This window comes from Panthera leo, chromosome B4 (genome assembly GCF_018350215.1).
Source record: "Panthera leo isolate Ple1 chromosome B4, P.leo_Ple1_pat1.1, whole genome shotgun sequence".
NCBI lineage: Eukaryota > Metazoa > Chordata > Mammalia > Carnivora > Felidae > Panthera > Panthera leo.
In genome coordinates, this window is record NC_056685.1 from 43774132 (window position 1) to 43845514 (window position 71383).

At 41.2% G+C, this 71383-nt stretch overlaps 3 protein-coding genes across 7 annotated transcripts; 2 read left to right on the top strand and 1 right to left on the bottom strand.

Moving 5' to 3' along the window:
• Nucleotides 1–14539: 14539 nt before the first annotated feature.
• OLR1 (oxidized low density lipoprotein receptor 1) lies at nucleotides 14540–26544 on the bottom strand. 2 transcript variants are annotated; one of them, XM_042945795.1, is made up of 6 exons: nucleotides 25791–26544; nucleotides 23157–23258; nucleotides 21181–21426; nucleotides 17522–17661; nucleotides 17101–17216; nucleotides 14540–16612 (listed from the first exon to the last, which is right to left on the bottom strand). In XM_042945795.1, exons 1-6 carry the CDS (start codon nucleotides 25864–25866, stop codon nucleotides 16468–16470), a joined length of 825 nt encoding a protein of 274 aa, XP_042801729.1. In that variant the 5' UTR covers nucleotides 25867–26544; the 3' UTR covers nucleotides 14540–16467. The 2 variants fall into 2 exon arrangements, 1 of the variants encoding a protein (XP_042801729.1); XR_006204689.1 differs by lacking the exon at nucleotides 14540–16612 and having other exon boundaries at nucleotides 17129–17216; nucleotides 17321–17661.
• TMEM52B (transmembrane protein 52B) lies at nucleotides 16832–42859 on the top strand. Of its 4 annotated transcripts, none has more exons than XM_042945796.1 (6): nucleotides 16832–16965; nucleotides 34520–34665; nucleotides 36802–36845; nucleotides 39441–39479; nucleotides 40019–40185; nucleotides 41421–42859. In XM_042945796.1, the coding sequence occupies exons 2-6, from the start codon at nucleotides 34612–34614 to the stop codon at nucleotides 41660–41662; spliced, it is 546 nt and encodes a 181-aa protein (XP_042801730.1). In that variant the 5' UTR covers nucleotides 16832–16965; nucleotides 34520–34611; the 3' UTR covers nucleotides 41663–42859. The 4 variants fall into 4 exon arrangements, with proteins under 4 accessions (XP_042801730.1, XP_042801734.1, XP_042801733.1 ...); XM_042945799.1 differs by lacking the exon at nucleotides 16832–16965 and adding an exon at nucleotides 29586–29691; XM_042945800.1 differs by lacking the exon at nucleotides 39441–39479.
• Nucleotides 42860–59060: 16201 nt separating this feature from the next.
• GABARAPL1 (GABA type A receptor associated protein like 1) lies at nucleotides 59061–67601 on the top strand. Its single transcript, XM_042945801.1, has 5 exons — nucleotides 59061–59418; nucleotides 64203–64281; nucleotides 65311–65429; nucleotides 66280–66341; nucleotides 66544–67601. Exons 1-5 carry the CDS (start codon nucleotides 59329–59331, stop codon nucleotides 66599–66601), a joined length of 408 nt encoding a protein of 135 aa, XP_042801735.1. The 5' UTR covers nucleotides 59061–59328; the 3' UTR covers nucleotides 66602–67601.
• Nucleotides 67602–71383: the final 3782 nt, after the last annotated feature.

Genomic DNA, 71383 nt, shown 5'->3' on the forward strand with positions numbered 1-71383 from the left:
TCACACATTAGGCACCCTACATTATTTCCTATATACATTTCCAAAATGTAATACACATGCTTCCTATGATGGTCATAATATTCAGAAAAAAGTGCTCATTTAATTTTTTTTTTAACGTTTGGAATTTATTGTAAACGAGTAAAAGACTTGGTGCTATCCAAGCATCTCAGAAAAGACCTTAGCAAAGGCTGGTCGTTTGACCTTTATGAACGATATTGAGGTATATTTTTGCTGTCAGTCTTATAGTGTGCTTTATCGAACTTAAATAATTAATACGATTATTGGATTGTTTCTTCTCTAATGGTAGAATGATAAATTATCTGTCAGCTGTGCTCTGACTGGAGTAAAAAGTTAGAACTGAGACATGTAACTGTTTACTGATATATAACATGGACCATTAAGTTTAAACGTGTTCCAACCAAGGGCTAATTGAATAATTTTCAAAGCCACTTGGATTTTCCCATGGTCCAGGTACAAGCCAAATGGCTAACAGTCCTACCTAGAATTCTGAGTTTCCAACTGCGCAAACGTTTAGAACCACTTACTTCTGTCTCATTTTTAAAATTTGCTCTCAGAAAACCAGTGGCCATCCATTTTCTGGTCCATGGCATCCTTGACAGGTTAATACTGCGGGGTGCACACTGTGGGGTGATCAGGAATGATCATGGAGAGGCAGAGGTTGGGAGTAAACGGAGGTGTGAAAAAGGTGCCCTTGGAGACACTAAGGTATGAAGATTGGATACTTAAACTTTCCTCATTTTACTTGCTAAGGTTGAAAATCTTGAAACTTGAATGATAAATTCAGGGCAGCGTGCATATTCTGCTCATGGTTTCAAACCAGCACAGCCTAATTCTGTGAAATACTCTAAGGTAATCCAATATTTGAAATAATATCCGCTTATATACCATCTATTCCCATACTGACCCTGCAGAGAGCCCTAATTAACTCAGAAAATCTCTACAAAGTAGAAATGAAGAAATGCTGAACGATAATTTTGCTGTGGTTAAGAAAACAAGTGCCAAGTCAGGGTGCATTCCATAGCACAGTATTTCGACAGCAGCAACAAATTCTAAGCAGTGTTTGCAAACACAATTCAACCTAGGTTAAGGAGGTCTTTAAGTTACTTGGTCAATTTGTTGCAACGGGTTGAGAATCTACTATGAAACACAGAAACTCTTTTTTTTATTTTTATTTTTTACATTTTATTTATTTTGAGAGAGAGAGAGAGAGAGAGGGAGACAGAGCACAAGTTGGGGAGAGGCAGTGAGGGAGGGAGACACAGAATCCGAAGCAGGCTCCAGGCTCCGAGCTGTGAGCACAGAGCCCAATGTAGGGCTCGAACTCACAAACCGTGAGATCATGACTTGAGCCGAAGTGGGACACTTAACTGACTGAGCCATCCAGGTGCCCCTGAAACACAGAAATTCTGTGGGGCTTTATAAAGACAGGAAGAAAGTGATAACATAAATAGTATCAATAACTAATATTTCTTGAACTCTTGCCAAATCTTGGGCACTATATAAAGTATTGTATAAACGTTATTCCATTAAATTCTTTGTGACCTATTAGATGTGAAATGAAGATCTATGAGCTACTAGTATTATTCATATCTTTCAATTAAGAAAATTGAGGTAATAAGATACGCAATGAAGAATTTCAATTAAGAAAATCAAAATAATAAGATATTAAGTAACGTATCTTAAACAACAGGTATAATAATAGACTGGGATTTGAACTCAGGTAGTCCAGATTCAGAGTCCTTGTGCCCATCTTTAATGAGAAACAAACATAGCATAAACCATAAGTTATTTACGTCAGGGATCAGCAAACTTTTTCCTGCAAAGAATGAGAGTAGGGGTGTCTGGGTGGCTCTTAAGTGTCTGACTTTGGCTCAGGTCATGGTCTCACAACTTGTGAGTTTGAGCCCCCCAATCGGGCTCTGTGCTGACAGCTCGGAGCCTGGAGCCTGCTTGGGAATTCTGTGTCTCCCTCTCTCTGCCCCTCCCCGACTTGTGTCCTCTCTCTCTCTCTCTCTCTCTCTCTCAAGAATGAATAAACATTTAAAAAAAAAAAAGAATGAGAGTAAATATTTGAGACTTTGTGGATCATTTACAGTCTCTGCCACATACTTTGTTAAATAACCCTTTAAGAATGTAAAATCCAGCCTTTGCTTTCAGGGTATATGTAAATAGGCTGTAGACCAAAAGCTCTAGGGGTTTAAAAATAACTTTATTGCTGAAAGTAATTTAAGGAAATAACAAGGATAAGAACAAGAAACAATACTTAAACTAAGAGAGAGAGAGGGAGATCCCCAAGATTGATCAGATTAAGTCAATTGCCTCTGAGTCTAAGGTTTAGGAAGACAAGTCACCAATGTCTGTAAGAACTGGGGACAGAAATAGACAAGTGTGACTGGACAGTGACTCATAGGCACCGTCATCTTGGCTAACAAAGACAGTGCTGTCATCAGCTTTGAAATAGAAACTATACCAACCCAGAAGCAAAAAGCTCATCTTCCAGGCTTGGACTAGAATTTTTTTCCTAGGGATTCTTTTAGCTCAGCCCCTCTTTGTTCAGGGCTATCAGTAGGTCTGACAGAAAGAAAAACTTAAGTACATAATTATAAAATCCTTCTCTTGGACTTTTGCTGAAGACCGAGATGGATTTACCTTTGAACCAGAAACAAACAAGAAGCTGGCAAATACATAAAGCAGCAGTTTTCAAAACATTGTTTATCAAACAACCTACCACCCTGATCCTTGGGAGATGGAAAAAACAAACAAGGTGAGCTCTGTGATTGCCCCAGCCTGTCCTGTTTACAATTTGCAAGCCACACACAGGGAAAGGGAACTGAGAAGGGGACCGGAAAACACTTGAATTGAGAAAGACAAAGGCAGCAGGAGTTCAGAGAAGTGTGCAAAAGAGATGAGAACCGCACAGGGAGAAAACCCCAGCTATCTGCTCACAGAGGGTCCTCCGTGGGCAGCCAGCAAGGGACAGATCAGAAGCTGTGAAGGAACTACCAGAGAAGTAGGGTAAGAGCCATCCAAGAAGAACAGGGAAACAACACCCAAGGTTCACTCAGGGCAGGCAATAATGACCCTTTTCAACAGCAAGACTGGAAAAGAGCACAGTTCAGAGACTGTTGGGAAGAATACTCAGAAAATCTTCCCTTCCTTTTGGAGAATAGCTAACGCCAGCCTGAGAACTTCCTTGGTACGGCCTGACAATCATAAAACAACCAGAAACATCACACTGTTTCTATCTAACTCAAATGCATCTCACGATAAAATGCAGGAATGTTCACAGGCACACAAAAATATGTAGCATCGGCTTAGGTAACATTAACGATGTCTGGCTTTCAATCAAAGATTAACAGTCATGCCGGGAGTCAGAAATACATGACCCTCATGGGAGATGAGGTCATGAGGAGAAAAATAAGTAAAACCAACTCAGAGGTTAGAATGAAAAGATGCAGACACAAAACAGTTAATATGTTCTTAATACATTCATATATTTTAAAAGCTGCGTAAAGACATGGAAGATATTTTTTTTAAAAACAATACCAGGGATGCCTGGCTGGCTCAGGCAGGAGAGCCTGTGATTCTTGATCTTGGGGTTGTGAGTTCAAGTCCCGGGTTGGGTGTAAAGGTTCCTTAAAAATAAACTCTTTAAAGACTCTTAAAAACTGAGAAGAAACTGAGGGTTGATGAGGGGTGGGAGGGAGGGGAAGGTGGGTGATGGGCATTGAAGAGGGCATCTTTTGGGATGAGCACTGGGTGTTGTATGGAAACCAATTTGACAATAAATTTCATATAATAAAAAAAATAAAATAAACTCTTTGAAACGACAACAACACAGCACACTTTTAGAAATGAAAACTATGTAGTGTGCGATGAAAACCACACTGAAAGATTCTAATGACAGAAACTCAGCAGAAGAGATTAGTGGACTTGAAGATACAACAATAGAAACTATCAAACATGAAACATGAAGAGGAAATAACTTTATTTTTTTAAATTTATTTATTTCGGAAAGGTGAAGCAGAAAAAATATTTGAAGAAATAATAGCTAGGTAGCTTAAATTTTGCCAAGCTTGGTCAAAAAGCAGAAAGAATTCCTGACAGGCAGACCTTCTCCATAGGAAATGATAAAGGAAATTCTTGAGCACAAATTAAAATATCACATGATGATAATGTGAATCTAGAAAAAAAGAAAGAGCATCAGAAATAGGAAGTATATGGGTAAGTATGCAGATTTTTAAGTATTTAAATGACTTGAAAAGATAATTTACTCTTTAAGCAAAAAGAATAACTATGTGGGGCACCTGGGTGGCTCCGCTGGTTAAGCATCTGACTCTTGATTTTGGCTCAGGTCATGATCTCACAGTGTTCGTGAGATTGAGCCCCACATCGGACTCGTGCTGGTAGTGTGGAGCCTGCTTGGGATTCTCTCCTTCCTGTCTCTCTGCCCCTCCCCTCACTAACACTCTCTCTCTCTCTCTCAAAATAAATAAATAAACTTAAAAAAATAACTATGTATTTTGGTGTTTACAATATATATGTGTAAATAAAATGTATGGTAACATTAGCATGATGTCTGGGAGAAGAGAAATGAAAGTATATAGCAGTAACTTTCTTTTCCTTTACATGAAATTGTATAATATCACTTCAAGGTGATTTTTTTTTTTTTTTTTTTTGCTTTTAGAAGTGTTTATTTCTTTTTTAAGTGAGCAAAAAAAAAAAAAACAAAAAAACAAAAAAAACAAAAACAAAAAAAACCACCAATGGCAAAGGGGCAAAAGCAGACATGTTTTTTCAAACTAGCTGTGTCAGCAGATTGCAGTCGTTTTTATTTGTAGTTCCCGATCAACTTAAAAAAAGTTTTTCAAATTTGCATCTGGGTCATCCAAGATGATAACAACTTGATCTAGTTTAGGAACATGAAAAGGAAGAGTATCATTGACTAAGTATGGTTCACTAAAACAGTTCCTTTTTGAGTAGGTGGGCCAGCTTGAAAGCAGCTCTTATAATGCTCTTCCCCCACTCGCTGGCCTCCCCCAATGTCTTGTATAGATCCGTAAAAAGCAAAGTTGCCAAAACAACTGAAAGGAAAATAATTCTGAACCCTTAGTAGCGTGAATTCCCTAAAGGGAAATGAAGACGACCCATGGGAAAAGCATAAGTTATGATGTGTATTATAAATCCTGCAAGAACTATAAAAGTAACAAAATCAAGAGAAATAGCTGATAAGCCAACAGGGAAGATAAAATGAGATAGTTAATTAACACAACAGGAGGCAGGAAAAGAAAAAAAGGAACAAAGGTATTGCGACAAATCGAAAACAAATATCAAAAATATTTATATCTAATTATATCAAAATCACATTAAATGTAAACGGTTTAAATGCCCAAAAGACCGAAATTGTCAAATCATATAAAATAGCAAGACTCAACTATATGTTACATAAAAGAAACACATTCTAAGTATAAAAATATATATGCTAAATGTGAAAGGATTGAAAAGGATATTTGTTAACATTACTCAGAGACAACCAGGAGTGACTATATGGCTATATTAATTTCAGACAAATGGATACATAGCAAACATTATTAACAGAGATTAAAAAAGTGCATTTCATACTAATGTAGGGTTAATTTTTCAAGAGGGAATAACAATCCACAATTTTTGTTTTAATTTTTTTTTAAACGTTTATTTATTTCTGAGACAGAGAGAGACAGAGCATGAACAGGGGAGGGGCAGAGAGAGAGAGGAACACAGAATCTGAAACAGGCTCCAGGCTCTGAGGTGTCAGCACAGAGCCCGACGTGGGGCTCGAACTCACGGACCGCGAGATCATGACCTGAGCCGAAGTCGGACGCTTAACCGACTGAGCCACCCAGGCGCCCCAACAATCCACAATTTTTATGCCTCTATTATATGAAGCAGAAACTGATGGAACTATAAGAGAAGCAGACAAAACTATAATTACCATCAGAATTTTAGATATTTCTCTTTCAATAATTGATAGCCTAATAGACTCCCCCAAAATCATCAAGGATATAGTAGGCTTGAACCAACTTATCGATCACTTTCATCTGATGTACATTTTTGGAACCTTCCATTTAACAACAGCAGAATACCGATTCTCCATGGGGGTGCCTGGCTGGCTCAGTTAGAGGAGCATGTGACTTATGCTCTTGGGGTCGTGAGTTCAAGCCCCACTTGGGTGTAGAGATTACTTAAATAAAATTTAAAAAAATATGCATTCTCCTTAAGTATTCGTGAAAAATTTAAGTCTCAATAAAATCAAAACAGCAAGTGACAAAAAGTCTTTTCTCTGCTCACAGTGGAATTAAATTGAAAACCTATAGCCCAATGATCTCTGCAAAATCCCCAAATATTCAGTTTCAGTAGCAAACTGAATAACACGCTTCTACATCACCAATAGATCAAGGAAGAAGTTGTTGGGCAAGGTTACTGAAAAAAAAGGAACTGCCAATTGGCCTGTGAGCTAACCCCTGGGAGGCTCCTCACCCCTTCCTCTGTTTTCAGAATGTGGGTTCCTCCTGCCTTTCCCACTCCCAACGGTTGCTCCAAGGACAAAGTCTTGAGATAGTGATGTGGTGTTGAGAACACCTGCATAGTGTAGGTGACTGAACCCAGTGAAAGCGTCTACGTACATTTCCAAATAGGTGGGTGTGGGAATTCACTGTCTTTGGGCCACCCAAGTCACATTTCGCATCTAAGTTCCCTTTGCTTCTTAAACCTGCCACCTACCGATCTGGAAAGGCCTGCGTCTTTCCTTCATCCATATCTGCCCTCCCCTGTGAGTGTGGGGCTGGTTACACCCAGGAAACTGCCGGGAGGTTTGTGAACCAACCTCTGGCAAGCCAGCCAAGAGACTGAAGAAACTAGCCATGAGAAAGAGGGATCCTCAGGAGAAATCCCACCTTGGCCGTTGACTTCTATGTGGGGAGGGGTGGTCCACACAAGCCTCTTAAGTTAGGAAAAGCGGATCCTTGAGGGAAATCCTGAGTTGGTTATTAACCTCTCTGTGGGGAGGAGTGGCCCACGTGTTAGATGCTTGTGGACCACCGCATGACTCCAGGGAGACCCCAAAAACACAGGTTGCTATAATGCACTTGGTGAAGTCGCACAGGGCACACTGTGAGGGAGGAAGGAAGCACGTCGTTGCCGCGGTGGGCTGGCCTCTACTGTGGGCAGCTCACTGGTCCCCAGGCCCGACCAGAGGCCGAAGCTCGGCTTAGAAGGTGAGAAGAGCTGAGGTTAGAGAGGGATGTGGGGGTGTCCACTAGTCTGTTACTTTCAGGACTGGCAGACAGGGGTGGGAGAGCAGGATAGTCAGTTGGAGACCCTAGGGTGCTGGGGGCAAAGCTAGGAGGGTGCAAGCTGCCACTGATGAAGATCCAGGCATTTGTGGCAATGCCTGATTAAGAGGTGGAATCCCTGGAGGGCACCTTGGTGGCTCAGTCCTTTAAGCCTCTGACTCTTGATTTTGGCTCAGGTCATGATCTCATGGTCCTGAGATGGAGCCCCTCATAGGCATCAGGCCCATGCAGCCTGCTTGGGATTCTCTCTCTCCCTCTCTCTCTCTCTCTCTGCCCCTTCCCGACTTGCACGTGCTCTCTCTGTCTCTGTCTCTCTCAAAATAAATAAACTTAAAAAAAAAAAATACACAATGGGGCGCCTGAGTGGCTCAGTCGGTTAAGCGTCTATCTTCGGCTCAGGTCATGATCTCAGTCTGTGAATTCAAGCCCAGTCGTTGGATTCTGACCTGACGGCTCAGAGCCTGAAGCCTGCTTCTGATTCTGCGTCTCTCTCTCTGTGCCCGTCCCCTGCTCACACCTTGTCTCTCTCTCAAAAAAGAAATAAACATTAAATAAATTAATAAGTTAAGTAATTAATTTAAAAAATTAAAAAATTTAGAAAATAATACACCATGCTGTAGACATGACCTTGCCCCAAATCTAGTCTACGATCTCCAAAAGATCCCAAGTATCAGTGAAAACTTTAGCCATGGCAGTGGGTACCCGATTCATGGCTGGAGTTTTGGAATGAAACCTGAATGGTTATAGAAAGTTCCAAAGGTTTGTGGAAGAGGAATGTTGAGAAAAGAATTTTACTTATAGTCAAGCTAAGATTGGAAAGGATTTATGTGAGGGTTTTTTTTTTTTTTTAAAGGAGAGTTTTGATATCAAAAGTACACTGTAATAAAATGAAAATTTAGTTTTCTCTCCATTATGAGGACAAAGTTTCCTTAGATTATTAGCTTTATCTTAATAATAAATTGTAAACAAAGGTTTTCCTTTATGTTTATTGTAATTTGCCTAGAAAATAAAGATTCTGTGTTTTGTCTTTACTAGGTTTTTTATTACTTAAGAAACTGAGTCTTCTCTATTAAAAGAGACAAGTTGTTTTTTTTTTTTTTTACAACTATATGACTTTTTGTCTATGTTAAATTTCATGAGAAACACCATCAAATAAGAAGCTATGCTAAACTTTCTTTAGGATATATTTACATAACATTCCTAAATCTGATAATGTCCGGGCATAATGTTACCAATCACAGTTGTAAAATGTATGTCATAGAAATAACCAAATTGCCTTGTCAATTTCACTATGCTATACTCCCATCAAATCTTGAGCCATGGCCATTTTTAAGTCTTTTGTCATTTGCAGATAGTTATTAGTTGTTGCTTATTGTTTTACTCTGATGCTTTGGCCAAAAAAAAAAAATCCCTTAAAAATGCTTTATCCTCAAGGAGATTTACGGAAAAGTCTTTGACGAGCACAGGTATCTGATAACTAAGGTAAATGTGCCTACGTGTAAGAGGGACAGTGATGACCCTTTCAAGTACTTCCCCAAGGTCACTGACATAGCCCCACCATATGTCATGGGATGGTAGCTGCGACCTGTCCCTGTTCTCCTTCCCCACATCAGTATAACGGGCCCATTACGTGGATGATGCAATGTTAACATGGGGAGACTTGTCTCTGCCCCAGGGAGCCCTGCTGGCTTTGCTGGAACATCTGTAATGGAGAAGAAGATGGGTAATGGATCTACAGAAAATCCAAGGCCTAGGCCCTACTGTAAGGTTTTGGGTGTTGCCTGGTTGGGTGAAACCCATGTTATCCCAAAAGCTGTGCTTTTTAGGGTACAAGCCTTTCTATGGATTATGGGATTCTGGGGGACTTTTGTTCTCCACCCGATACCGTGCCGCCATTCCTTATACTGCCTGGTACAGAAAGAGTGTGTATGGGACTGGGGATCAGAGCAGCATGAAAGGCAAAAGTTCTAGTTGAACAAATGAAAGCTTTGGGCAGCTCTCAAGCAGGGCTACCATTCGAGTTTCATGTGTGCATGACTCCAGAAGGGACGGATTGAGCACTGTGGAAGAGACACGACAGAAGGGAAGAGGCCTCTAGGATCTTGGTCCCAGCTCTGGAGACTCTCACACAGCAGCCAGTATAGCAGCCAGTGGGCTAAGTTCAAAGCAGTCTGTCTTAGTGATCACTCATGAGTCCTGGGCATTAACCCTTTGCTCTGACAGTTGGGCTGTTCTAGAGGGATTAACCCCTATGGCTTGGACAACGGGAAGCCAAGGGGCTGCTGGTCATAAATAAGCCCTTGCAAGGAGAGGATATCCAGAGAGACATCTGGGTCCTTCTGCAAGAGCCTGAAGCAGTCCTCGCTGCCTTCTACACACTGTCTCCTACGTCCCAGCTCATAATGCCTAACCCTCCCTGGCAGTCAGAAAGCTGAAGCTCTAGCCTAGTTACAAGCCCTATCTACTGACCTTTCAATAGATGACAGCTGATTGGGTGCATAGAAACAGGGAGCACCATAGTGCCTGGGGGGATAGCATATCGCCAAGGATGCTGGACTGCCCTTGAAGTACAGTGACTTGGTTAAATGCTGTAATAGTATGTCCTGTGTGTTCTAAGCAATGCCCAAGACAACTGCCAAAAGAATCTGGGACCATCCACTGAAGTTCCCAACCAGTAATGGATTGGCAAATTGATTATATTGGCTCCTTTTCTCTGAGTGAGGGTTCTAAATATGCCATGGTTTGTGTGGACCCTGCGTCTGACCTAACCCAAACTTTCCCATGTCACTGTGCAAACCAGGCTGCCACCATTAAGGTTTGAGACAAGCTGAGCACCATAGACAGTGGTGAGGGGTCACAAGTCAAAGGTCATGATGTATAAGACTGGGCAAAAGAACTGACATTGGGTGTCCCATCGCCTCTATAAACAGATAAGCAGCAAATTAAATTATTAAGAGGTAAAACCACCTTGACTGGGTCGACTAAAGTACTATCCCAGGCTTTGATACATTTGAATGATCAACCTCAAGGGCCCATTGCTCACATGCCAGACTGAGGACCCCTGCTGAGGCACAAATCCCCCCTGCTGGAGGTCTTGGGAAGCAGCCATGACCTGACTCTCACTGAGGATCAATGTTCCATGCTGCTGAGAGCACAAAGCTCCTGATCGTTACTGGGGAAAAAAAAATGATCTACTGGAATTTGCAATGGGACATTCCCCCAAGATGGATGGGTTAGTTTGCACTGTCTGGGTGAGGGGAAACTATTCAATCTCCACTGAAATTCTGTTGTCTTGATGCAAGATGGACCTGTTGAAATGTACTATACATGGAATGGAATGTGCACCATCGGAAGAGAGAAGATATGGGTTCTGTCCCCAGTCCTTCTCCTCAGGTCTGACAGCACTGCCTTCCCCAGTGAACATACATGATATGTACAACCAGGTCAAGTTCCTAAAACCGCCAACCTCCCTTTCCTCAAGGCCAGGTGGGCACATTCTGTTTTCCATTGGTTCAACGTTTGGCTGCTGTCTTTGTTCCCCCATTGTTTTAGAGGATGTTATAGCGAATATAGAACCCCTTGCTAAACTCACCCAACAAGACTCTAATGAGAAGATCTATCTTCCAAAATAGAATGGCCTTAGACATTATTACTGCCTCTCACGGAGGCACCTACACCATTATCCAAACAGAATGCTATGTGTCCATACCTAATAAATCTGCTAATGTATCATCTTTATTAAGTCACAAAACAACACAAGTAAATAACCTGAGTGATCTCTCCCCCCAGCTCAGGGGACTTAATAAATCAATGGTTTGGATCGTGAGTCTCTTGGTAGAAAAATGTGTCACTGATTTTTGAAAGCATTGTTTTGTTTTTAAGATTTTTTAAATGTTTTTATTTATTTTGAGATAGAGAGCGAGCATGAGTGGGGCAGGGGAAGAGAGGGAAAGAGAGAATCCCAAGCAGGCTCCACGCTGTCGATGCAGACCCTGATGAGGGGCTCCATCTCACAAACCATGGGATCATGACCTGAGCTGAAATCAAGAATAGGGTGCCTAACCGACTGAGCCACCCAAGCACCCTGGAATCATTGTCTTAATCTATGTTTTCTCTTACATGTACCTGGATTATTGCTATAGCATCTACCTCCAATGCAGCCAGCTGGCCACCAAAGGAGCTGCCTCCATACTGGTGAAACTCTTTGTTGACTGCTCAGGGCACATTGTGGAAGAGAGGGGCACATGAGATTGTAAGAGCCAGTCATGAAGGGTGGAGTTTTGGGGAATGTCATCAAAAAGACATGACCTCCAATTGGCCCCGTGAGCTGGATTGGCAATCAGAGTTTCCTCATTCCTTCCCCAGTCCTTCAAATGTGCGTTCTGCTTGGCTTTCCTGCTCCCAAGAGCTGCCCCAAGGACATAGCCTTGAGATAGTGATGTGGTGATGAAAACACCTACACTATGTACATGATTGAGCCTAGTTAAGTCCCCTGCATAAATTTTTAACGTTGGGAGGGTGGGTGGGGAATTAACCAGTCTTGCTGCCACCCAAGACAAGCCTTGTATGTAAGTTTCCTTTGCTTATCGAAGCTGCCACCTATTGACCTAGAATGGCCTGCCTCTTTCTTTGGTCTCCCCTTGCCCTCTGACGGGTGTGGGGGCAACTTCAGATTTCATCCAGGAGGCTCCCAAGAAGGGTACAAGACAACAGAAATTAAAGGGAAATTAGGAAGCATTTTGAACTGAGAGAATACGGGGGGGGGGGTGGTGAGGGGGGATCAGAATTTGTTGCATACCAATAAAGCAGTGCTTAAGGGGAAACGCGTAGCACCACACGCCTATATTTAAAAAGAAAAAAAAGATCCGAAATCAATGAACTGAGATTTCATCTTCAACTAGAAAAAGAAGGACAAATTGAAATGTAATTAAGCAGAAGAAAGGAAAAAAAAATCAGTTGAAGTAGAAGTTAATAAAATATAAAACAAAAAAGTAATAGACTTTTTACCAAAAAAACCAACCAAATTCAATGAAAAAAACCATATTTTCAGCAAGAAGAAAAATGAACTTTTTCTTCTAAACCAAACTTATTCTAAAAAATGGACAAAAAATTAAGAATTTCAGGAATGAGATTGCATTAATATACATTCTAGAGATATTAAAAAAGGATAGCGTGGGTGGCTCAGTTAGTTAAGCATCTGATTCTTGACTCTTTATTTCAGCTCAGGTCATGATCTCACAGTTCGTGAGATCAAGCCCGTATGGGACTCGTGCTGACAGCACAAAGCCTGCTTGAGAGTCTCTCTTTCCCCCCTCTCTTTCTGCCCCTTCCCACTTGTGCACACATGTGTGCAGGCTCTCTCCCTCTCTCAAAGTAAATAAACATTAAAAAATAAAATAAAATGATAAGAAGAAAATATAAAGAAAAATGTTAGACCAAAAAATTAAACATTTAGATACAATGGACAAATTCCTTGAAAGACACTAACCAACAAACCACCCTCAAGAAAGAATCATTTGGATGGGATTACATCCATTAAAGAAACTGAATCTATAGTTAAAAAACTATAAAAAAAAAAAAAAGAAAACCCATGCCCAGATGACCTCAGTGATGATAAACTGTACCAAACACGTAATGAACAAATAGTACCAATTCCACACAAAGCCTTCCAGAAAATTAACACAGGGGAGGAATTCTCCGAAACTAAACCAGACAAAGCCTTTACACAAAAAGCAAATTACATAACAATATCTTTCATACACGTAGTTGCAAAATTCCTAAGCCAAATTTTAGCAGAATTAATCTGCCACGTATTAAAATGATAATAAATCCCAACAAACCAAGGTTGGTTTAACCTTTTATTCCTATTCAATGTAAGTCATCATATTAAAAAACTAAAAAGAAAAAAAAATTGAAATATACGATCATCTTTATAGATGTAGAGAAAGTAGATGTAGGTGAATCAATACCCATTCCTGATAAAATCTCTCAGCATTCTACAAATAAAAAGAAACCGGTTCGAGCCCCACGTCGGGCTCTGTGCTGACCTCTCGGAGCCTGGAGCCTGCTCCGGATGCTGTGTCTCCTTCTCTCTCTGCCCCTCCCCCACTTGTGCTCTGTCTCCCTCTATCAAAAATAAATAAAGGTAAAAAAAAAAATAATAAATAAATACAAGGGAACGTGTTCAAACGAATAAAGAACATCTGTGCAAAATATACAGTTAACACCCTACGTAATGGTACTAACACTGTATGATTTCTTCCAAATCAGGAACAAAATAAGGACGCTTATTCTCACCACTTTCATTCAGTGCTGTACTAGAGGTCTAGTCTACGAAATCTAGCAAGGGAAAGAAATAAAAACCATCTAGAAAGGTAGAAATAAAAGTGTTTTCATTTGCAGACGACGTGATTATCTATGTAAAACTCCGATGGAATCCACAAACAAAACTACTAGAAAAAATAAATGTTTCAGGTCAGGATTTAAGGTTAATATAAAAAAGTTTATTATAATTCTATATACTAGCAAAAGACATTTGGAAATTAAAATTACAAATGACAACAATACCATTTCAAGTAGCATCAAAAATATGAAATATATGATGACAGTCTAAGAAAATATGTGGGACATCTATACAGAGAAAGTTACAAAACATTGCTTAGAGAAATTAAGGAACACATAAAGAAATGGAGAGATATACCTTGTTTATGATTCAAACACATAAGTATTTTTAAAATTTCAATTGCCCCTAAATGTAGTTAATAGATTCAATGCAATCACATTCAAAATTTCAATAGGATTTGCTTGGTTTTTTTAGAAATTGACAAGCCAATTCAAAAGTTAACATGGAAATACAAAGACATAGATTAGCCAAAACAATGTTGGAAAAGAACGACATTGAACGACCACTACAAGATTTCAAGAAACTGCAATATTCATGGTGGTGTTGTAAAAATATATAAGCAGACCAAGGGAACATAACAGAGAGCCAGAAATAGACCCATGCACATATGGGTAACTGTGGACAAAAGTGCAAAGGCAATGTAGTGAAAAAAGAACAGTCTTTTCAACAAATGTTGCTAAGACAAGCGAACATCCTTATGAAAAAAGAAAAATAAGACAGAAAGAGAAAGTGCTTTAGTACCTGGTTCACAAATTAACTCAAAATAAATTACAGGTTTCTGTGTAAAGCCTGAAATTATAAAATGTCTAGAAGAAAACAGCAGAAAGTTTTGTGACCTTGAGTTTGGCAACAAGTTCTTAGAGACAGCAGTAGAACCGTGAAAATGGACTTCATCAAAAATTAAAATTTTCTGCTTTTCCAGAGACTGAGAAGTCATAAACTGAAAAAAAAATCACCAAAACGACATTTGATAAAGGACTTTTACCCAGCATGTACAAAGGGCTCTCGAAATGTAACAGTATAAAAACAAAGAACTCAAAACTTCTCAGAAGATCGGTACAGCGCTTTATCAAAGAAAATATGTAGACAGTAAATAAGTGCAATAAGTAAATAAAAAGATCTCAAGATTATTTTTCATTTAGGAAATGCAAATTAAACCAGAGTAATATACAACCATACGCCTATCAGAATGGGTAAAGTGACAAGACTGACCATACCAAGCATCAGCAAGGATGAGGTGGAATTGGAACATTCATACACTGCTGGTGGGAATACCAAATGGTACAAGTTTGGGGCGAAACGTTTGGCAATTTCTCAGCTAGCTGAACATACACCTACTGAATGGTTCTGACATTAAACTCTTACGCATTTACTCAAGAGAAGAGAAATGCTATGTGCATACAAAGGCTTGTACACAAATGTTTATAGCACCTTATTTTGTGATAGACAAACACCGAAAACAACTCAAAAGATCATCAACAGGTAATTTATCCACAAATTGGGGTATACTCATGCAAGGGAATCACATTGAATATTTTAAAAGGGGGAAAAATTGATGCAAACAACAAGGCAGATGAATATCTGTCTTCCTAGGAATGGTCCAGCTTTTCTTTTTTGGATACAGTTGGTGCTACATTCTGTGCAACGAAATGGAAAGGCTTCCTTTAAAGTAGGAAAACCTGGAAGGGGAGGTAGCCGGGGACTAGAAACACTGAAAATAGAAGGAATACTTCAAATTCCGTCTGTTTCTGTTCAGCAATGTTTCCGCGGCTGGCTCAGTTTGCTCCTTAACTGAGTGTCTTCACTGGTTGGCCTGGTATGTTTCCACATTAGCACAGCATAACAGAGTTGAGAAGAGGTCATCTACAAATGGTGTGTACTTTAGGGAGAAAAAAAAAACACAAAAACTATTTTTGCCCCCAGCACCATGATTCTAACAAATACTCTCCTGAAGGAGTAAAGCTATATTAAGCTGTCCTTTGATAGAGAAAGGATGAAGAAGTCAGAACAGATTCAGAGACCAATAAGGAATTGTATTTGGTTCACTGAAAAGATGATTCTATTTATAGTTACCTCCCGGAACATCTCAATCACACCAAAATGTGATGTTCTGGGTGTGTGTGTGTGTGTGTGTGTGTGTGTGTGTGTGTGTTTTGGGTGTGCACGTGCGTAAGTGGTGGAGTGTGAAGACAGATCGCAACTTAAAAGACGAACAAGTGGCAGCTTTTAAGGTCGAGAACTCAAGTTCCTTGATTCCATTATGGGCTTTTCCTCTTTTCTGTTTCTTCACCGGCTCTGTTCCCATGCAGATTTCCCCTTTTTCGCCTTCTGCTTGCAGGGGGTCAAGTTCTCCATTTTCCATTTTCTATGCGGTTTAGGAGGGTGAGGGGGCAGATGGCACTGAGGTAGAGGACTGAGTACAGAGGGCTGCCAAGACTTGAAGAGGAGTAAAACTTTAAAACATAGAAAGGGGAGAAGGTTTGAAGGCTGGCAGGGGGATTGGGGAAACCAGGAGAAAAATAGAAAGAGACACAGAATCAACATTTTGGATGTCTCCAGCCAGGCATCTGCAGACCTAGTCTCTCCTAAGGAATTCTGCAGTCAGCTAATAACAGGCAGTTCGCAGGGCTCTCTCGGTTCACGCCTAAATGATAAAGTACAGCTTCAATTCCAGAAGAAAATTCTTCTCCTTTGCTTCCAGAGCCTTCAAATTCACCGTGCTCTCACTAGATTCGCCTTCTTCTGACATATAGTAAATGCAGTTAAAATGCAGTTGTCAGCAAAAACAGCTCCCCTTTGTATATAGGCACAAGTGCCTGAAGGATACCTCTGGGAAAGAGATCCCTGGAATCGAAAACTGCAGATCGGGAAGAAAGAACAAAAAAAGTAGATTTACTGCCACCTTGTGGTCATAAATTTAACCTTTTTTTTTTTTTTTTAATTTATTTATTTTGAAAGTGAGAGCGAGCAGGAGTGGGGAATGGGTGGAGAGAAAGAGAGAGAGAGAGAGAGAGAGAGAGAGAGAGAGAGAGAACGCCAAACAGGCTTTACACTGTCAGCACGGAACCCAATGCGGGGCTTGAACTCACTACCTGAACTGAGATCAAGAGTCGGATGCGTAACCAGCTCAGCCACCCAGGTGCCCCTAACCTTGCCTTGAAGCAAAATGCGGGAAGGAAAACTCAAGAGAAGGTCGGAATGATTAAATGGGTAAGTCTCTGTCTGGCAGAGGTGGGGAAGGAGGGGTTCAGAAATCCCCCCAGCTTCTCCCTGGCAAGAAGAAGACAGTGTATGGAATGTGGAAGCCGCTTCACTCACAGGGTCAGCAAAGAACAGGAAACTTACAAGTGGGGCATCAAAGGAGAGCCATCCTCCCAGAGCCATGAGCTGCTCGGCTTCCTCAGAGACAACCCCATCCAGAATGGGAAACTGGAATGGGCGCTTGCTCGCTGGATGAATTCCTGTGGGGAGTGATAGTGATCGAAATTGATGATAAAGTCAGTGTGGTCGTTTTAGATTAGAGTCACAAAACTGCAGAACCAAAAGAGATCTTTGACGTCCTTACTGTAGTTTTACAGGAATGTTTGGGAAGCTGAAGATACTATGTAACCTCTCTATCCCGGGTCATGTGTGTACTTAGTGGCCAGATGAGGCCAGAAAATAAGTATTCTGATACTCAAACAAGTGCTCCTCCCCCAAGGGTGTAAACCAGGTTTGTTCCCCATGAGGCAATACTCCAGCCCAACATACAACCATAAAAACTCACCAGATCATCTGTGCTGTTAATTTTCAGCATGTGGGCATCCAAAGACAAGCAATGGTTCTGGCTTTTTTCCCAATTAAATGGGCCAGAGGAGTATAGGTAACAGTTTGCTTCATGCCAGATCCAGTCTTGGGGACAAGGAGCTAGGAAGATAGCACATCTAATCAGTGAGTGATGCCTGAGTAAAAATATGTCTACAATTCTTAAATCAAGTCTTCCCTCAGGACAGTCACATGTATATCATTTCCTCCTCCTCTTCTTCTTCTTCTCTTAAGTTTTACTTATTTCTTTTGAGAGAGAGAGGGAGGGGAGGCAGAGAGAGACAGAGAGAGAGAATCTCATGCAGGTTGTGCACTGTCAGCACAGAGCCTGACACAGGGCTCGAACTCACAAACCACGAGATCATGATCTGAGCCGAAATCAAGAGTTGGATGCTTAACCAACTGAGCCATCCAGGCACACCACCTATCATCTCTTCTTAATTAGAATTATACCCAGACTCTGCAAATCCCTCAAGAGACTCAGAGTCTTTATTTCTCTTAAAGTATTCTGATTTTAGTACACTAAATTAAAAGCAAGGCTGTCGAAAAGCAAAATTGAGCTGACATGTAACTTGAGAATCTGATCTATTTTTTTTTATTTTTTTATTTTTTTTACGTTTATTTATTTTTGAGACAGAGAGAGACAGAGCATGAACAGGGGAGGGGCAGAGAGAGAGGGAGACACAGAACCCAAAGCAGGCTCCAGTCTCTGAGCTGTCAGCACAGAGCCTGACGCGGGGCTTGAACTCACGGACCGCGAGATTATGACCTGAGCCGAAGTCGGTCTCCCAACCGACTGAGCCACCCAGGTGCCCCTCTGATCTATTTTTTAAAGTTCTGTTTGGAGTAATGGAAGTAAAAGTTTGGGGAATGGATACATAATAGTAATTCTGCTATTAAAAAGATACACTGGGGACACCACGCTGGCTCAGTTGGTGGAAGGCATAACTCCTGATCTCAGGGTTGTGGGTTTGAACCCCAGGCTGATCGTAGAGATAATCTAGAAATAAAATCTTTATAAAAAAAAAGTATGCTTATGTATTTAAAAACTTCGGTTTTTCAAATAATGAATTTAGGCTTCAATACTGTGCTTACTGGGGGCATCAGTCAGTTAAGCGTCCGACTGATTTCGGCTTAGGTCATGATCTCACAGTCATGATCTCACCTTTGTGTGATTGAGCCCCTCCATGTTCAGCATGGAGCCTGCTCGGGATTCTTTCTTTCCCTCTCTCTCTTCCCCTCCCCCAACTCTTCGCACATGGGATGCCTGTGCATTCTCTCCCTCAAAATAAATAAACGTGAAAAAAATTACTGAGCTTCCTGTTTCTAGACACGTGCTGTTCAATACATAGCCATATGTGGCATTCGAACCACCTGTATTTCTTTTATTTTTTTTAAAGTAAATCCTACCTCCAAGGTGGGACTTCAGCTCACAACTCCAAGGTCAAGAGTCACACGCTCCACCACCTGAGCCAGCCAAGCACCCCTCGTTTAATTAAAAAAAGCTTTTTGTTTTATTTAACAAAGGAATATCACTATGGGCCCCAAAATGTTGGCAGTTCTTTCCACATGTTAACTCATTTCATCCTCATGACAACATGGCCAAATAGGTTTTATTCCTGTTCTTCGTTGGGCACACGGAGGAAATGGGAATGTATGGGAATGGGAAACTTGGCAGGTCCCTCGAGGAACCGCGTGTTGAATCGCTACATGGCACTACCTCTCAAACTCCTGAATTTGAATCAATTGAAGAAATATTTCTTGGTGTCCTTCGAGACATTTTGATACAGAATCTTGGGGTAAACGTGGAAATGGCCATTTCTTAAGAGCTACTGGAGTGACAATGTTGCACACCAAAGGTTGACAGCCACCGCTAATTTCGTACTCAAAACTTGTCTCAAACTTGAGAAAGCTGGTTGGTTGTTTGCATGTGGTATTTTACTATTAATGTTTTTGAGAATCTTCTGCTTGGTGAAAAGCGGTACTTTATCTGCCATCTCTACTAATTGGCCTTTATCTGACGCGGTCAAGGAATGGAATGTTTTACCTGGGCTATCTACCAGTGAAAAACACATTGCTTATTATTTTTGATTGGTTGCCCATGCCTGGAATCTCTGGGAGATGGTTCTGGATGGCCGTGATGTAGATTTAATCTCACACAACTGATTAAAAAAAATGGTTTCACAGCCCTACCTGGGGAATAAATCATTTGGTTGGTATGTGGCTATGTCTGCTTATGTAAACATTCCTGTCCTTGATATATTAGTCTCCTTCCTTACACCTTATTAGAGATGATGTAGTCTTTCGTTTCCTCGATAGCTCCCTCTTCAATAAAGAGTTGAGGGGCGCCTGGGTGGCTCAGCTGGTTAAACGTCTGACTCGACTTCAGCTCAGGTCATGATCTCACGGTTCGTGGGTTCAAGCCCCGCATTGGGCTTGGGATTCTGTCTCCCTCTCTCTCTGTTCCTCCTCTGCTTGCTCTCTAGCTCTCTCTCAAATGAAAATAAACTTTAAAAAATTACTTAAAAAAACAAAAAGATGAGATAACATGTCTGACACTTGCTAAAGATCAATTTATCTAAAAATCTCTCTTCTTTTGGAAAGTTAAATAACCCTCTACATATTGAAGGGCTTTATTAACTCCAAAACTTTATAAAAAACTGTGTATCATTATTATTATCATTTAACTCATCTGGCTATCAATTTTTCTCATCCTTAAACCAAAGCGATCTGTGGGTATTTGCGAACTGTTATCACATAATCCTTTTTCAAATAAATTACATCGTTGAGATCCACGGACATGTGCAAGCAAGAAACTGGAGAAATCTTTGTTTATTAGTGGCAGTTAGTTACTAATGCTGAGAATAGGGCACTCCTTCATACACCTTCAAGGAAGCAATGCATCTCTGAAAGGATCTCCGTCTCACGTCCCTTAAATCTCCCTATGATGAAAAGCATATGCCTGATTTAATTGCGTGTTGTAGAAAGACTAAATGACACAGATAACTCTGTAATAACAGCAGAATTCACATCATCATCCCCTTCTTATAGATGCTGTTTCCACCTGCCTCCTAGATTCTGAGATTAAATCAATTCTTCTCAGATAAACTGACTTTCTGGGCCCTTCGTATTTTTTTTTTTTCTTATCTAAAGTACCTACCCAACACTTCAGGTCAGCCTGCCTCTGATGATTTAATTTAAACAGATGTAGCATATTTTAAGAAATAGTGTTATAGCATAAAGTTAATGTAGAGCTACCCAGGGACAAAGGAAACCCCATAGGAAAAGAAATCAATGATTAAGATACATTAGAATGGAAAGAAGTAAGAATCTGTGGCAAAGGGTAGGGGTGGGAGCATTCTTCCAGAGAAGTCTCAAAACTAGAATTTTAAAAATTGAGAAGAGTTCGGGGCACCTGGGTGGCTCAATCGGTTGAGCACCTGACTTGGGCTCAGGTCATGAGCCCACAATGGGCTCCCTGTTGCAGCCTGTCAGCACAGAGTTGGCTTCAGATCCTCTAACCCTCTCTCTGCCCCTCCCCTGCTTGCGCTTTCCCAAAAATAAATACTTAAAAAAAATTTTTTTTTAAGTAAAGAAGAGATCCCTCTCCACCCTCCATACCTGAAAAGTTTGCTGCTTTCCTCAAAGCTTCTTGGAGATTCAGGTTCTGGTGATGAAGTTCCATCTGTTTCTTTGATTTTTCATCCAGCTTCTGTGTAAGGTTTTTTATCATCTCCTTGAGTTCCTTTTCTGACTCCTGGGAAGCTTTTTCTGCCTGCCGCTGTGCTAAAATCTGTCCCTCCAGTATAATTTCCTGGTGGGTAAGGTTTGCTTGATGTTGCTTTAGGAGACCAGACACCTGTGATACTAAATCAGAGCTGAAATAAGAACTCCATTACCAATCTCCAGTAAAAATCCCTCCACTGGATTTTGAGGAAACCAAAGAATCAAATCAAATGATCTATTTTGACAGCAGAGAAACTGCTGGAAAATGACCCAAATTTACTCAGAAATTATGGATTAAAAAGTTATTGGGTATTTCTGCAGCATTTTGTCTAAATATCAGGAACTGTCACAAGCACTTTTGATCAAACAAAACAAAATAGGATTTTACTTATTATTGATGGTTACTGACAAGTTTAAAGGCTGTAATGATCTAGATTCTAGATAGATGAAATAACCCAGATCTACAACTTAAATACACAAGTTTAAAAGTTTAAAAGCAATCATAAGATAAGTGGTATATCAGTGACATAAATAAAATACAGTCTGAAATAGATGCTAACCAGACACATTATCAAGAGCAATTGTCATTAATGATCTACTCTGTTTGTTTCTTTATTCTTCTGCTAACTCACTACCCTTTTGAACTTCCTAATTTTATTTAAAAACTGTGACACCCTTTTATTGGAGACACAGATTTTAAGTTGCTATGTCAAAACAGTTTCAAACATTTTTTGTTTCTTAGGATTTTTTTTTTTTTTTTGCCTTTTCTTCAGCACATTTTAGGAAGGGTGAGGAGAGCATAAAGTTTGTGAAGTCTAACAGGCAACTAATATTAAGGGTCAAATGTCTCAGTTCTGGAAGCTTGATGGTTCGGTACAAAACAGACCCCTTGGCTTGAAGGCCAGATCTGACTCTGTTGTAAAGTGATTCTTCTCACAGGAAGACTCATCCAGTCACCACCACTGAGTCAAGGGCACTTCTTCTAGTCATTAGGGAAGGCCTTAAGTGTTAACAGATCGAAAAAAATAGTTTGTGATCTTAACCAACAACTGAGAGACAAATAGCACTTAAAGGCTGTAATGATCTAGATTCTAGATAGATGAAATAACCTAGATCTACAACTTAAATACACAGGCAGATAAGGCAGGTGATCTGTACCATTTTTCCTTCTTGGGCATTCTCATTCTTCTTATCCCTTCTTTTCCTGTCAATATCCTCTTTTCTGAATGGCCATATTATAAATTCGAATTACATTTATTTTAAGTGTTTCATTTATTAAGAGGGTGTTTCTGATTCTTAAATTTATTTTTTTAACTTTATTTATTTATTTTTGAGAGAGAGAGAGAGAGAGAGAGAGAGAATGAATCACGAAGCCCGATGCAGAGTTCAAACTCACAAACCAATCATGAGATCATGACCTGAGCCGAAATCAAGAGACAGATGCGTAACTGACTGAGCCACCCAGATGCCCCTCTGATTCTTAACTTTAAATTGGTATTTAATCACCTCTATTAAAACTCAGTGTGAACTGTATGACATTTCTTTTCCTTCTGGGTCTCTTAGGGGATCTCGTGGCTTAATTGCTTCCAATTATTTTCTTTCTCATCATTCCAGGATTTAAACAGACTTTACCCATGAAGTTATAAAAACAAAACAAAACAAAAACCCACCATTCATAATCTTCATTCCACGTCCCAGTCAACTTGAGGGATAAGCACAATACACTTACTCATCTTTCAGCTCATTCTAAAAACAGTTTGCCTAAAACGCATCCAAATCAAGGATGTTTGTAGTTGTTATGAAACCAATGAATTAACCATGTTTGCAAGTTCTCACTTTGTCCTCCATCACTTCCCTGTGCTAGTACTTACCTTGCATTATCAGCATGATAAGAGTCACCAGTAATCCCAAGCAAAGGACCCCTAGAAGCACAGCGGCAGGGCACCACCACCGAGAAGAAAGAAAATAAAGACCTAGAATGATAGAGGATTGAATCAGAAGGACATAAACGATGGAAGCAAGACGTCAAGCAATTCTTTGCAAACAGTCTGTACCTGGTACTTTGCACTCCTTACCTCTAGTCCTCCCAAGGGCTCTGCCAATAGTTCATTACCCATATTTATAGATGAAAAATACAGATAATATAAGTAATTTACCCATGGTCACACATTTGACGCTGTTTAAGAGCCAGGATTCAACACCAGGTATGTGATGTTAGGTATCCGATTCTAAAGCTTATACTCATCTATTCTCCCTACAATGACTTTCCAAGAAACCCTCAGTCCAACTTTGTTCGATCAACTTTATATTTTTAATATAGATCGTGTGTGCGCATGTACACACACACACACACACACACACACACACACCTCACATACAGTGTGTTTTATAAGTAGCATACCATAAAAGAAGGTCAGATACCAAGCAAATAAGCTTTAGTCAGTTAATCAACAGACTGCCTCAAAGAATTGTTTTTGTGCTTTCAATTTTTATTCTACTGAAATTACATCTTGGAACTGAGGTATTGACCAAACAAAAATAGGAATGAAACTTCAATACTACCCTGACTCATATTAATGTCATGTCCTATACTCACACCAGCTGTGGCCCTGTAGTTACAAGAGGAAAGTTCATCATTATTATAGATAAAAATAAATCATGTAGCTCCCAGGTATATGAATGCCTAATTATGTGTTCCATCACTAAAAAAAGCACAGATATTTTGGTTCAGCAGGAAAATATCTCACATAACGCATCTGGACTTCTCACCCTGTACAATACACAAATAAGGCACTGGTCATGTTATCCTTTATATGTAGACAAGGAAACCCAAAGTTTCAGTGAATTGTACAAGATCACACAGATGTTAAGATCCAAACATAGGCCTTTAATCTGTTAGCCGCTATGCAGCATAGAACACTGCATCACAAATTTCCAGTGTGAATGTGCAATGATCCAAATCAATTAATGGTCGAATATATTCACAGAGTTCTCATTATGTCAAAAGCACTTCTGTTAGACTTTAGAGATGAGACAGACACAATAGAAATTGTAACAGGAAGAAATACAGTTCATTCACTGGTTCAAAAGTTGTTAAGCTCCTAGAGTGTATATGGCAAATTGGCAGAGAAGTAGGAGATAGTTGTGTCTCTTGCAAATAATTGCCTAATCCTAGCTTGGGGGTAGATATCTGTGTAAATCTTTCAACCAATATTTCCCTTTGGTCCGTATTCATTCTATACTATAGAAGACCAAATATGTCTACCACTCTTGAGCGATGAAACTCCCGAATTTTTAGAAGAAATCACAGGATCCACACCTGTGTGGGGAAGGCACATACTCCCATTTTCTACAGGTCACCCTTTGTCCCATTTCCTGGGTAGGTAGAGACCATTAACCCAATCTCGGCTCCCGGTAGTGATTTTCTGATCAGAAAGCAATTGGATTCTTTGTAGTAGGTGATTGATCTAATCAGGTTCTGAGAGAAGATTTAGCTTCATAATGGTAATAAAATTCAGGCCTATTTACTACATGAAGAATGAGTGAATGAATGAATGAATGAATGAACAAATGACTATTGTTGACTTGTAGGTTTACCTGTAAATGACAGCACTGTTTTCATACCAGGTTAAGTTCAGCAACTCAAACATTCAATCATTCCATGTTCAAACTTATTTTCCCTGTTGAGGGAAATTTCTATCTTGTTTATGGGAACATGACATGGAATGTCTTTATCCAAATTCCTGACAACACTTGTATTGTACAAATACAACTTCCCCTATTTGTATTTTATTCCTTTCTCTGGGAATGGGTATAAGATAAAAGGCAGTTTACTCAGACTGTCTGTGGAATTGGGATTATGAATTAATTTACATTTAAGGAGTTTAACTTACCGTATATATCAAAAAATTACAATTTTCAAGGCAGTGGTACACAATAAGACGTGATTTGCGCTCAACTATACTGAATACCATTTCATCTGCTTTGGATAATTCATAAAAAGATATCCTGTTTTTTCAATGCTCAAGAAGACTTATTATAAAAAGTATCATTGTATACACTGGGTGAATTCAACATTTCCTTAACCTTCTGATGGATTGGATTCTTGATAAAGGGGAGGTTGTGATACAATTCTTCTAGCTGCCTGAAGATGAGTGGTTTTGTTAATTCCCCTGATCCCCAATTAGTCCTCTGTAAAAGGGGGATTACAATAGTCCTAATTTCAAGATGTAAAGATTCAGAGAAGTAATGCACGTAGAGAGGATATCAGAGAACACAGCCTATGATAAATGTTCCATAAAAATTATTAGTATCTGCTACATCATCATTCAAAGCAAGTTAGTTCATTCACATCTAATTTTTCTTTCTTTTAAGTAAGTGTTACTAATTCTACACTGTTTTTCCACACTCTGGTGTTTAAGCTGTCTAATCCTCTATTCAGTTCCTTTACATGTTGAGCTAATCCTGGGATTCTGTCCCTATGTACATTCACCCACCCCTAGTACCTTTAGCTTTCTCTCCATTTGGCTTCTGGTCGGGTTGATCTTTCATAGTCGTACTCTTAAGGTCATCAAAAATCATTTCCAAATTCACTCCAAGAATGAGAGAGTGAAGCAGTCAAGGACTTCTGCATAAAGTAAAAATTGGTGAGCTCCTGCTGGAGTGCTTAAATAGCTACTACTATCTAATTGAAGAATGACTCAATCATTGGTAGGAGGAAGAAGAGGCTTTGCTTCACACTGGGAAGTCGGCTGACGCAAATTCTTGGGTTATGTCTATTGCAAGTGGGGAAAGTGGTGATTCTGCTAAGTATTTCAGGATGTTTCACTAGGTAATTTATGAAAGGGAAAACTGTATTTTCCGTGAGCATTAGAGGAGAGCCAGTTTCCTCTGTCCATAATTCCAGTGTCCCTATTTGTTTATTTCACTGTAGCAGACTTTCTCTATATTGTAACTTTCATAAATCTCTTTTAATCCTGACTGTTTCAATCAGCAATAGATCAGAAATTTTTGAGGTAATCACAGGATTCATCTCTAGCCATGATGACCATGATAATTTTAGAACTTAATTCGAAGCACTATTTCATACAGTGGCAGTGTAACATCGCACCAGTGAGAACACTGGAGCCAGAGGGAGCTAGTTTCAAATCTTTCCTTTGCTAAGCCCTTGATCTATAATCTTGGAGCCCTGGATCTATAATTTTGTTTTTGTTTTTTTTGTTTTTTAGAGAATTGTCTTTTTTCTTCTTCTTTTTAATGTTTATTTATTTTTTTTCCAAAGGAGAGAGAGACAGGCAGAGTGTGAGCCAGGGAAGGGCAGAGAGAGAGGGAGACACAGAATCTGAATCCGGCTCCAGGCTCTGAGCTGTCAGCACAGAGCCCGAGGCGGGGCTTGAACTCTTGAACCATGAGATCTTGATCTGAGCCAAAGTCAGACACTTAAGTGACTCAGCCAACCAGGAGCCCCTGGATCTATGTCTTTGTCTATAAATTGGGACATTGGAATGTCCACTGGATAATGTTGATAATGTTGCTATAAGGATTCATGTGAAATATTGGCTGAAAATGCTAAGTACTGTACTTCAAACATAAGAACTCAATAAATTATAGTTATAATATTAGTAGTAGTAATATTTAGCATAGTTGAATTACCCAGAAAAGAATACATTTTACACATAATTGGAGTCACAAGACTCTTCATTGATCTCGCTGTAAGGATGACTATATGAATTCATTGATAGAATTCTCACCTATTTTTTCTTTACAACCTCCTAACCAGAGAAGAAATGTCTTACTGCAGTTATGCATACTTTTAAAAACATTTTTCATTTTTGAGAGAGAGAGAGCATGAATGAGGGAGGGGCAAAGAGAGAGGGGGACAGAGGATCGAAGTGGGCTCTGAGATGACAGTCGCGAGCCTGACGCGAGGCTTGAACTCATGAGATCATGACCTGAACTGAAGTCGGACGCTCAACTGACTGAGCCAACCAGACGCCTCTACATGCTTTTGTAAAAGTTCTTATTTACTAGAGATATTTTCTGAAGTATTTATGGGCAGAATGATGGGATATCTGGAATTTGCCTTAAACTATGCCAGGGAAAAAAATAAAAGGAGGGGATACATAAAAGAACATTGAAAAAATATGCATACATAAATAAAATACCTAGGAAACTATGAAGAAAAATCACTGATATTGACAGCCTAATTAGGATTCCTTTTCCCTCCTCCTTCCTGGATTTTTTATTTTCCCTTTTTCTGTGCCAGGTATCTGACACCAAACTGAACATAGTTCATCTGTCACTTAAAGTTTTGCTCTGTGATACAGTTCACCAGAAAAGCTCAGCATGTAGCAAATATATCCTGGTCAAATCAGCTTGTAACAAATCAATGCTACTTACCTTTATCACTCAAGCGCTACCCAATGTCCTTTGACTGTAAGTGCCAGAAAGCAAGATTGCTGCCTGAATTCACCATGGCGACTTTCGCATAAATAGAATCTCAGGAAAGTGTTTTTGATAATGAATTAATAAATGCTGAAATTACATCTCAAGGAAGAGGGCACTTTATCATTCCCCACAGTGACTCAATTATTTTGTATGCCATCAATATTCTAGTGGATTAAGATGAGATACAGATGTATACTTGTTGACATGGCACATTTTTCCTTTTTTAATGTTTATTTATTTTTGAGGGGGGGAGGGGCAGAGAGAGAGGGAGACAGAATCTGAGGCAGGCTCCAGGCTCTGAGCTGTCAGCCCAGAGCCCGATGCGGGCTTCGAACCCACAGATTGTGAGATCATGACCTAGACGGAAGTCGGACGCTTAACGAACTAAGCCACCCAGGCATCTGGACATAGCACATTTTTCTTGTGAGCTAGTTACCTTTTATGGATTGTCCTAGGAAGAAGTGTCTTGGAAAGACATATGTGTCCATGTAGCTAAAACACCCAAAGATACACCCAGGACTAGAAAGAACAACATTCTTTGAAGGAGGCCTAAGATTGAGCTAGATTTCTCAGACTTCAGATGTTCACCTTCACATCCCACCCACGAAACCAAGGACGAAATAATCATCCATTGTGCTTGGGGTCAATACTCATAAGATGCTCCCTAAGCAGTCTGGGACCTGGTGATGAGCTCTACAAATCCTGTACTCCCTTCAAATACATTTTATTTTCTTAAAAAATCCTCTGCACTTAATATCTATAGGTAGGATTGCCATCACTGTGGTAGAGTCCCCTTCCTAAGGAAAGAAAACAAAAACAAAAACCTCAAGGCAACCGGGCTATATATGACAACATCCTTTTGATCTTGTAACATAAGACCACTTAATCAGACTACATATTTGTGTGTTACCGTTTATGGGAGACAAGGAAGTAGAAAATATATTTTAAAAACTATACCACGTGGTGTTCGGGGCTCGGTTCTTCGGGTGCAAACCCAACTGAGGGGTGCCCACAGGAATAAAATTGCTTCCTGGAAAGAAAAGCCTCTGTGTCACGATTCTCTGTGCAAGAATCCTGCTACATCATCAGTTTCCCACCCCCTCATTTTATATACTCTAATAGAGCACTCTATTGATTTTCCATTCCATTAAAGTTATTCCCTCTCTCCAACAAATTACAAGCTCTTTATGAGTAAAGTTGGATCCCCTTCTATTAAGAAAAGCTTATTCTTTCCTATCGCCCTGGAATACCATATAGGTTATAATATTCTGCAAACAGTAGGCAGTTAATACTTGAGATTCTTAGCTACTAAAACATCACCAGCATAAGCTGGATTTTAAAAATACAAAGGCATTTAAGGAAAATATGTCTTCATTCTTTATTTTGAGAAAGTGGAGCTAATGCCCAGAAAATGTAAGAGATTTACTAAACGTCTCTTTTCTACCTGAAGCCAGACAAGAACTCAGCTCACTATTCTTCTTCTCCAAGTTAATACTCTGTAATTTTCATTTTTTTAATTTTAAAAAATTTTGTTTAAGTTTATTTATTTATTTTGAGAGAGAGAGAGTGAGAGCAGGGGAGGAACAGAGAGAGAAGGAGAGAGAATCCCAAGCAGGTTGTGTGCTGACAGATGCGAGGCTCGAACTCACAAACTATATGAGATCATGACCTGAGCCGAAGTCAGACACTTAACCGACTGAGTCACCCAGGTGCCCCGAAACTCTGTAATTTTACTTTTTCTTTCATTTTTTAATGTTTATTTATTTTTTAAAGAGAGAAGAGTGTGAGTGGGGGAGGGCAGAGAGAGAGAGAGGAAGACACAGAATCCAGGCTCCAGGCTCCGAGCTGTCAGCACAGAGCCTGAGATCATAGAGCCCATGTCAGACGCTTAACCCTTGACCAACTGAGCCACCCAGGTGCCCCAAACTCTGTAATCTTCGAACAGTGACTCCAGTGATGGTGAGTAATATGTGTCAACTTGTCTGGGCCACAGGGTGCCAAGATATCTGGTCAAACATTTTTCTGAGCTTCCCTGAGAATGTTTTTGGATGAGATTCCCATTTTAGTCAATGGGGTAAAGATTTCCCTCCTTAATGTGCATGGCCTCGTTCAATCTGTTGAAGGCCTGCATAGAACAAAGACACTAATCTTCCTCCAAATAAGAAAATATTCTCCAGCAGCCAGCCTTTGGGTTGGAACTTCACCTTGGCTCTCTTGGGTCTCAAGCCTGCTGCTCCACATTACAGATTTGGGCTTGCCGGTCTCCATAATTGCATGAGTCAGTTTCTTACCATACATCTTTCTCTATAAATATGCACCCTCTTATTGGTCCTGTTTCTCTAGAGGACCGTGACTAACATAACTCCTCATTTCTTCCTTCTCCCGGTTCCTGGAAACCACCATTCTATTTTCTCTTTCTATGAACTTGACTACTCCAGGTACCTCATATAAGTGGAAACATACAATATCTGTCCTTTTGTGTCTGGCTTATTTCACTTAGATTAGGGCTTCACGATCTGTCCGTGCTGTAGTACGTCTCAGAAGTTTCTTTTTATTTTTTCTAATGTTCATTTATTTTTGAGAGACAGAGACACAGAGCACCAGCAGAGGAGGGCCAGAGAGAGAGGGAGACACAGAATCCGAAGCAGGCTCCAGGCTCTGAGCTGTCAGCACAGAGCCCGACGTGGGGCTGGAACCCACGAGCTGTGAGTTCATGACCTGAGCCGAAGTTGGATGCTTTACCGACCGAGCAACCCAGGCGCCCCATGAATTTTCTTTAAGGCTGAATAATATCCCATTGTATGTATATACCATATATACATTTTATCCGTTCATCCATTGATGGACGTTTGGGTTTCAAAACCTGTGGGATAATTTCTACAATCCTTTCGTGGCAGATAGCTGGACGAAATTCACAGACTTTAACTAGTTCTCATTTCCTGCCCCCTGATGTTGTTCATGCCCTTGTGTAATCTTCTCCCCTTCAGTGTGGGTGGTATCCATGGTTTGGATGTGCCAAAGTGATAGAATGTATATGATTATGTATTTGTGATTACATAAGTTATAGTGTTTATTTTGCTAAAGTTTCTCTCCCTCCTCTTGGCCAGATTTAAAGAAGCAAGCTTACAGAAATCCTATAACCACAAAGAAATGAATTCCTGGGGTGCCTGGGTGGCTCAGTCAGTTAAGCATCTGACTCTTGATTTTGGCTCAGGTCAGGATCTCAGTTTGTGAGTTTGAGCCCCACATCGAGCTCAGCGCCCTCTGTACTGGCAGCAAGGAGCCTGCCTGGGATTCTCTCTCTCTCCTTCTCTCTCTGCCCCTCCCATTCTTTCTCTCTCCCCTTTTCAAAACAAATACATGAAACATTAAAAAACAAAGAAATGAATTCCCGCCTGAGGTAGCTTGGAAGCATATCCTTCCCCAGTTGAGTCTTCTGATGAGAATACAACCAGAAGACATCTTGACCTCAGCCTGTGAGACCCTAAGTAGAAGACCCAACCAATCTGTGCTCATACTTCTGATCCACAGGCACTGTGATATATATATATATATATATATATATATATATATATATATATATATATTTATATATAATGTGTGCTCATAAAATTTGTGGTAATGTGTTTTATGGTATATAAAACTAATAATACTTTGATAAACTTAATCCCTTCTATTTTGTTAAATTTCCTTAAATCGAATCCTGAGTGTCAATGTCTCTGAGGTTGTCACTCAATGCTTACATTGTAATCTTGATTCATAAGATAGAGCACTTCCTGGTGGAGTCGTTGCAAGATGAAACTGATGTCTTCTGCTTTATTATCTATTTTTGAAGCTATGGGTGCGGCCCAACTCACTGCTCAACACTTTATAACTCGTGCTTGGTGACTCACAGTAAAGATAGTCCTGGACTCTATTTCACTGAGGCACAGAAAGGAAGGGAATTCATGGTTGGTCATCTGACATAGGCAAGGTCAAAAGGAGAATAATCAAAGGGGCCAGAAACAAGTAATTTTTTAGCTCCACTTGTTACAAGTTTTGTATAACAATTTCCTTAGGCATAAGTGAAAGACCTCTATGTACATGTACCCTCCATTGGTTCCACTCCAAGTCTTTAACAACCTGGTCAAAAGCTAATGATTCACAAACTTAATAGAACTACAAAATTGTGTAGGATTGAAATGAGGTCGTTCCCCTCCATCTCAGCCACCTTCCCTTCCAGTCTGTACCCTGTTTCGTCTTCCTACATGGATCCTCTCTCCTCTCTCAACATTCGGGATGTAGAGGTTTTGACAGGGACAGAACTGGGGGTTAAAATTGCCACAAGGCATAATCACTCTCATTAGGATAAACAAGAAGTTCTACTTCTCTGAAGAATAATCCAGTGAGGAAAAAAAAAAATGCAGTAGTTATTCTAAGAAAGAATATTAACAAGGAGGTCATTAAAAGAATCGTGTTTTGTTCAAACCTGTTAGAAAGCTGGAGGGCAAAAAGGTGATGGCAATCACATGCAGGAAAGTGCAGTGGGGGCAAAGATCATGGTAATGGGCAAACCTGTTCACTCAGGTTTGGCTGGGATGATTGGGGAAGAGATGGCCAGAACAGCAAGGGGAAATATTCAAAATTGGAATACCAGGAAAGCTAAAACATGGCCATGGTAATAATATACTGACAGGACATCAGTTATTCAGCATACTGAAGGTGAAGGTCACTGGTAAAACTGAATGGAAATCAAGAGAATCCTTGTTAACACTTCTAAAATACTCGTTACATCAGGACAATTATGTGCATTTCACACACATTACCTTATTGAATCTCTATAAGTCTATGAAGTAACATTATTACTATTACCCCACTTTGGATAGAATGAAGCTGACCCAACAGGGATATAATAACTTGCCCAAGATCACACAGCTATTAAGTGAGACAGCAGGTATTTAATCCCAGATAACCTAGCTAGGCTCTTAGCCATGATACTCTATTGCATCTCTGACAAGAGAGAGAGAAGGGAAAGATTAGTGATGTTATCATGTGCAGGACACTCTAAATAGAAATAGAAATATTCTAATAAAAATCCTTCATGTCTTTGGTGGTATTTTCTCTGTGAAACAACAAGTCAAGTGAGCATTCCTCTCCTGTTTTGTAAAAGGGAAAATTAAGGCTTGGAGAAACGACATAATAATTTAGTAGAGAGCCAGGGATTTTCTGGTCTCCCGGTCCTATGAAATACTTCCCACCTTGCCAAGTTTTCTGCTGAGATTTGAAAAATACTCTTCATCTTAGCTCCATCTTCCTTACTTTTTAGAAAATAAAGCAATGATCATTTAGTTTTGGAACTTAATGTTATCTAATCACCAGGCTTTTCTGTCACTATTTGATTTCCTTAGCTAAGAGAGAAAGAGGAAAAAAAAAAAGTTATGTTCTCCATGCTCATTTAATGCTGTGTGGGGACTCTTTGAATCAATCCCACCCCACAGTTGCCCTCAACAATCACTCAGTAAAATTAGATATGATCTAAAAGGTGGTTTTATTCAATTCTTATGAGACAGATATATGTGTGTAAACTAATGTCTAATTTTCTTATGAAATACTTTGCATATTGAAGTTTTTTTGAAATACTTTATGAAGTAAATGATTTCTGACTTAAGTATAAATCACTTATACAGCATTCATTTGTTCCTATAGATATGTTTCTTTACAACTATTCCCTTGCCATGTTTGCTCATTTTTAAATTTTTTATGTTTATTTGTTTTTGAGAGAGAGAGAGACATAGAGCGTGAGCAGTGGAGGGGCAGAGAGAGAGAAGGAGACACAGAATCTGAAACAGGCTCCAGGCCTCGAGCTGACAGCACAGAGTCCGACGCAGGGCTTGAACTCACAAACTGCGAGATCATTACCTGAGCTGAAGTCAGATGCTTAACCGACTGAGCCACCCAGACGCCCCGATGTGTGCTTATTTTTATTCTGACTTTAGATTTTATTTAAGAGAGAGAGAGAGAGAGAGAGAGAGACAGAAACCTAAAGACCTATAGATCTTGGAACCTAGCTAAAACATTTTTTGTATGTGTCTGTCTGACTTATCTGTTTCAATGAGAACTGAAGTCAGGGTAGAGGGGAATTTCGTGGTCACCACCCAAACATTCTAATCTCCAAACCTGCTTTCCTCAAAGATGGGAGAGTTTTCCAGTCCATTTGTCAACCTCTCAGTCCTACTGCAATGGTTAAGAATAAATGACCCAGAACCAGGAGAGTTGATTATCAACATAGTAAAGGGGAGGGTTTCAGAGAGCAGGAGAGGAGGGCTAATCACATGGAGAAGGGGAGTGAATGGAGGTTGGCAATTATTCAACAGTCGCCCTGAAATGTGCTGGTGAAGGACCAAGAATATTACTCTTTTTCTGATGGAGACGAGAACTTATTTGATCACCAGCAATCTGCCTTTGAGCCTCCTAAAGTTAAGTTTCTCACCACTGCCTAGAGAAATACGTAATTCTGAGGACTGATGTGTCCTCCTTGAATGTCTTCTTTTTGGGGACAGTGGGAGAAAGTTAAAGACCTACAGAAAGGATTACTAATAGGGAAGGAAGGAAGGCAGGGGGAAGCGAATGTGGATAACATAAAAACAGAGTAGAAATAGAGAAAGAAGCCAGGATGAAAGGGGAGAGAAAGACCACAGAAAATAAAAGCCCAAAGGAATAAGAGGACAGAACAAAAGAGAGTGAGAAAGAGCGAGCGCGCGAGAAGAAGAAAACTGATTTACTGCTGAGAAAAGTTTGTCTCCTTAAGTCCTCTAGGTCCAGAAGTCTGACCTAGCACAGAGCATGGAAAGGAGGCAACAGACACCCAGTCCGTGATCCTGGAGAAGCGGTTCAGCCCCCATGGTGATGCAAGCCCAGGCCGTGACAGCCTCTGCCCTGGTGTATTTCATCCAGGTGAGTGTGAAAACACAAAAGCAAACCTTTGTTTGTTTGTTTGTTTGTTTGTTTCTCAGATAAATCGACTCTCAGAAGACCCTTGGGGGAAATGGATGAGAGGAAAGACACATATTGGACCAAAGGGGTCGTGGGGAAAGAATGACTGGAATGTTTCCTTAGTGTTATAGTGTTTCGCGGTCCATGAGTGGCTAATGACATCAGTGAAATGGGGAGGGGGGGGTGGCAGAAATTAGGGCAACCGGAGATACATGCAGGGTAGCTATGGTAATTCGGAAGGGCCACTTATCAATATTTCTTTTAGCATCGTATCACCCGTCCCTCAAAATCCCAAATGTATTATCAAAAAGAATGACACAGTTTCCCTGAATGGAGTTTCCACATCAGCACTGGTACAGTTCTAACAGCCTAGGTGTCTCCGGATCAGAAATAAGTTAACAGAGGAAAAATTCTTTTGAAATACTTTGGACTTTTTATTTCTCGCCACTAAAAATCAGAAGGCCCTAAGTAACTCATTAGCTGAGAAAAGGGTCATTAGACTGATGATCCTGGACAACTGTCAAGGGGAAGTTTGCATAGCTAGCAAGGGATGGACTGTCTGTTTTGATTTCTATGTCCTCGTTAAAATAATGTCTGCAAATCCATTTCTTTCTTCTTGTATTTTCCTTTTGCTTCCTCTTCATTTCCTTGCTTTTCCTTTTCCTTCTTGCCTCTTCTTTTTTTCTCTTCTTTTTCTTTCCTCTTCTTCTTTCCCCTTCTTTCTTCTGCTCCTTCTCCTCCTCCTTCTTCTTCCTCTTCCCCTTCTCCTTCTCCTCCTCCTCCTTCTTCTTCTCCTTCTCCTCCTTCTCCTCCTCCTTTTCCTCCTCCTCCTCTTCCTCCTCCTCTTCCTTCTCCTTCTCCTCCTTCTCCTTCTTGCAATAATACCCAAACGAAGTATTTTAGCTGTTTGGCACATTAAGCTTTTCTTACCTTTAGTCAGGAAAAAGAAACACAGAACCAGGGCTGGGCTGAGAAAATACACTTTGTCACCCTTAGTGACCAACCTTTTTAAAATAAAAAAAAAAAAAAAAGAGAGAGAGAGAGAGAGATTCTCAAATGTTGTCTGCAGAAGACACCTGGTTAGTCCTTTTACAAACCCTTTTTGCCTGATGTATCGTGATAGTGTGTGTCCCCTCTCGTTTCCATAAACTCGCAATGAGCACAACTCTCTGTTCCCTGTTGAGGGCCTTTGTGGTTTTTGTTGTTGATTTCCTGGAAATATTAAGTCATTCAAGTTACTGGAAGAGAGACACAGTCTCTGAATGCAAGTTTCTCTATTTGGGGAGAAAGTCAACTGAAATACAAGGTAAAAAAGGAGTAGAAGCTTTCATTATTATTAGCAGAAGGGACTTGCTAGCAATACCGAGGAGTCGTTAGAGCAGATTTATCCCTTGTTCTATTAATTCATTCAACGCATGTATAGGATAAAGGCTGATCTGAATTCTGGCTACCTCAGTGGGAGCACACAGTTGGTCATGTTAACTTAAATTCCTTTGCCTCCATCACTTAATCTTTCAAAATAAGGTTAAGTATACCCACCTACATGATTATTGCAATGAAATGTTAAGACATAGTGAAAATTCTTAGCTGACTGGCGTATCGTAGCCACTGAATAAATAAAATTTTTCCCTTCCTTTGTCCCCTTCTCTTTTTTCATATAGTGTGTTATTGATGCACTAAGGGAATAAAAAAGAGGAGTGGTCTAGAATGCAATTTGTAACTGGGAGAGAATTAGGAAGACAATAACAATATCCTGAGGGACAGATCAGGAAATTTCTAGGACAAACAAATTGATTTAAATGCTGCCTAAGGTGTAATGCTCACCCACCTCCAAAAAACAAAACAAAACCATAACCTCCCCCCCAAAGCCAAGATATTTGTTCCTCCAGGTTCTCCCATTTCAAATATAATAATCAGCGGGCATGGGAGCAATGAAAACCAACAATCCTCAACCTGCCTGACCCTCTGACCTCGTCCTCATATTTTCCCGGCTGTCTCCATGCAGTCTAACAACGCAGAGTCATGAGGAACAGTCGATAGGCTGCTGAGCAGAGCAATGAGACATTTCCCTGTCTGAGACTATTTCCCTTCCTACAGCTTCCTCGGGCAAGATGTGAGGAGAACTGTGTGAGTCCTGAACAGTAAGTATCTGAGACCCGACTGGGAAGCAGGAGAAACAGACAAAAACATTAGTACCCAAAACAGGGTCAAAGGGTCATCAGATATCTGTGACTTCCCTTTATCTTTACTTACACGACCATCAGCCCACTAATCACAGACAGGGTTATCCAAAAATAAAGACACTCACCACGGTGTCATCCTACGTACTTAAAATCACTGACAGCATTTTTTCCCCCCATGGCCAATCTTCCCCTTAAAACATCGGAATTAACCTCCGTTTATATAGTCACAGAGATTTGCAAAAGGTTTTCTTGCTCATGCTTCTTCGTGACTCATCAAGACAGACTAGGTTCAAAAATCTCATCCTGGGCAGATAAGTTTGGGTAATTCCAAAGTAGCATCACCACCTGAGGTATGAAAAGCATTTTCCGTATTTTAGGGCATATCACTATTTTTTTTTTCTAGATTTTTTTTTTTTTTATTAGTTTTCTTTATTTTTGAGAGGCAGAGAGAGACAGAGTGTGTGTGGGGCAGGGGGGCAGAGAGAGAGGGAGACACAGAATCCAAAGCAGGCTCCAGGCTCTGAGCTGTCAGCCCAGAGCCCGATGCGGGCCCTGAACTCACGAACCGTGAGATCATGACCTGAGCCGAAGTCGGACGCTCAACTGACTGAGCCACCCAGGCGCCCCGGGGCATATCACTATTTAATGCACATGTCCTTTAGCTATGACTTTGAGGTCATTATCCCTTAATCTAAACCTATCACGATTAGGTCTTACATAGACACAGAGGACACACAAGGGGAAGAGATTCATTTCACTTGGAGGTAAATTACTTAAAAAAAAAAAAAAAAAAAGCAGGGCCAGTTGGAACAAAACAGTTGCTCAGAGTGAAGGAAAACACATATTTAGACATGGGAAGGGTTTCTCAATAGCTAAGTCTGTTAAACCCAGGGGAAATGGTGGTGGCCTTGACTGCTTGTCACACTGTCTGAGGTTTTAGACACCTACCAATATGGGAAGAGTCCGTTTTTGTTTTTAGCTGTTATGTTCTTTATTATTATTTTTTCCATTTTTATTTAATTTATTTTTTAAATTTGCATCCAAGTTAGTTAGCACAGAGTGCAACAACGATTTCAGGAGTAGATTCCTTAATGCCCTTTACCCATTGAGCTCATCCCCCCCTCCCACCACCCCTCCAGTAACCCTCTGTTTGTTCTCCATATTTAAGAGTCTCTTATGTTTTGCCCCCCTCCCTGTTTTTATATGATTTTTGCTTCCCTTCCCTTATGTTCATCTGTTTTGTCTCTTGAAGTCCTCATAAGAGTGAAGTTATACAATATTTGTCTTTCTCTAACTGACTACTTTCGCTTAGCATTATACCCTCTAATTCCATCCACATAGTTGTGAATGGCAAGATTTCATTCTTTTTGATTGCCGAGTAATACTCCACTGTATGTATGTATGTGTGTATATATATATATATATATATATATATATATATATATATAATACCACATGGCAGAATAATTTTTAACAGAGTGAGAATTGTAACACTGTAGAGCAAGAAGAGGCTTTAAATAAATGGGGAATGTGAGAAAACCTACAGGAGACACTATTTACTGAAAAAGCAAACTATATGTTACAAATGTACAACCGAAAAGAGGAGGTTGAAGTGAATTTCAACGGGTTTCAATAGCTCAGTGTATCAGAAAGTATAATTAAATTTATCTTCAAAAAAAAAAATTGTTCCTCTTCAAAGATAAATAGTTCCTCTTTCCCCTTTGTACTCCTGAGCTTACCCCACAATTCCTTCTCTCCCGCAATCCATATATTTTTCATCCCTAGAGAGAAAATTTATAATTGCCATTATTACTTCAGTTAATTTAATTAACTTCCGACACAGCGAAGTTGGGCTTGACAGTTTTGTCCCTTCCCGTTTGGCTTCAGTGGGTGTGCATATCAGTTTTGATCGTGGATGTGAAAGTTCAGGTTTTTTTCTTTTATGGTGAGAGTTTTTCTGGTGGCCCTTGCGACAATTGACAGCATGTAAATTACAAACTTCACTGCATTGCTTTCATCTTATAACTAAAATTTTCTTTCTGTTTAAATTTTACTGATCGCTAATGTATCCAAACGTCAACTTTCATATCCATTTTCAAACTTGGTAAACTTACATTCCAGGCTCTTCCCTGATAATTGTCCTCGTAACAGTTTACAGTGGTCATGACTACCCTTTCTATAAACGCTGTTTTCGTAATCACTACTCTAGTCTGTCTTATAGTGCTTTACAAAAATATTTACACCATGACATCTGTAGTATAAAATGCTTCTTAAGGCGTCCCATTTTGTAATATGTTCCGCTGGTTATACTGAAGTCACTATAACTTGTATGTTAACTAACTGGAATTAAAACACAAACTTAAAAAAAAAGTATACACACACACACACACACACACACATATATGTTGTGATGCTTTTATTATAACAAGGTAGCATTATCACATTGTAACTCATATTTCTGATTCTGGAACTACAATAGGCATTGACTATATTTTTATTACAGAAAAAAAAAAAAAAAAAAAAACTCCAAACACCTTTATTCTTTCTCCATAGTTGCCTGACCACAGATTGGGTACATCTCTGGTATATATGGTAAGTTTCAACTCTAATACCCAGAAAGACATCTCAAAGGAACTTTCTTTTTCTCAAGGGCATTTGTTTTTTTTTTTATCTATTTATTTTTTAGTTTTTAAATATACTGATGGCAGGGGAAAAAAAAAATGTATGAGACACCCAGTGTACTTAACCTTGCATCCCACGAAGTCAAGTTTCTTTACCTCATTGTTAACTATGTGACAATATGCCAGGATTTCCTATTTCAATACCTTCTCCTCCACCAACATCGAAAGGTTATTGTGTATTTTCTCAGCGTTAGCTCCAGAAATTTCTACAGGAAGGAGAATACTTTCTATGGTAGAAACAGACCCTCCACACCGCATTAAATCTCTTATTGTTTTAATGAACCGATTCAGTCTTGCTGACGAATAAGTATATGTGTATAAAGAAGTATTATGGTCATTCCATAAAATATTCAAACAAAGTCAGAGTGCAGACACTGAAGGCTGATTATTGCCGGGGCTGGGAAACACACCAGACCCCAGGGCGGTCACTGCCCCGTGGTCATCTTGCAGGTTGCTGGTGGTCATTGGCGGGCTGCTGCTTCTGTGTGGCCTGACTTCTGTGTGCTTCCGCTGCTGTCTGAGTCGCCAGCAAAACGGGGAAGAGGAGGGCCGGCCTCCCTATGAAGTGACAGTCCTCGCTTTTGATCATGACAGCACTCTCCAGAGCACTATCACTTGTGAGTACTGTGACATTATAACACTGGACGGGGATTAAAAGAACCATCAGGACAGAGCAACGGATATAGAAACAAGGACTGAATCGTATTTTTTAGAAACTGTTTGAAATTAAAAAAAAAAAAAATTATATATATATATATATATATATATATATATATATATATATTCGAGAGACAGAGAGAGCATGAGCCAGGGAGGGGCAGAGAGAGAGAGAGAAAAAGAGAGAGAGAGTACGAAACAGGCTCCGCACTGTCAGCACAGAGCCTGACGTAGGGCTCCAACTCACAAACTGCGAGATCATAACTTGAGCCATGAGACCCTGACCTGAGCCAAAGTCAGATGCTTAGCCGGCTGAGCCACTCAGGCACCCCTGAAGAGTACTGAAGATTCTAGAATTCAGGGTCATTCTAATTTCAGGGAGCCTGATGGTGTGGTGACCTGGGCTCATGCTGATGCTGTCTTCTCCAGTAGTAGTCGGACTCATGATAGAGTGAAGAAGTAGAACGTTGGAGAAAACATTGGGAATGTTTCATAGGAAGAGTTACCCAGTCTATAAACTTATTTTGATGAAGCAATTTTAAACCATGAGTGTATCCCTTTTTTCAAAAATGTCTTGGATTTTGTGAGAACTTGTATCTTCTATTACTAATATATATTATTTTATCTCTCTGGAGAAATTAGCCACGCGTACTTTCAACCCTTTGTTCTGTAGCGTATCTATGGATATACTTAAGGAGTAGCTTACCATTCCCTTGAGGATCATAAAACACTTTCCTTTATCTCCTTCGGTTCTCTTCTTTATATTATATTTATATAAGAGCCGGTGGCCCAACATTGTGATATTTATTTTGAAAAAAAAAATATGTTTGCTGTTCACCTTTCCTGCTTTTCTTATGGTCATTTTAGAGAAGAGAGAAATAAGACAGAAATAAATATTTCTAAGGAGTCTGCATTATCAGTGCATTGGTGTAAAGTCTATAAAAGGGAAAAGACGGGGCTGTGAGATATGGGAACACAATTTAGATGAGCCGAGGACCCCAGAGAAGACAGGTTCTCCTAGCAGAGTGAAGTTGGTTTCTAAACAGCCCTCACGGGATTTTCATAACATCTGTGGCCGAGAGTGACAATGAGTTTGGACACTTGCTAAAAACGAAGGGAAATTAAGTGTGTTGTAAGTCCCTGATTTCTGAGGATGCCGCATTTTCTTTAGCTCTATTCCTTCTTTTCTCACTAGCCTTGCAGTCGGTATTTGGCCCTGCAGCTCGAAGAATCCTGGCTGTGGCTCACTCCCACAGCCCCCTGGGCCAACTGCCTCCCTCTTTGGACACCCTCCCAGGGTATGAAGAAGCTCTTCACATGAGTCGCTTCACCGTTGCAAGGTGTTGGCCAAAAACACCTGACCTACCCCCAGTGCCAGAAGAAAAGCAGCTGTCTCCAGTGGACGAGTCTCCTCGGGCAGGACCCTCTTCCAACTGATGGGAATTCTGATTTTATAAATGGGGTGGGGGGATCCCCAGCATAGCCACAGACAGACAAATGGGACATTTTTTCCCCCTAACTTTTGGAAGATTTAGGATGACGACTATACACTATTCAGTGGAAAGGATGGCTTCCCACTCTTTGTTTCCAGCCACATGTATTTTCTAACACGGAATGCTCTAACTGGGAACTCTAATTCTTTATCCAGTGGCCAGAATTTGCAACTAACCTCTAGCAATGCTGACTACTCCTGAACCAAGAAAGCATCAAAAGTACCTTGAATGCCTATAGCTATTGAGTTCCTTTGCCTATGGGATACTGCAGGTGGTTTTTCTTTCTGCCAGCTGTAACGCAAGAGTAGATTGTGGTACATTTGAGGAGAAAGACAAGAGTGTAGGCACAGCCATAGACATGAATGCACTGAAGCCGTGAATTCTTCCTCTTGAGAGAACATTCACTTTTCTACTGAATGCCAGTGACACTCTTGGCATCATAATACCTAATACCTAAGTGGACCCAGGTAATCGTAATACCTAAGTGGACATTCAGGATCCAGGGGTAGGATTGCAGACACGGGCTAAGGGAACAGAGTACATACGGTACCCAAGTGCCGAATATCAAGGTCTTTCCTTCACCCTGGTCCTACTCTCTAGCAATATGAGAAACTTCATGGAGTGCAGTAACACTTTCTATTAATTTCTCAGTGTTTCTGCCTTGCAAACACATGCACGCACACGCGCGCGCGCGTGCACGCCTGCACAGACACACGCAGTCTTTTCTCAAAGAATGGCATTGTTTGACTTCTTTTCTCTTTCTGGCCGACCCCTTAAAGCCAGGTTATCTGTAGTGACCCACACTAGTCTCTAGGAGTGGCCTTCACTGCCACCTCGTGGCCATGGTAGAAAATGTCGTCTCCTATTTGAGCCGATCTGCACCCCTCTCCAGTTCTTGGAGTAACTAACTGAACTCAGCCCGGATGGCATCCTGCCGTGTCGTGCTAAGCTGTCCGCCTGAAATACTACTGGACAATTGGGGATATGATGTATTGTTACTGGACAGCTGAGAAAGTAAAGTGTATTGGGGAAAAATTACTTGCCAGTGACCTTAGATAAATCATTGAAAATCTTTAAAGGAGTTTCCTCATCTGTAAAATAGGGGATAATAACACCTCCAAGGATTGTTGCGAGGCTCAAATAAGCTAGATACAAATGACAAGATTTGTAAAGTATTATGTACATGGATTTGTCGCTCTTAATATTGACATCTAATTTTCACCTGGCTACTATGATTCTGAGAATTGTGCTCTCGTTTGTTCTTTGGCCACCCAGCTTGTTGGGTTACCGCTAAGTCACGCTGGAAGTCACTTTTATTCGTCAATAAATATCTGTCGATTGAGGTTAACGACCAATGATATGTGATTCCTTTTAAAATAGTCTGTGTAGAGGGAAGGGATGTTTGAGAAAACTCATTTATTTGGCAATTAGTTTCATCACTGGGGGGAAGTCATAACCAGGGAAGAGCTGATTAGGATAGCACCTCATTAAATACACCCTTGGAATGTTCACTCAGCCCAAGGGGAAAACTGTTCTAATTGAGTATAACCTGCTGGAGATCTGAATTTATCCTGAGTCATTTATCACATTGCCTCTGGAAATTGTTAAAATGCATGAATTGTTAATAGACCCCTAGGTGGCCTTGTTTTGCTACTGCCAAAGGCATCACTTCATTATCACACATTCCATAAAATATTCTAGGCTCCTTCGTCCTTCAAGATACCAGTCTTGAAGAAATTAAAATATCATCCGGTAGAAAAAAATCTTGGCAGAAATCCTGCCTATAAGTATCTTATTCTAAAGAGATCTCTCAGCCCTACCTCTCCCCTCTCCCTCTTCCCTCTCCCTCTCCCCTCTCCCCTCTCCTCAGACAGGCGGAATCTTCCATTCCTGTAACCCTCCCATTTTGTCAGAATATTAACACCCGCTTGGCTCTACTTCCTTCTCTACTCAATCTACCTGTTGATCAGTGTAATCACTGATTCTCAGTTTTGTTTAAACCCCTTCTTACTTTTCTCGCACCTATCCTTCAAACTTTAAACATTGGTTCAAGGAAGGGAGCGGATTTCTTCCCAAAACCCACACTGCCGAGCAGTGCTGCAGAAAACTCAACACTAGTGAGAGAGGTCATGATAAGGTCATGGTCTCCAACACCACTTGAGTCATCTACCGTTTCTTCTAGAGTTTCTTTATTTTATTTCTTTATTTTTATTTTTTTAATGTGAAATTTGTTGTCAAATTGGTTTCCATACAACACCCAGTGCTCATCCCAACAGGTGACCTCCTCAATGCCCATCACCCACCTTCCCCTCCCTTGACTGAAGCTTGAATCTGACCTTGACTCTGACTTGACTTAAGCTCACAGAGCTTAAGAAAAAGTCAAAAATACAATGGTAGCAAGCAAGAATAGTGCAGAGAACCTGCATGAAAAGGCAGAATGAGGGAAGAACATTTTCAAAGATGGTGAAAAGTTTGATACGTGTGAGGAACTGAAAAAAGAGTAACTGATTATAGTAAGCAGAAAACGGAGTCTGAGAGGGAAAAGGAGTCTTGGGGGCAAGGAGTCTAGACTGTATTTTGCATGCATTGAGAAACCATTGAAAATTTTAAACAGTGAGTCACTTGATGCAATTTGAATTTTAAGACAATGACTCTTGATGCTATAGGAGAATGGACTGGAGGAGGACAAGTATGAAAGTGTGAAGACTAGATGGGAGGTATTGAAGAAGAGTAGACAAGATGTGACTGTGGCTAGGGATTGTGATTGTGGATAGTCCATGACTGTGGACTAACATGGTGATGTTGGAGGTGGAAATAGAGATAAACGTAGGGATTTGAAAGACATGTTGGAGATAAGATCATCAATACTTGCTGGTGGATTGAATAGGGAAATGTAGTAAGGGAAAAGAGTGAAAAATAATTCCTAGATCATTGACCTGAGCCAATACATGGAAGGTGTAGCTGTTTATTAGGATGGGAAAGATTGGGCAAAACCAGGTTTAGGGGAAAACTCAAGTTAGTGATTTCTAAAATGGGGAAGAGGCATTTTATTGACAAAATATATCCCAAGTTAATCTAAGGCAATGCCTACTTCACTAAAGCAGCAAAAAAGCACAGATGTGCCAATGAGAAAAATCAAAAGTTTTCCTTGAGATTGAATGAGGAAAGTCTTAATTTGTAAAACAAGAAGAGAAAAAGAAATTCCATATGAGGCCTTTATAATTTGCAGTATTTGTAAGATAATCCACTGTAAACGGCAGAGATTTTTGGATATGCCTATCTGGGACAGAGGGGTCTGAATAGGAAGATAAAAGTTCAGAACCCATCCAGTTAAAATGTCTATTTATATTGTGGAAATAATTCCAAATGGAATCGGGAAGTCTTGGAAGGGGAGCTCTCCTGCGTGTACCCCTCATTGTAGCCTACATAACCAGCAGGAAAAAGGAAGATGAGGATTATTTTAACAAATAGGACATTATAGCTCCTGATTTTTAGAAAAAGAAGGGAGACCCCTGCCTACCCCTGCAAGAAACAAACAAACAAAAACCCACTAACCATCGCTTGCAGATGAGAAACTGCTACAACCTCAAACTCTTATCCTCCCAATAAACTTTTGTTCCAACAACCATTCCCAGTCTCCTCCTAAAATCTAATAAAAGCTGACCTTCCTTTTGTCTCTTTGGATTTACCTGTGATTCACCATAGCTTCCTGTTCTGAACTGCAATTCCTCCTCTGTACCCAAATAAACTCAGTTTTTTACTTAAATAAAATTCTCTCTGCTATGTTTAAAGTTAATAATATATGGTTGACCCTTAAACCCCAACTGGAGTTGTGTGGATCCACTTATACACGGATTTGTTTCAATACAATACAATACAATACAATACAATACAATACAATGAATGTATTTTGCTTCCTTATGATTTCCTCAATAACATTTTTTTCTCTAGCGTGCTTTATTGTAGAAATAAAGTATATATATAATATATATAGCATATATATAATATATATATGTAGCATGGGAAATATGTGTTAATCAACTGTTTATGTTACTGATAAGGCTTCCAGTCAATAGTAGGCTATCAGTAATTACATTTCGGGCAAATGAAAAGTTATGTGTGGATTTTTGACTGCGTGGGGGTCAGCACCGCTAACCCCTCCCCCACCCCCCACACTGTTCAAGGGTCTACTGTATATGGGTATAAATGAGATAATTAACTCCCCCTTCGTACCGTCTTCCTTCTTCTTCCTCTTTCTTGGTCTTACTTTTTACTGGTTTCTTTCCTTCATTGTAATACTTGAATATGAATCATACATTTTAAAATGAGGAGGGCCTAGGTTTGAAGAAAAATGTCACAGGGTTAAGGCTTACACTAAGTAATTCAGATACTGAACTTGAAGACAATGAGGGTTACTTAATGTTTTATTAGCAGGAGAGTTCCATAATGTGATCAACATTTAGAAACATATCTCAGTGAAAGTTTGAGGTCTTAGCTGAAACATAAGCAAGTCAGGTCTTCATTTCAGCCAGGAACGTATTATAAAAATCCCAGTGAAAGGTGGTCAGAGTCTGAAAAGGAACACTGGGGGTGGTGATGAAAGGGACTATAGTTTTATCTTCTTGTCAGCAGAATTCCAGGTTCTTTCGGTCTTTCTCTAGATCGTCCTTCTGACTTCAAACAGTAGAGATTCTCTCCCACCCCCTTTTTAGCCCAAATGACACAAGATTTATAAACCTTCTACACCCTGCAATAAAGCTGCAACTGTCCGTCCGCTACAGCTTACTTTAGGTTTCTTGGAGTGATTACACTCCGCAACCCCTCCCCTCCCCAACTTTTTCCATCGCTTTTCACTTGCCCCAGCTGAAACTTATACAAGGGACAGTGTCTAGTGGGATATCAGTATCTGAAAGGAGGTGTCTGTCCCTACATAGTGGGAGGAGGAGTTGACTCTGACAGCGCAAAGCTCTTAATCCAAGAGGGAGACCTGAAAGGCGGGCGTATATTGATTTGCACAAGGACACAAGGACCATACAGGCTCTCCTTCCTGGGGGAAGATGGGTCGGAGAAAGATTGACTGGGCAACGATGACTAGTTTTATCTGTGGTTTGGAGGCAAATAAAACAGTACAGGATGACTGTGTAGGAGAGGACAAACAATTGTCCCTTCACCTTTCTAGGTTCTTGGCTGAGACACCTCAGTATTAAAAAGAGAAATTAACGAAGGCAAAGGTAGAAACCTAATAACATGTATACCTCCTGTATACATGAAAGAGACCCAGGAAGATTGAGTAACTCCCTGAAATGGCCCAACCACCACCTTAAATATCATCTCCAGCTAAAGACAAAAGAAGACTGGGTGGGGTGGGGGGGTGGTATGAGAAGTCACCAGGAAAAGCCCAGTTAAACAAAAGTATGGTTGTTAAGCAGATTTATGTCACTGTCTTCTCCACTGATGAGAATCTCTCAAGATTTAGTCATCTGCCTCTTCCTGATACGGAAAGGGAAAAACACCGGTACACCTGTACGTTTACCTTATACATGAAAATGTCTCTTACAAAACTTTTACTCAGTTTTCAGAGTTATACTGTGTCTGCTGTCTCTTAAAAGCAACCGGCTTAGGACAATCCTTATGCCAAAGAGACATATTTTGAGGTGGCAATTCTACCACCTTTCACCTGCTTCCAGTCCACATCTAGACCATGAAGTACAGTATTGAATCTTATTGAGTTGGCCTTATAGGTGTGGTCTCTAAGACCTTTATTAGAGGGTCTGATTAGCTTATACATTAAGGGTAAACTTGTATATGAGAGTATGGAAATAAAGCAAAAATGGGATTTACGTAACGGATTTAGGAGGCTGAGGAGAAAAATTGCGAAGTCTGAAAATGGCAAGTCTTATTTTCTTTTCCTTGGGTAAGCAGATTGTCTGGAAGGCAATAAGGAGGCCAGGATGGGAAGTTTGCCCTTGAGCTGGCAGACTGACTGGGAAGACAATTACAGTGATATATGGATTGCCCAAGATACACTGAGACTTCAATTATGGGAAATATTTTACATGCTGTCTCTGAATAATGTTGGCCAGTGTCCCTCTTGGCACCTTTACCTTAGTTAACCTATAATTGCGCTATTTCCCATCTCCGAATTCCTCATAATTTGAAGAGTTTGGAAAGAGTATCATGAACATGGTAACACTTGAGTTGAACTCTAAAGGATGATAGAATTTTAAACGTCAAATACACAGTATAAGAGCATTCTTTTTTCTTGTCTGTGAGTTGAGAAAAGCTGAGAATATGAATCACGGAGAATGCTAAACATTCCAAGAGTGATATAATAGGAATGAATCTGGAAAGACAGGTTAGCATCTTTGCATGCGATCTTTGCAGATTGATCTTTATCCTGCATTCTATGAAAGCCACGGTAAAGTTCTGAAGAGAGAAAAGAGGTCATGTCACTTGGAAGATGCTTTGGCCGTTACCAGAGCATGAGTAAGAGGTGAGATCTGGAATACAAGGAGACCATTATTGTACTGAGCTACTCCGAAGACAATATTTCTTCCGTGTCTCTCATAAAAGCTTACTTGTCAACAAAGTTATAAAAGAAAGCCAATTTAAGTATAATGTCTCTTTTCTATATTTCAGCTTCTCGATACTTATTTTTTAATTGTTTCTGTTGCCCTTTGGTTATTGCTGTCCTTGTTTGACAAATGTTAGCAGTGTTCCAAGTGTCTAGACCTTTCTTGAGTCCCAGTTTATATGTCAGAGTTGCCTTATATAGGATCTCTCCTGTACTTTCTTCTTGCACTGAAGTTAGAACCTGCTTTCCCCCACTCCACAATGTTAATACTAATCACCGTAGGGGGCCAAGTTGAATATTGCCCTCTCCCTCTTCCAAAAGGGCCATAAATGCAACTCAATAAATACCAAAGTGGCTCATGGAAATTCAATTCAACGGGGACAGAAGTCCCTCAGGAGTCAAAAAAGTGATAAGCAATCATAGTCATTTAATTCTCCATTAATGATCAGCTTTGGAGGCTGAACTTCAGAGAAGTTCTCTGAAGAGAATATACTCTGCAGGGAGTGAGTGACTGAGCTGGACCTTGGACTCAACTTCTTTGGGCCTCAGACTCCAACCTGAAAACGCTTTTGCTCTTATTTTTAACATTTAAGCTTTATTCCTTTTAATCAAATGTAGACTTTCATGCAGATTAAAAAGTCAAACGGCTCTGCAAGGCTCATGAAGAGAAACAGTACCTCCTTACCATGCACACTTTTTCTACTCCCTACTTGGTAGCTCATCTTTTGAAACCTACATTTCTCCAAATACTTATGCATATGTTGCTATTCTTGATTTTTATTTTCAGTTTGGTGTATCACGCACTGACTTGCCGTTAAGGAAGAGGAAAGCGTAGCTGTTTTTCATCACCACCAGCTCCACCTTGGCTACCGAAACACATTGGAACATTTCTCGTTGCCCTCCCCCATCTTCCAAATATAGTTATATCATAATTTTGATTAAATGCGTATATCGGGGAGCAGGAAAAAGACTATTAATGACTAAGAGCCTGAAATCAGGCTTTCATAGGTTAAAATTCCGGTTCTGTTCTTTACTCCCTGACCAATCTTGTTATAGTCACTTCATCATTCTATGCTTCAATTTCCTCACCTGTAAAATGATGATAAAATGAGTACATATACATTATATTATTATGTGAGGATTGTGAAGGTTAATACACACTTATATCCTATATATAAAACACGTATGTTATACATTAAGCACTTTTACTATCTTGTAGATTATCTCTCTCACGTTAAATACAGTTTCCTACATCCCACGTCTTTTCCCTTCTTGGTTTACTTCCTCCTTTGGGGAGTGCTTTCCGAAAACAGATACATAAGAAGTAAATTTTTGGAGAGCTTCTGTGTCTAAGTGATGTCTTGTGCTACCCTCATACTTAAATAGTAGTTTTACATAAAATTCTAGGAAGAAAATAATTTCCCTTAGGAATACTTATTTATTTATGTATTCATTTATTTATGAGAGAGAGAGAAAGAGTGTGTGTGTGTGTGTGTGTGTGTGTGTGTGTGTGTGTGACTGTGGGAGAGGGGCAGAGGGAGAGAGGGAGAATCTTAAGAATGGCACGGGGCTCCATCCCATGACCCTGGGATCATGACCTGAGCTGAAACCAAGAGTACGGCACTCAACTGATTGAGCCACCCAGGCACCCCTCCCTTAGGATTTTAAAGGCATAACTAGCTTTAAATAAAATCTGACCTCCCTCCCACATTTTCTGTATTCTCTGAGTCTCCTAGTTTTGAATGTTGGACCTCTAATTTACCTATCCTGGCCCCCTTCCTCAGCTTTTTGTCCTGTTACTTTACTTTCTAAAAAAATCTCAACTGTCTTCTAAATTTTACCTTTCTCATTCTCTCTCTCTCTCTCTCTCTCTCTCTCTCGCTCTCTCTCTCTCTCTGTCTAAATATATGTATTTGGGCCTGAATATTCTTTGGTTGTAACTATTTTTGTTTCATGGACGCAATATTTTCTCTTGTTTCTGAGGATATTAATGATACTTTTTTGAGGTTCTAATCTCCCTAAGTAGTCTTTTTTTTTTTCTTGAAGTAGTTGTTCATTGTTTGTTTCATATCAGATTTTCCTTTCAAATCCTGACTCCTTACTGTCTGCTCCTGTTTAAGAACAGAGCACTAAAAGGCTCATTTGCATTCTGTATGCATGCAAACCCAGCTGGGCTACCAGAATTCTGGGCACAGATTTAGGAGGAAAAAGGTTGGGGATTCAAGAGACTGTGTGTAAATTCTCAATCTCCCTGTTCTCAATGTGTCATCTTTGACTGAACCTGCTTCCTCTATCTGCCGCAGTTCATAGACCTTGTCTATCCCATACAAGGGATAAATCTCCTCTCTGTATAAGAATGGGGAGAGACAATCACATGGCTGTTTGGGGCAAAGGAGGTACACTGGGGGCAGAAATGCCTGAACCTTTCTCTCCAAGTTCTATAATGAATAATGGGCCACTTTAGATTTTCCCTTCTGTCAGTTCAGGATTCTCTTTCTCAAGTCTCCCCTGTCAGGTATTTGTCATTTGTCATCTCTTCTTTTCAGACTTCTTTTCAGTTTTCTGTTTTCTCTCCTTCTTCTTCTTCTTCTTCTTCTTCTTCTTCTTCTTCTTCTTCTTTTTGACTTTGTGAGTTTCTTGACTTCCTTTTTTCCTTTTACAGTCTGTGTTTGTTTCCTTGGGCTGTAGGATTCAGACACCCGTTCTCACACGTGGATTTTTTTTTCCCCACACCAAGCAATTCTCTGACACCAACTGGGCATACTGCAGTTCAACTCAATTCTGACATTATTGTCATCTGAGAAGAGAGACAAGACGGGAAAAGAACAAAGGCCCTTTTTTTTCTTAATGTTTATTTTTGAGAGAGAAAGAGAGAGAGAATGAGAGGATGGGGTGGGGGGTAGGGATGAGGACTGGGGGGAGTGCAGAGAGTGAGAGAGACACAGAATCTGAAGCAGGCTCCAGGCTCTGAGCTGTTAGCACAGAGCCTAACACGGGGGTTGAACTCACTAACCATGAGATCATGCATGACCTGAGCTGAAGTTGGACGCTCAACCAACTGAGATACCCAGGCGCCCCAAGAACAAAAGCCTTCATTTGGAGTCTCAAAATTGCAATTTGGAGAGCACAGATTCAGATAGAAACCCAAATAGTGTCCCACTCATGGGGTAAAAGTGTCACCAGCTCCATCCCAAGATCTGACTTTCAATGACCTTTGTCTTCCATTTTTCCTTGAGCTCCTCTTTCTGGCTTATCGCCTAACTCAGGTGAATGAAACTGGAAACCACCCCTCAGGTGATGTCAACTACCCCAACAAGACTTCTCTCAGCCCAGACCACCGGACCTTTCGAGCTAAATCTGACTCCCCCGCTGTGTAGATGGATGATGGAGTAATCCTTGGAATGACTGACAATTACCTTGACCTGATTATACTATTACTACCACTGCCAATAATAATAATAATAATAATAATAACAACATAAGATAAAAAATGAAAAAAATAAAATAAAATCTCCACCCAAAGAGGAGCCTCAGCCTCACGTACATAGCATACAATGTATGTGTAAGTATTTTTTCCTTACGGCACCTGCACAAACTTATGCCTTCTACAAAAGGTGACAAGGCTTCCCCGTCTAAATATTCATCCTAACCTTCAATAAAAGGAACCCATTCACCTTTCCTTAGGGAGTCATGACTTTGGAGTTATTCCTTGGGATCTCCTTATTTGCTGCAAATAAAGCTTACTCTATGCAACAACTCATCTGGCGGATCTGTGGCTCACCAAGAAGGAAACTCACGTTAGTCTGGTTACAAAAGCAAGGGGGGTTTATGAGAAAGACGAAAGGGAACAATTATATGACCTGGGTAAAAAAAGAAAAAGAAAAGTCAAATTGTACTAATAGGCTGAGCTGCTTTTGGTTACACAACGATTGACTATTCTACTGGTGTTAACAAAAGCAATTATTCCTGGTATGCATTAGCTAAGTAGCTTCTCTTCAGAAAGTCTAGAATCAAGTCTTATGATCAAGATACCTCTTGTCCTGTTGACTTCTGAGAAAGATTGCTTGTAAAAGAATTGTTGCTTCTGGCCCAGTTCAAGAGTCTTTTTGCCCAGTTCAAGAGTTCATTAGCCATTTGTTTTAGAGAGGGGAATGGAGCTTTTTCTCAAAATGGAGTGTCTCATGTCCCCAAGTTTCATACAAGTTTCTTTTCTCTACCTGGAGATGATGTCGGATCCCACAGGTTAAGAGCTCAGTTCCACAGGATTGCTCTCCCACCCCCTACTTCAGATGACAATTACAAATCCAGATTGTCACCAGTGCCCCTGGGTGGCTCTGTTGATTAAGCCTCCAACTCTTGATCTCGGCTCAGGTCATGATCTCACGGTTCCTGAGATCTAGTCCCACATCGGGCTCTGTGCTGATAGTGCAGATCCTGCTTGGGATTCCCTCTCTCTCCCTGTCTATAAACAAGCAAACAAACTAACTTAAAAAAAAAAAAACAGATTGTCATTTGAGCTTCTATAGTTCAGACGTTCTGAAGACCTCCTTGGGTGGTTAATTTGCTCCACTGGCTCCTACAGCTCAGAGAAACATTTTACTTGTAGAATTGATGCATAGGGCAAAATATATATGGGAAGGGACGCAGAGCTTCTGTGCCCTTTCCAAACATACCACTCATCCAGAACCTCCAGAAGCTCTATCAGTCCAGAGGCTCTGAGAATCCCATCGTTTTAGGTTTTTATGGAATCTTCATTACATAAGCATGACTGATGAAGTCATTGGCCACTGGTGACTGAACTCAGTTTCCAGCCCCTTTCCCCTCCTTGGAAGTCGAGGGTAGGGTGGAACAAAAAGTTCCAATTCTCTAACAACTTGATTGTCTCCTCTGGTGACCAGCCCCCATCCTTAGGTTACGTTGGGGCATTCCAAAAGTCACTTATTAACACAACAAAATATACCTTTATTGTTTTCATCACTTAGGAAGTTCCAAGGCTTTTAGGAGCTCTGCCAGGAACTGGTTAAAAGACCAAACATATACTTATCATGATAAATCACAATATCACAGACTGCCATAACTAAGTACCATAGACTGGATGGCTTAAGCAACAGAAAGGTATTGTCCCTCAGTTCTGGGGGCCAGACATCTGAAATCAAGGTATTGACACAGTTGGTTCCTTTCGAGGGCTGTACGAGAAAATGTTGCATGCCTCTCTCCTACCTTCTGGTAGTTTCCTGCATTTTGGCTTGCAGGTGGCATTATTTCTCTGACTTCACATACTTTTTCCTTGATGCATGTCTGTCCCTATATTCAAATTTCTCTCTTTTTAGGACACCAGTCATATTGGAGTAAGGCCCACCCTAATGGCCTCATCTTAATTTGGTCATCCACAAAGACCCTATTTCCAAAGTTACATTCACGGATACTGTGGGTTAGAAATTCAATACCTTTTGGGAGGATACAATTCAATCTATGACACAGTCGTTTTAGTGGAAAACAAATACATCTTCTTTTAATCTACCAACTTAAGTTTAAAAATCCCTTTGTTCTTTTGACTATGACAAATGCGCATGTCTATGACTATGACATACTGCGCATTTTTTGGTCATTATTTTGTATCCAAGCACTCAGGACATAACCATAAGTAATGTTAGAGTAAGCAGTTTGGTTCTAACCGAGTACTTAGAGGCCAGCATAGTGGAAGCCATGGCCAGCTATCAGGAAAGTGAGAGGCCTGTCCTGGCAGCACTCCACAAGAAGGCAGATCAAACTAGACAGGCCCAAGAGAGTGGATGCCATGACAGGGAACCTGTTTTTTAACCCAAGAGGCTGGGGAGTATGTGCGGGGAGGCCATCCTGGAGGAAAAGTCTTGCGAATCCCCAAAGCAGATAAAGCAGATGTTATGCCCCCGGGATGTCCTTAAGAGTGTGGTTAAACAAAAAGGAAGAAGGAGGGGGCAGGTTCAAGAAGGCTGCAGATCGCAGAACATCATCATGGCAGATTTGTCCAAGATAGCTTTAGTCTGGTTCATACACGTCCCCTAAAGGAAAGTGACTTGGCCACAAACAATCCACTGGTGGCTAGTAACTTTTTTGCCCCTTCCCCTTCCACCTTCTGTCTTCCATTTTGTCCAGCCTTTCAGAGTGACTTTACGTCTGTTAGGTGCCCAATTCATAGAGCATTGAATAAAGGCAATAAGATCTTTAAATGTACTCGGTTGAGTTTTGTTTTTTAATAAAACTAAACTAAGATAGTGACAGTTGGGACAGAGCAGAGTGGGCACATTCAAACTATTACGAAGGAAGATCTACCAATGCACAGTCCCGGGGCAAGGAAGATTCCTGGTCCTAGAGTCTGTCAGTCTCATGCTCCTGGTAGTTGGCATATTTGAATCAACTAACTCCTTTGTTTAAATCTCAAGCTTATCAAGTGAGTTTAGCAAATGGCTGTAAGTAGCTGAACCTCATTGATACATTTCTCACTGGAGATCAATACATTGATATTCTGGTTTTACACATTATTTTTTATTAAATTACAGTTGACATACAATGTTCTATTAGTTTCAGGTGTTCAACATAGTGATTTGACAATTCTTTCCATTATGCTATACTCGTCACAGTAGGTATAGTCACCACCTGTCACCACATAGCATTATTACGATATTTTTGCCCATATTCCCTATGCTATACTTCTCATCCCTGTGACTTAGTTATTTTACAACTGGAAGTTTGTACCTCTTAATCCCTTTCACGTGTTTTGTCCATGCCCTTGATCCTTCCCCTCTGGCAACTGCTAGTTTGTTCTCTGTATTTATAATTCTGTTTCTGTTCTTATTTGTTTGTTTGTTTGTTTTATTTTTTAGATTCCATATATAAGTGCAATAACACGATATTTGTCTTTCTCTGCCTGACTTAATCCATTTAGCATAATACTTTCTAGGTCTACCCACGTCATCATAAATGGCAAAATCTCATTCTTTCTTACGACCGAGTAGCATTCCATTGTATGTATATGTGTATATGTATGTATACTTAAGCAACGCTTAAGTTGCTTCCATTACTTGTCTATTGTAAATAATGCTGCAAAAAATAGTGGGGTGTATATATCTTTTTGAATTATTGTTTTCATTTTCTTGGGGTAGATAGCCAGTAGTTGAATTATCGGATCATATGGTATTGCTATATTTCATTTTTGGAGAAAACTCAATACTGTTTTCCACAGTGGCTGCACCAATTGACATTCCCACCAGTGATGCACGAGGGTCCCTTTTCTCCACATCCTCACGAGCACTTGTTATTTCTTGTCTTTTGGTTACTAGCCCTTCTGACAGGTGTAAGATGCCATGTCACTGTGGTTTTGATTTGCATTTCCCTGATGATGAGTGATGTTGAGAATCTTTTCATGTGTTTGTTGTTACATATTAATTCGAATGTGATAACATAAAAATATCCTGAATAAAAAAGAAGCCAGACCTGTCTATATGGTCAATTACAGCTGTTTTCCTATTTTAATGATTGACTGGGGGGGGGGGGGAAACTTATAAAAGGTACTTTAAAAGCAATTGAGAAAATATGCGTATTAACTCTACATTAGATAATGTTGAAAATATGGGTAATTTTTTAGGTGAAATAGCAGTATCATGATTATGTAGGAGCATGTTGTTATTCTCAGCAGGGGTATATGGAGTATTTGGGGGTGAAGTGTCATGATGTTTGGATTTACTTTCCTTTTTTAATGTTTATTTTTTTTATTTCAAGGGGGAGAGCGTGAACTGGGGAGGGGCAGAGAGATCTAGCCACCCAGACACCCCTGTATTTACTTCCAAATGAAAGAAATCCAGGTGGTGGGTATATACATGTTCATCATACTATTTTTTGAAATTTTTTACATATTTGAAAATGTTCACAACAGCTTGAAAACATTCTAACCCTTGAGAACATAAAAAAAATTAGAAGATTACAAGAAAATTTTGAAATGTATATTTTACAAAACGTAAGCCTTTTTCTTTTTTTTCTTAAGACATTATTTTGGGGGCAGTTTTAGGTACAGAGATTTCCCATATACCTACTGCCCTCCATATATGCATAGCCTCCACCTTTATCAGTATTCCCCACCAGAGTGGTACATTTGTGACAACTGGGGAACCTTATACTGACACATCATAATCATCAGGAATCCATAGTTTACGTTAGGGTTCAGTTTCGGTGTGATACAGTTTACTGGTTTGGACAAATGTTTACTGGTATGTATCCATCATTATACTATCATACAGAGAATTTTCACTATCCTCCACCTAGTTATTCCCCCCTCCCACCCCCAAACCCTGGCAACCACCGAATTTTTACTGTCTCCATAGTTTTGCCTTTTTTTTTTTTGTCATATCCTATACAGTTGGGATCATATGGTGTTTAGCCTTTTAGATTGGCTTCTTTCACTTACTAATATGCATTTAAGGTATTTTTATGGCTTGACAGCTCATTTCCTTTTAGCACTGACCATATTCTATTGTCTGGATGAACCACAATTTATCCATTGGCCTACGAAAAGACATCTTGATTGCTTCCAAGTTTTGGCAATTACGAATAAAGCTGCTATAAACATCCATGTGCAGGTTTTTATGTGGACAGACTTTCAAAGATTCTTTGGGTAAATACTAAGGAGGATGATTGTTGGATCATATTGTAAGAATATGTTTAGTTTTCTAAGAAACCACCAATCTGTCTTCCAAAGTGGCTAGGCCAATTTCCATTCCCCTCAGTAATGCATGAGAATTCCTGAAATGTGAGCTTTTTAATATAGAATTTTGTCTTTGGCAACAAAATGAATTTTGGGGGCACCTGGGTGGCTCAGTTGGTTAAGAGTCCAACTCTTGCTTTCAGCTCAGGTCATGATCTCGTGGTACATGGGTCCCAATCCCATGTTGGGCTCTGTACTGACATTGTGGAGTCTGCTTGGGATTCTCTGTCTCCCTGTCTCTGCCCTTCTCCCACCTGCATTTCCTCTCTCTTTCTCTCTCTCTCTCTCTCTCTCTCTCTCTCTCTCACACACACACACACACACAAATAAGCAAACATTGAAAAAAATTTTTTGGATATTTTATCTGATTAAATGTGTTAATTTACAAAATTACCCTCTGCATAATATTTTAAATGTTATGCTGAGAATAAAGGTAGAGAGTAAATTTTGGAACACGACAGATTGTGGATTTTATAAAAGGCTTGAGGTAGAAATATTAACCTGAGATTTTATCTTCAGATTTTTTTTATATATAAATTGCCACTATGCTTAGGTATTTTTAAAATAAAAGTTAAAATCAGCATTTTAACTAGCTATGATGTGATCAGGCAACAACCCTCTTGAAATATTAATCTCCATCATGATTACTTTTCTCAACTGGTTGTAAAGTACTTCCTTTCAGAGATCTTAGCTATATTGGGTCAAAGCTAAAATGAGCTAAAAATTTCATTTTCAAAATAAAGACTGAAAATTATAAACATGTAATGTGATAAAATAATTCCTGGATATTTATACAAAGGACTGAAGGATGCCATGGAGAAAAATAATTAATACCAAGAAGTAAGACTATGCTCTTCATTTTCCTTTTTTCAACAATGAAACTTAATTTCTTTTATTTTGTGGGGTTTTTTAAACCAAAGACACTGAGACCTTAATAAAAGATAGGCGACAGGGACTGCCCTTGTATATGTCAGAGCTCCCTGGGCTTGGTCACAGCAAAGCAGCCCTTCCTGTCTCTTATGCATCTTTCACCATTTTCGCTGCCCTCCCCATACAGGTCCCTGAAATCACTGCCCTTAGAGGCGATTGGAAAGGCTCCCCCCCCCCCCCACCCGCCGCCGCCCCCGTCCTTTGATTCTTAGTGGGGAAAGGGCAGGGGCACAGGGGCGCGCAATGGCACCTGGTCCACCAGTCTTCCACCTGCCTATTCGGGTGGCACTTTCTTTTCACCTCAGGGACGCTTAACAAGCGGCACTATCCTCTGGTGAATTTTTGCCGAGTAAAGAAAGAAATGTTTGAGAAATACTGAGCTAATCACCTGACTTGCTCCGTATTTTCTTTTCCAGAAGTCAGGCCCAACTTCTGAGTTAATAGGAGAAAGCGAATCATTTCTATATTGGAACATGAGTGAAGCCCCTTAGCAGTCATGACTGACATCACTTCTCTGGACCTTGATTACATCTCATGCCCTTCACCTTATACATCTCCTCAAATTCCTGAGTCATGTTCTGTTTATGCCGCTGCTCTAGGAGCAAATTGCGGCAAGGACCCAAACAAAATGAATGACGCCAGCGTGGTGAAGGAGGGGTCACGGTCGGAGGGAGCCAGCCTAGCCCGCGGAGCAGCTGAAGGCGCAAAGGGCAACATGCAAGATCGCGCACTTCTGCAGTGGCCAAAGGAACCCAGGAACCCCGTTCTTCCTTTCCCTAGACTCCAGATCCCGGATCAGGTGGAAAAAGCTGGATTTTTGCCCTCTGTGTTTGTTTTTGGACCAAACCAAGAAACAGCGACAAAGAGGGAAGAACGGATCTCTAGAACATTTTTCCCCCCTTCAAGCCATTCTTAATGTCACAATCCCAATAAAATTCGAAGTACAGGATTTTCATGGTTGCAAAGAACTGCTCAGGAGAGTCTGGCTTGGAAAGAACACTGGGCAATCTGCCGCGTTTCTCCCTCCACCCCCCCCTTCCCCGCGCGGTCCGAACGCCGGGGGGGCGGGGCGGGGAGGCGGGACGTCATGACGTCACAATACCAAAGCGCTGCCGAGTTGTTTTTGTGTTCCCAGCTCTCGGGAAAAGCGGCTGGGATTTCTCTACCTGGCCGGTCCCTACCTGCGTCCGAGGGGACCCGACATCCCTTCTGAAAGCTCTGCCAAGCTGCGCAGCGACGGGAGCTGACATTTCTGAGGCAGTTCTGATACCTATCGGAGTTGGGCAGAGGGAAGCGCGACCGGAGGGACGCAACCATCAGCGACGGCGGCAGGCCCCGTCCGGGGATCTTGGAAACACTGCGGTCCATCATGAAGTTCCAATATAAGGAGGACCATCCCTTTGAGTATCGGAAAAAGGAAGGGGAAAAGATCCGGAAGAAATATCCGGACAGGGTCCCTGTGAGTGTAATGGGAACGGGGAGGGGGAGGGGAAGGCGATTAGCCGGGATCGTGGGGACGAGGGAGTGTGATGGCAGCCCTCAGGCACAGAAGAAGGGTGGCCCCTACGGTTACTGAGCCCTGAACGCCCTTCACTGCAAGGAGAGCCGGTGGAATGGACCTGGTTGCGGAGCTTTTGAAACCCATCTCCCCGGGGCCCGTCATCTTTAGAGCTGACCGCATCTTTAGAGCGGAGCCTACGTTTGAGTGACTCAGCAGGATTCAGAGATGTTCAGATTGGGATGTGTTCAAAATGCGGCCCTTTTGTGAGAGAAGGATCGGGTTGGGACCACACATCTCCCTTTGAGATCGCAGGGAAGTCGTTCTGGAAATCATTTGATGCAGTGAGGTCTGCGCCCCTCGATTTCTGGCCTTAGATGCTTCTCCCTTAACTTGGCTTTGGCCCTCATAACATTGGGTTTGGGAGGGAAAGGTTCGGAAGCCAGTGGATTCTTCCTTTTATTCCGTAAGAATTAGAAAGCGGCGGGGGGTGGGGTGCGCACCACAAGACAGGCCTGGCCCAGAAAACAAGGTCACGTTCTCTGCGCCACGGCCCGATTGCCTCATAGTTCTTGGCTCCAGGGGCATGTGTGGGGGCAGCCAGCCTCCCCCCCGGTGCTTATTCGATCAGATTGTACCTGGATACAATGCGGAAGGACTGAGGCCGGTTTTTTTGTTTGTTTGGCTTTTTTTTTTTTTTTTTTTTTTTTCGGTTTTGGAAGCTGATTTATGTGGCTAAAATTAGCGCAGGCAGTGGGGAGGAACAGAAGAAACATTGAGGTAGCTTTCTGCATCCGGGCGTTTTTTCTATCATCCCCTCCCCCGCCACTTGCCTGGTTTTTCTCCAGTGTGGGCTGCGCAGCCTGATTGCAAGGCAGAAGACTTTGGAGTGTGATAGAGCAACCCCCGTTGGGTTTGGGAGATGGAGGCGCATTATACTTTTTAATTTCAGGCAGGGACATCAGGATAAATATTACATGCTATGTACAGGTAAAGTGATTGTGATAATCTGATATGCCTTCTTGACCTGCAGGTACTCTTTGGGACTCTTCTCCAAACCTTCCCTAACTTTCGTCGCGTTACAGCTTCTGGAAGCAACTTGGGCCTTATGTCAGCAGTAGAAACCCCTTACGGTCCTTTTCTTACGAGGAAGCAAGACATTAGGGCTATTCCATTCCCCCAGGAATTGCACACAAGAGTTTTTGGCTCAAAGGGGAAGCTAGCCCTATCACCCACCCAGTAAAGGATCCTTCACAAATTATTTGTTATGCTCCCTGGACCTTGGATGACTGCTTTAAAAGTTTCCCCCAATTTTGTGGTCATAGCGATCCTACTCTCTTATAATATTTTCAAATGACAACTGACTCTCATTGACTGGTCAGGTACTCTGTACCTGGCAATGTGTTACACGCTCTGACTTTATTCTCTTAATCCTCGCACGGTTGCGATCGCATTCTACAGAGGAAAGATCTGAAGCACCCAGAGATTAAGTATTCCCGAAGGTTTCCTGTGGCTCGTGTGTGGCAAAGCTGAGATTCTATCTCTGGTTTCTCAACTCGTACAGTTCTAGTCAACAGAATTAAGCAAGCGTGCCCTGTGTGCCTCGCACTGTTAGGTGTTGGAAATCAAGAAAAAAAAACATTGTGGCCCTCACAGTCAGAGTCCTAATGATGCCAGAAAGGTAACCCGCGGAGCAAAATGACTACCGTTTCATTCAGAACTCTCTTACGAAGCTCTGTTCCAGTAGCTCTGCCTAAGAGGGACAGGGACAGACTCTGAAATGGCCCTGTTCCTACCTCTAGTTAAAATTCCCATGTATTTCTTCCAAAGTGAGCACTTCCCATTTCAATCATTTACGTGCATTCACCCAGAATATTTCGACTAATCCTCCCTGTTCTTCTCCAGCTCATTGTTTGGTGTGAAATGTTTCACCTCTGATAATTTGTAAGCTCTTAGAACCATTACTCAGATCTCATGGCTCCTCCAGTTGGGTTTTCACCAGTTTATAGGCCTCCCAGCTGCTCCTTAGGTGCCCAGGCTGTGACTGTCTTTGCAGTTGTGATGCAGGAAGACAAGCTCTGCTTTCTGAGTTGTGAGATTCGATTCTGGTTCTGGGCAGAACCCTTAATCTTGCTGTTTACAGAAAAGAGGGTTAGGGTAAGTGATTTCTAAAGCCCCTTCTCACTGAACTGTTGGTGTTACCAAAGCAATCACGTACCCTGACTGCTCACATAACACAAATAAGGTCCGGCCTTATTTCTTAGCTACCATCATAGATGAGCTCATGCCTTGAGAGGGCAGGGTTTCTGGAGATCTTAAATTATCTTCATAGCTACAGTGTATCGAAAACCTGCAACATTGTAGGAAATCTTTGGGAATAGATTAAAAATCTTTGGGAACAGTTTAAAAAACAGGTCTGTTTTTTAAAAATTTGTGAAGGGCCCTGTGGAATATCAGGCAGGTTGCACAGAAGAAGAAAAAAAGAAACTGACAACCAGAGAGGAAAAGCATCTAGCCCAGGGCCCATGAGTAGGGTTGGGATTCTTGGAAACCTAGAATATTTTCTGGTAAGCTCTGGCCTTAGCGATTACCCCTCTTTTTCCTCTCCAGATCCCAGCCTCCTGTCCCGATGTCTTATTTGCAGTCTATTTTATTGTCCTCTTTTTCTGCTCTCGTGCTTTCCATTGCTTCTTACTGATGGGAGCTGACACGTCTCAGGGTTCCTTGGAGAGACAGTGCTAGGCTCCGTCTCTTTCCCTTTGATTTCCTTAGCCTTGTCTTGCCTCCTGTCTGTCCTCATTGTTGGGCCTTCACCGGTCTCTCCCTGAACCTCTTGCTACTTTTTCTTTAAAATTTCTGATTCATGTATTTTTCTTTCCTCCGGTTTTTATTTTTAAATTTTTTAGTGGAACTGTATCCTTCTGGTCTTCCTGGTACTACAAGATTCTTTTTCTCCAGAAACACAGAATGATGTTTTTCACTATTTTTTTAACGTTTATTCAGTTTTTGAGAGACAGAGAGAAAGCATGAGCAGGGGTGGGGCAGAGAGAGAGAGGGAGTCACAGAATCCGAAGCAGGCTCCAAGCTCTAAGCTGTCAGCCCAGAACCGGACACAGGGCTTGAACTCAAGAGCAGTGAGCTCATGACCCGAGCGGAAGTTGGACGCTTAACTGACCGAGCCACCCAGGCGCCCCTGTTTTTCACTATTTTTTTAAAAGTTTATTAATTTTGAGAGAGTACCAGCAGTGGAAGGACAGAGAGAGAGAGAGAGAGAGAGAGAGAGAGAGAAAGAAAATCCCAAGTAGGCTCTGCCCCATCAGTGCAGAGGCCCATGTGGGGCTCAAACCCATGGCCTTGAGATCATGACCCAAGCCAAAACCAAGAGTCAGAGACTCAACTGACTGAGCCACCCAGGTGTTTTTCACTATTTTAATGTGTTCCCTTTCATTTAGTAGCTTCAGGCACCAAGTCCCTCCCTTTAAGTCCATCCTTGTATTTAGAAACAAATCTTCACATATTTGATGAATTACTGAAGTTTATTGTATCAGTACCACGACTGTAAAAGAGGTGTTGGAAAGTTCTCTTCCTTTAAAAGTCACTGGAATACTGTGGCTGAGAGGAGTGACCTTTGATCACACAGTTCCTAGGGATTCTGTTACTTCTGCTTCTAGAACTTTTCCGTACTTGCCATATCTTTAGTCAGGAATGATGGTATTTTCTAAAGTAAAAATCTAAAGCGATGGCTCTACAATAGATTTTAAATATTTGTAATGTCAATTAAATCATACAACAGATGTAAATACTAAATAGGGGTGCCTGGGTGGCTTAGTCGGTTAGGTGTCCAACTCTTGATAGCGGCTCAGGTCGTGATCTTGAGGTCGTGGAGATTGGGCCGTGTTGGGTTCTGCCCTGGGATTCTCTCCCTCTCTCTCTGCCCTTCACCTGCTCATGAGCCCGCGTGTGTGTGCTCTCTCTCTCTCAAAATAAATAAATAAGCATTAAAAAATTATAAATACTTGTAATTACATAAACTTAAATATATTATTTAAATTGCTATTTAAAATTTTATGCATAGAGTCTTTAATTTTTATATATCTTCATTTTTTTCTCTTCATTACAGGACCATGTGATCTTTATAAAATTTGAAGTACTCTAGAAATATTTGATGTGGACGTTGAAAAATCCCGTAAAATAAACAATCAATATTGATAAATGGGTTATTGTAGTGACTTCATATTACAGGATATCTTACTATAAGAACTATTTAGTACTTCTTTGATAGAATAAAACCATGCCTCGAACGTGGTTTTTGGCAGTCCTTCTTGAAAATTTTGACAAAGTATAACACTTAAAGCACATTACCTATACCTTGAATAAATGGCATTCATAGGAAAGAATAAAACTAATAGTTACTCAGGGCCATCTGAGGAATGAGCAGTCCTCTCACTGCTCTTATTAAATACCAGGAAGTATAGATCCTGCGCCTGACAGGTAATGTGTAATCACTTAAAATCAAGGTTCTCTTTACTTTCCATCACGTGCCTCTATTCTCTTCTTAATGTAGTAAAATGAACTATAACCTCACTGAGGAAGCCCACGCCCCCATAGGTTTTTGTAAGAGGTAAGGGGGAATAAGAAATGGGAACGTTTTAATGGGTCTAGACAAACTCACTTCAAATAGGAGAACTGTAGGATGTGGAAGAAAAAAGACTAGATTCTGTTCTTTCTTCTCTCCTCCCCACCAGGTGATTGTGGAGAAGGCTCCTAAGGCCAGGGTGCCCGATCTGGACAAGAGGAAGTACCTAGTGCCCTCTGACCTCACCGGTAATGCCTTTTCCCTCTCCACATGCTCCTTTCCCATGGCCTTTTTGGTCCCGCCTGCATGCCTGAGATTGTGGGGTTGAGAGAGGGTAGAGTTGAAGAAGGCGGGTGGGATTCTCCAGATAGTTGGGGAACTCAAACAGGAGTCATTGCTAGTTCCCTTACGCATGTCCCGTCACGTGTCTTGTGTGATTTAGACACAGCAGAAGGCATGACATTGAAAGCAAAGACCAGATGCCTCTCACTTAAACCACTTATAGCCAGCTTTGTTCTTGTGCTATTCCATTTATTCCAAAAGGAAAATCAGAGGGAAGATCACATTTTAGAGAGTCTCAGCTGAAGACTTGGTCTCTTCCAGCTACGGTTTTTGGCAATACGTTTTGTAGACACTGTTTGGGATTACAAAGAATGTATTAATTCTTCACCCTAATGATCCTTAATGGAAGAACCAGTGAATCCGGGAAACACTGGGAAGATTTTGTAGGTGCGTTTGCCAGCCTTCTAGAACTTTTTCGGTATGTTTAATAGAAGGTACAGCATTGAACCCCACTTGTTACCCCAACTTTGGGATGAGTGATCATACTGAGATTACTGGAGTCCAGTAGACCTCTCCCCCAGCACTGGTTTGTCATAGGGTGCAACTGGGATGGAAGTGTGTTCCAGATTCCGTTTAGACAATGATAGACTATTTCAGTCTAGATGTACATAGCATTCCCTGAAAATCATCCTCCGGCTTTGAAGGAAGATGCTGACATTACGTCTGAAATCAAGTAAAGCATCTGGAATTGAGTAAAGAGGGGAAGGGTTGAATAAGCTTCTCTGTGACCTGTCAGGGAATATGGAGGCTCCTTCGAGTTGCGCTTTCTATTTCTAAAGCTGTAGGACAGTATTTGGTTCTGCTGAGATTTGATCTAAAGCTGGTACTTAAAGGGAACCGATGCAGAATTTTTTTTTTTTTTTTCCCCTGGGAATTACTCTTCTCATAATCCCTTATTTTCCCTAATTGCCTTCTTTCCTTCTTCCTTTATCTAGTTGGCCAGTTCTACTTCTTAATCCGGAAGAGGATCCACCTGAGGCCTGAGGACGCCTTATTCTTCTTTGTCAACAACACTATCCCTCCCACCAGCGCCACCATGGGCCAGCTGTATGAGGTAAGCGTCCCGGTCACAACAATACTGTGCAGTCTGCTGTTTTCTAGCCTTTGTTCCAGTGTCCGCTGATAACACACCTGGGAAGTGGGGCAAGAGGTGTTACTTACCTGTATCGCCTTACACACAGCGGTGTAAGGCACTGGGAGATTCGATGTCACTTGTCCTTTAGGGATTGAGCAGCCTACTAGATTCATTGTCTTTGAATTCTCAGTTTTGCCTTATTCTGGTGTGGTCGTCTTGGATCGTCTCGATTGAAACCGCAAGCAATGGTTTCTGATTGCAAATTCCAAGTGAAATTCAAAATTCTAAGGCCAAGCCTTTAAATCAATTCATTCGTCTTAACAGACAAACTCGGTTGGAGGGAACAATTTATGTGATTCTGTTTGCTTGAATTGGTAAAGTGTCAGAATCTAATGAGAAACCTGTAGAAAAACACTTTGTCCTGCTGTATCAAAATGATTTCATGTGGTACTGCCTTCTTTCTGTGCTCGGTTAGCGAGTTGTGTCAACTTCTCCAACAATCTCTTAATCTCATTTTTATCCCGGAGCATATATTCCCCGTTAGCGTATATTCTGGTGTATGTATATTTTTGTATCTGTGTTTCCCTTGCTAGAGTAAGCTTTCTTAAGGGTCGTGTTCTTCTCCCGATACTTCTACGTGTCGATGCTCTCCCTGAAGGCTTTTTGTGAACTCAGAAGCCGAATTCCAGTCACTTTTGTTTGTTCTTTATTCTTCTTTTCGTGGAGTCTGACGACGCCTCCCGTACCTCCCTTACCAGGGTGGGTGAGGCTCAGAATCCTAAGTAACGAACATGATGTTTTCCAACAGTCCTCTTGTCTCTTCCCTCAGGACAACCATGAGGAAGACTATTTTCTGTACGTGGCCTACAGTGACGAGAGTGTCTATGGGAAGTGAGTGGCGGAAGCCGGCAGATGGGAGCACGCGGACTCGGGGGTAGGGGGAGGGGCGTGTGTGGGACTTGGGGAAGGAGAGGGAGGGCTCCCACGGTGGAGGAGACAGAAGGGGAAGACCTCTGGAAACACTACACCGCGCACACCGTCATCGTATTTTCACATGCCCAATTGATATTTTTTCGCTGCTTCCTCGGCCCAGGGGGAAAGCATGTCAGGACAGAGCTGTTGGCTTGGCTTGGATAGAAGAACGGAGATGATTTAATTTTCACATTTCGGAATAAACTTTCGTGTCACCTCGCAGAAGAGGCAGGAGGCGGGCAAGTTGGGGCCAGAGATGATTGGGGACCACCAGTGACTTCCTGCTCTCCCTCTTTGGGCAGAGGTTCTATTTTTGACACTTGCACAAGATAGGTAGAGAAAGGGGCTGCGGATGTTTTAGGACTTCTGGTAGTAGACCATTCCTAGGGACCAAAAGAGACCCGTTGTAGTTAAAACATTGTGACCCTGATCTCCCGTCTCCACACCTCCCCCATCCCAGTCGTTATCCCACAGGGTGCTGATAGACATGGGGCAGACATTTAGATGGCACGTTCTCACCACTGGAAAACGGGGGCCAGCCATGAGGGACGTTATGGTTATGAATATGGTTTCGATAGCATTAAACTGGAATTGACGAAGTTGGGCATCTCTGTCTAACCTGCTCTCTCTCTGGTGCCCCTTATCCCATACCTACCTTGGACATTAATGAGCCACAACCATTTCCAGGTACGGGCTAGAACCACTTCTTCAGCGTCTCCCAAACTTGGCTCCACGTATAGGGGACAGAGTTGTCTTTAGGATGGAAGGGGCAGGTATGAGGTGAGACCGATGGGCCACACCTCCCACTCAGCCAGGATTCTTGCTCCCTTGTTGCTGTCCCTTTAGTCCCATGCACACCGAAACGCTAAGTGATGGCCAGCTGCTTCCTTACTTTGGTTTTCATTGACTGCAGCTGCTAGTTAGGAAAGTTTGAGGGGATGATTTAGTAATTCATGGAGATTCTATTGATTCTGAGTATTTTCACTTTGGGGATTATATGGGTGGGGGTGGGGAGCAGGAGTGGCACCCAGTCATGACATTTCAGTTCATCTCTGCTAATGCAAAGGGTCCTTCCTGTGGGTGAAATCTGTATCAGTTCTGTCAGCTGCAGATTCTTGTGTAATGAAGTTTATGCTGTCAGGCCAAGGAAATAAAATAATTGCATACCTTGAAAACCAACCACGAGTTCAGAAATGTTGCTTTTATTGAGTGTGTATTAGAATAGATGGCGTGTGGTCTGTGAGCAGGAAAGTCTGAGTGAGGGCGGCTGCTGGAAACGAATACTCCCAGGGGCGCTTGCATGGGTCCGTCGGTTGAGCTTCTGACTTCCGCTCAGCTCATGATCTCCCGGTTCGTGGGTTCGAGCCCCACATCACGCTCTGCGCTGACAGCTCAGAGCCTGGAGCCTGTTGCAGATTCTGGGTTTCGCTCTCTCTCTGCCCCTCCTCCACTCGCTTTCTCTCTTTCTGTCTCTCTCAAAATGAATAAACGTTAAAAACATTAAAAAAAAAATGAGTGCTCACATAGGGCCACGCATAGACAGGTTTGCTCAGCTTTCCAGGGACCGTGAGTTACTGTTCCACGGCAGTTGTGGTGGGGCAGCGATGCAGGCTGCATCGGTGACCGTGTGCATGATTTTCTCCCCTGCAGATAACTGCGGTGTTAGTGCTTTACGTGTTTCCCAAAGCTGATGCTGGCATGCCGCCTGCGTGAGAATAGAGGCGGTCGGGGTGTGCTTGTTAAAAATGCAGATGTCTAGGCCTTGTCCCAGATTTCGCTGACTCAGAAGCTCCGCGTAGGCGTCTGTGTTGTTAATCAGCCCCTCGTGATTCTGCGGCACACTGATGGAGAGGCTTGCTCTCTGTACCTCGTTTTGTTCTAAGTCCCAACCAAACCTGTTCTCTCTCTGTCTCCAAGTCGTGTCTACCTCTGTTGACTTAAAAAAAAAAATTTTTTTTAATGTTTATTTTTGAGATAGTGACCGAGTGGGAGAGGGGCAGAGAGAGAGAGAGAGAAGGAAACCCAGAATCAAGCAGGCTCCAGGCTCTGAGCTGTCAGCACACAGCCCGACGCGGGGCTTGAACTCATAAACCTTGAGATCGTGACCTGAGCCGAAGTCGGATGCGTAACCGACTGAGCCACCCAGGCGCCCCTACACCTGTAGACTTTTATGGGCTATACTGCAACCACCAGAAAGGAAATGGAAGTAGGTGGTTACAAAAGATCCATGGCAGGATCCCACCCACCCCCAAGCCATACCTGGTGTACTGATTGAGAAAGTTAAGTCTGGATTGACAGGCAACGAAGAAGGCCAACCCAGCAAGCACAGTTATGTAGGGAATTAAGGAAAGCTCTAAGGAATTTTGATTTTGACATCGGAGCCTTAAAAATGGACACCTGTCACTACTGACAGAAAAATATCAGGGTGGTGTTTGTGATCAAGTCAAATGGCGGCTAATACTTGATTTAACACACAACCTGTATTTTGAAATTAATAGACTGAACCCACTATCTAGGAATGAGATTAGGTGAGTGTTCAAAAACATTTTTTTAACGTTTATTTTTGAGATAGAGAAATAGAGCATGAGCGAGGGAGGATTGGAGAGAGAGAGAAGCAGAACTCGTGCTGTCAGCACAGAGCCTGACGAGGTGCTGGAACAAACCGTGAGATCATGACCTGAGCCAAAGTCAGACACTTAACCGACTGAGCCACCCAGGCGCCCCTAAAGTGAATGCTTAAAAGCAAGGAAATACGTGTCAGACCCCAGTTCCCCATACGCATTGGGAATAGTCCATTGGGAATAGTTCCTGTACTGCAGGAGACTCGGGCCATTGCTAAACCAAAGTAGTAGTTAAGTTTGGAGGTTCTTCCGGAGGTGGCCTTTTAGTTCAGTCTGTTTACCTGGATGTGCCTGGTGGAAGAAATTTGGGACATTACATACCATTAAAAAAAAAAAATTTTTTTTTAATGTTTATTTTTGAGAGACACAGAGTGCAAGCAGGTGAGGGTCAGAGAGAGAGGGAGACACAAAATCCGAAACAGGCTCCAGGCTCCAAGCTGTCAGCACAGAGCCCCACGTGGGGCTCGAACTCCCGAACCGCGAGATCGTGACCTGAGCTGAAATCGGACGCTTAACTGACTGAGCCACCCAGGCGCCCCCATTACATACCATTTTAGACCAACCCTCTGATTTTATAGTTCCGTAAAGTTGAATCGTAGCTAGGTTCAGAGGCGTTGCAGTGCCGTGATTGGGTGTGATGCTGTTTCCCGAAGAGTATCTCTCAAGCGTGCCTCCAGTGTTTCCCTGCCAGCAAAGCTTTAAAGCTGCTCTGGGCCCTCAGGCTGTCCTGTCGGTCTTGAACTGAAAACAGTTCAGGAAATGTCTTCTCATTACCCTTGGCCTCCTGTCCCAGGTAAGATTGACTTACCCTGATGCTTTTTTTCTGGAGACCAACGTTGAATGGTGTGTCAAAAAGCCCATTCTTCCCTTGGAGACCAGGATGGCGTTAGCATCAGAGATGAGGGAGTCCTTTGCTTTTGCCCTGTATTTTGGAAGATCTCAAATCCTAGCATGTCCGGTGAGCCGCGCCGTGGGTTTCGCAAGGATAGCCCTGATTTACGTGCATCGTCCTGATTTATTAATGGTTTCTTACTTCACTGTTGCAGGTTTCCCAGTGGACAAAATATACAGTCAATTCTCCTTATACAAAGTAAAAAAAAAAAAAAAAAAAAAAAAAAAAATGGAGGTTTATTCCCCCCATCACCAGATAATGTCTGTGCCATCCAGGTACAGCATGACCCAGTATAGCTCTTACCCTGTGTGGGTAGCAACTAGAAAAACAAAAACAAAAAACACCACTTCTGAGTAGCGGACTGCACTGCTTCATAGCATTTTTTCCCCCCCGTAGGGCAGAATTGTTTTTTTTTCCCTTTGCTGTAGTGAACAGATTCTTCACTTCTGGAAAATAAACCAGTCGAGCAGTTGATGCCATCCAGTGTTCGCGAAACTTGTTTTTGTTTTTTTTTTGTTTTTCAATAAAATTTATTATTTTTTTTTAGTGTTTATTTTTGAGAGCGGGAGAGAGAGTGCGAGTGGGGGAGGGGCAGAGAGAGAGAGGGAGACAGAGGATCTGAAGTGGGCTTGGAGCTAACAGCAGAGAGCCCAGGGTGGGGCCTGAGCCGGAGCCGGACGCTCAACCGACTGAGCCACCCAGGCGCCTCGATGCTACGAAACTTAATACACTATTCGTGTTTTCTTTTGAATATTTATTACTCTGACAGTTCTGCGCAGGCTCCAAGCCTTCCTCTTTTTTTTTTTTTCCCCTTCTCCTGCATGAAACCACAAATTATTTTCCAAAACTGGCCTCAGGTGGCTCTGAGCCCCTGGTTGTCACTTCAGTGTAACCCTGAGTAACTCAGCTGTGCCTAGCCCTTGTGTGCTACCCACCTCCTCACCCGCCTTGCTGTCTTACCTGGAGATTACTGTGTTAGGTCTGCAGTTTGGTCACCTCTAGCCTGTAGCACGCTCCCTTGTGGCTGACTCAGCGCTCTGGAACTTTCTCAGCTCCTTGGATACATGCTTCAAAAAAAAAAAAAAACAAACCCCAGAAACACAAACATAGGCGTCCCTGTCTCAAAAGCTGTGAGAGACTGTGGTTCCTGTCAGCCTAATTACCCTGTTAGGTCCCAGGACCATTTTTTTGCCCACCTTTTAAAATGATTATTCTTACACTACGGGCCCTTGGGTACTTTATAAATATAGACGTGCAGATTCTTTTCATAGTTCGAAGTAGCAGGAGGTGATCCCCGCTAGCAGTAGGTGACATTTCAATATGCCATCGTGTAGGTGTGCATATATTTCAACAGTGGCTAACGAAAGGCCTCAGTCGTTCTGGTGTATGTCCAACGATGTGTTGGACCGTTTGTTTTGACAGTTCTGCTTTTTGACATGGTAAGGCTG

Coding starts and splice junctions, on each gene's coding strand:
- GABARAPL1 (XM_042945801.1), top strand. CDS start 59,329: ATGAAGTTCCAATATAAGGAGGACCATCCCTTTGAGTATCGGAAAAAG. Junction 64,282..65,310: donor AGTGCCCTCTGACCTCACCG/GTAATGCCTTTT, acceptor TCCTTTATCTAG/TTGGCCAGTTCTACTTCTTA. Junction 66,342..66,543: donor GACGAGAGTGTCTATGGGAA/GTGAGTGGCGGA, acceptor TCCTCGGCCCAG/GGGGAAAGCATGTCAGGACA.
- OLR1 (XM_042945795.1), bottom strand. CDS start 25,866: ATGATTTTTGATGACCTTAAGAGTACGACTATGAAAGATCAACCCGAC. Junction 23,259..25,790: donor AAATGGAGAGAAAGCTAAAG/GTACTAGGGGTG, acceptor CTATCATTCTAG/GTCTTTATTTTCTTTCTTCT. Junction 17,217..17,521: donor TTAACAGCACAGATGATCTG/GTGAGTTTTTAT, acceptor CACTCCCCACAG/GAATTCATCCAGCGAGCAAG.
- TMEM52B (XM_042945796.1), top strand. CDS start 34,612: ATGGTGATGCAAGCCCAGGCCGTGACAGCCTCTGCCCTGGTGTATTTC. Junction 36,846..39,440: donor AACTGTGTGAGTCCTGAACA/GTAAGTATCTGA, acceptor CTTTCTCCATAG/TTGCCTGACCACAGATTGGG. Junction 40,186..41,420: donor TCTCCAGAGCACTATCACTT/GTGAGTACTGTG, acceptor TTTTCTCACTAG/CCTTGCAGTCGGTATTTGGC.